This window comes from Pteropus medius, unplaced genomic scaffold (assembly GCF_902729225.1).
Source record: "Pteropus medius unplaced genomic scaffold, Ma_sr-lr_union100, whole genome shotgun sequence".
Classification (NCBI taxonomy): domain Eukaryota; kingdom Metazoa; phylum Chordata; class Mammalia; order Chiroptera; family Pteropodidae; genus Pteropus; species Pteropus medius.
The window spans coordinates 38,607,063-38,675,267 of record NW_024344378.1 but is presented as its reverse complement, the minus strand read 5'-3'; the positions used below and the strand labels follow the sequence as shown (position 1 = coordinate 38,675,267).

Sequence of the window (68,205 nt, the reverse complement as noted above, 5' to 3'; positions counted from 1 at the left end):
TTTAGTACTAGTTAACCAAGATTTTATTCTACTAAATTTGTTTGACTATTGGAACTTCCCCATCTGTCTAGAAGAAAATTCCTATGGTTTGAAAAATTGGCTGTTTGCCTTGTGGGGTTACAAGTAACATGCTGATTGTAGTGTCTTCTCTAATACACCAGATGGCGGTGGCTCCTTTTTATGTAAATAAGGGAACTTCACAAAGATGTTCAGACTAGTGCATCAGTTCGGCGATAAAGAAAGGAATGTTAGTCTTAAAATACTACAGTAGAGAAAATCAAACACCAAACAAGTAATAATTTTCATAAGCCTCAAGTATAAAATCCCACCTTCCAAGCATCAAAGAAAGAGAAGCACAAAATGCCGTAGAACTATTAGAATGGGTAGCTTGTACCAATACCAAAAAATCATTCTGATACAACTCATCTTTTGTTAAATACTTCAGAAACGGTATCATGTCTGAGCATACCATTCATGCATTTGGCTTATGGGAAGCAAGACAGAATAGACTGAGTTAATGCATGTTGAAAGAAATGAATTTCTTTGTTTTCTTACAATGGAAGGATTCAAGCATTGCCAGGAGTCTGGATAAAAATGTGGTTTGTAAAGATCCATGGTAAAAATAACTTCCACATTAGTTAACAGAATGGGTGGGAACTGAAACTGGCTTCATTTCTGGTGATCAGACCATTCCAGATCTTGATTGAGTACGAATCATCTTCCCATAGTTTTTATCAGGTGAAGTTAAGAGCCTGCAGTTCCACAACATTTCTAGCTCCTGTTGTTCCTTAATCTTTTGAAAATGGGTTACTAAAATTCCTCAGCACTTCGGCTGGTGAGCCTTACACTGTTCCTTACACTCTAAACCTATTTTGGCACTTAAACTCCTGCAAGTGATGAATACAAAAGACGCAGAGAAATGTGTGTAAGGTATCTGTCAGGCAAAAATAAAACCTTTTCATTGAGAGTAACATTTAGTAGGTTAAGTTTATCAGAAAAAAAGTTATCTGCAAACCCTAGGAAACTTGGGCTCTAGTCTCACCGTTATCTGCATTATCTGTGTAAGTCCTTTGTCTCAATGGACCTCAGACAATCATTCTTTAAGACCATTTATCTATTGTTTTTCTATACCACTGACCATCCTCTGAAATGGTCTTATTTATTTTTCACTATTGTCTCTCTCCCCTTTTCAGGAGAGGAAAAGCAAACTCATTTACCATCTTAGCTTCTAGACCTGGAGTCCTGGAAATTAAACTGACAAAAGACAAATTAACAGGAGAACAAGGTTTATTTCACATGCATATGAAGGTCTCAAGAAATAAAGTGAAAATCCCCCCCCCCAAAAAAAAGCAGTTAAACCCAGAGGCTTATATACCATTTTAACAAAGAACAATACATTTGCAGAAGAGTGACAAAACAAAGGAAAAGGGATTTAAGCTTTTCAGGGCAGTAAATTGTAGGAAGGTAGATATATAGGAGGAACTAATGAAAGATAAGGATTATTTTAGTAAAGTTCATTGTGCAGATTCATCTTGGCACAGTCTCTATTTCAGGTGATAAAGGCTGTTTTGCTCCTCCTGGAAGGGGAGAGGAGAGAAGGGACACCTTCACAAAGGGAATTTTATACCCTGCCTTAAGAAGGTTGGGGGAGGGTCGGGAGCTTTTACCTACATCTACTGTTTCTTAATTTGGCTCAAAATAATCTTTAGGCCCAAGTGGCATATTTGGGGGTAGCATATTCTGGTATCCTTCACCTTCTAGAATATAAGCTCTGGAATATCTTCTAGGACACACTCAGGAACCCATCTTGTTCACTGCTGTATCCAGAGGACCTAAACAGTGCCTGGTGCAAGGAAGGACTCAACAAGTAATGCTGAATATATGAATAAATGAATTTCCTTAATAAATAATGTTGAACATGTGAATGAATGAATTTATGATTTATAAATTTCTGCCCTTCTAAAAAAGTTTGCTCTGATGTCTGTTGATAGCAGATGGGTTTATGAGAAGAGAACTGCTGAAGGAAGCTATCTAAAGTTGGTATTTTTCAATGGTGACATTAATTTTGCCCTGATTTCTGGTATACTTCCTTGTTTAGGTGATTAATGTCACCATCCCACCGTCTTTGAACTGACACAGACTCCCCTGCTTCATGTGGGACCAGTTCAGGGAAGTTTTCTGAGTAGATAAGGTCATTGCCTGTTTTTGGTGCTTGCCCTGTTTGCTGACATTCTTGATGCCTCCATTCCGTTGACTTTGAATCTTGTTAATAGACAAGAGAGAAAATTCAAGGAGGCTCCTGGGCTATTTAAACTCCAGGGTGAATGAATTGACCAGGCCCTTCCTGAGGGGTGTTAATTTAGAGCAGGAACAACACACAGTCCTTGAGTATCTAAGGTTGAATGTACCCAAGATGATCTTCATATACATTACAACTTAGTGGCAGACCAGCCGTACCAATACCTCTCCACCCACAACATAACTTGATTTGTTCTCCATTTGATTCTTGCCTCCCCAATTTGGAGGGAGGGGAAAAAAGTTTGGTGTTTCGTAGGATCGTTTGAGCAATCTGAGGGCTGAAAAATATCTTACTGATCATCTAACAATGTTTCCCAAACTTGTCTGAACACAAGAATCACCCAAGGTGCTAGTTAAATAACAATTCTCAGGCCTCACCCTAGTTGATTTGGATTCAATAGACTGGGGTGAGGCAAGTGATACCTGTATTTTTAACAAGCGCCCCAGGTGATCCTCATGATGAAGCAAGTTTGAAACATCAACCTAACATAACCCTATCAGATAAAGAAACTGAGGCTTAGAAAGGCCTGGATGTTCATCTGGGTCACATGGCTCAAGAATCTTCATGTTCCTTGATCTGGATTCTTTCTCGTATACCAACCCACTTCCACTAAATCTTCATCCCTCTAAAAAAAATATATTAAACCCCACACAACTGGAGATCTGAGCACCCAAAAATGTTTCCTTAGTATTTCCAATGAAAATGTTAGCTGACTTCTTTCAGTAGTCTCTCATTTTGAAAATTTTTCTTTTAAAAAACTCTCTGCTTATAATGTGTGTGTGGTCCAAGTATCAAGACTTTAAATGCAAGTTCTGCAAATGACATCTCAGGATATCCTCTGGACCAGTCTTATGGCTCTGTGGCGTTAGCCATCAGTGTCTTAAATCCTAACCTGGATCCTCATCAAGTATCACTTGGCTTATCTGGCAGTAAAGAATCCAGTGAGGTAGGTGTTCAGAGCAGTTTTTCATCATCGGGAACTAAAAACAATTACTAATCTGCTTTCACTAATGTGGTCCATCTGTGCATGAGCAATTTGTGTAGTTTTCCTAAGAAGGACATCATATTCTCCATAAACTTAAATGCTTAATACTCGCAATCAAAGACAGAAATATCCAGCTAGCCCCAATTCTTATAAAACAGAGCTAAAGCAGGTGATTCAGCTGCCTTTAAATGATTCATCCTGCCTTGATGGCCAAAGTTAGTGAGTCATCTGTCTACTGTCTGAGGAAATTCATTTCAGGAACCCATTTCCAGGGACCTCCAAAAGCTCATTAAACTCATTAGTAACTCATTAGTTATATTTGAGTTACCCTGGCCTTTTCCTTCACCCGAAGCTTTTCTCTCTCTTCAAAGAAATCCAAGATGAACTTAGAAATATCAAGAAGTGGGTCCTACAAGGAACAACTCACATTTAGGGTGAACTTGCACTTCCTTTTGTTTTGATTTCCCTGGTAATCTGGACTTTCAGGGGAAACCCAAAGTATGGAGTGGTTTTGCTTGGGGATAGATCCTTAGGTTTGCTAAACCTCATGATGAATGAAAAGTGAATAAGAATAAATGCCTAGTTTGGATTTACAGGGAGAGAGCTCAATGTAAATTTTAGAAATTAAAATAAAATATTCTGGGGACTAAAAATTTTGTATACTCTTTGAGATAAATAAATTATGTTTTCTATCTAGATGCTCTTCAATATTGCTGACATGTCTGAAAGTCTTTTAGGCTCTGAACCTTATCTTAATTGGGTATTGCAAATTTTTTCATCTTCTGTCATTATAATAACAGTAGTTGCTATTGTTTATTGAGCATTTATTTACTTTTACCCACCATTGGGTTAAGCTGAAAACATGGAGGTACTAATTTGCTCACAGTGATCTAAAAAGACAGAAATCTTTTAAGGAATTTTACAATATTAATTGTTTGTTTAAGTGAGGGATTTAGAAAGAAAACCCAGAAAATGTGAATGGTCAATCTTTCTGTGCCAGATTTGTGACTACCAAGACACTCACTTCAGTGAAATACTTTCTGGAAATTAGACTCCAAGACGGGAATGAGCAAAGCTACTCAAACCATAGAAGCAACACTGATAAACTATCATTTCTTAAGATTGCTCCTTACTATGGAAAATTCTGAAGGTTGAGTCAAGTAGAGAATTAGCTCAAATTCTTCCTGGAGCTGATGAGCATATGTCTGGGGCCAAATGATAAAGACAGTATGGGAAACATGAAAAATGTTCTCCTGAAATATCTTATGTTTTCCCCTTAGCATTCGCCAGTGCTAATCTGGGCAAAGGCTGAACTCCTTGCCAACAGAGCCCATTTTCAGAGAACCATAGCTTCCATTTTTGACCAGCATTCACTCATGAGCAATACTACTAGAAGCCCTAAGTGGCAAACGAATTACATGAAATCATTCTAAAAAATAGTTTAAAGGTCTTCCGACACTTTCTTTTCATAGATGAGAAAGCTGAGATTAGAAGAGATGTTTTGACAAAGATCACAGTGTATGTTTATGACCAACTTTAACATGACCTCAGGTCTCCCATTCTTTCCTCTATATCAGTTTTTTTAAGTGCTGTCTTTGGATGTCAATATCATTACTGGAGTCTCCATTTGCACTATTTTGTTTGTTTTTAAGCAAACAACAACAGAAAAAGAATAAATGCTACTTAAGCCTCTAGTTAAAACAGCAGAATGGAAAATTTATCAGATGATTCTTTTTATGAAATCTTCCTTAAAATATTATCCATTATTACCTCTTTTTTTTTTTAGGCAAGGCAACCCTTGGTGGACCTCACAGATTGCAAGGACCTTGTCATCTTATAATCCTTTATTTTTTAATAATATTTTTTATGTCTACAGCACTTGGTCTTCCTAGGTGGTCTGCCACCCAAGTACTAACCAGCCCAACCCTGCTTAGCTTCTGAGATCAGATGGGATTGGGCTTGTTCAGGATAGCATGGCCGTAGATTATTAGCTCATTCTTATATCCAGAATATCATTCTATGTTTTGCGTTGTTCTTATTGAAAGTTTCTTTTGTTGCATATATCCTTTGACCTAGAACTTCATCATAGACATATACTATCAAAAGTATACTGGGATCTATATGGTGGCAATGATTGAAAACATCAAAAACAGGATATCTGTCAGTAGGAAACTGGTTTAAAAAGTTACCTTAGAGACATACATAGACTATGTTATTGTTGTTAAAAAAAAAAGGAGAAGAAGAAGAAGAAGAAGGAAGAACAAGAACAAGAAGAAGAAGAAGAACAAGAACAAGAAGAAGAACAAGAAGAAGAAGAAACAAGAACAAGAAGAAGAAGAACAAGAACAAGAAGAAGAACAAGAACAAGAACAAGAACAAGAACAAGAACAAGAACAAGAACAAAGAACAAGAAACAAGAACAAGAACAAGAAAAGAAGAAAGGATCCCTATTTATTGATATAAAGAGATGTTCACGATATATTGTAAAACCAAGAATGCATGTAGGATGACCTACGTGGGTTTGTTATTAAGAGTGTGGTGTGTGTGTGTGTGTGCGTGTGTGTGTGTGTGTGTGTGGATATATATATATATATATATACATATATATATATATTTATTTATTTATTTCTACATAGAAAATTCTGGAAGGATACCCAAGAGCAGTACTGTTTTTACTATTTGCACTATTACTTGATAATAATTTCATAAGTAATATCAAAGAGCAGATAGGAGGGAGGCCTTTGTGTTTTTCTAAATCTGGGGCTGTTGGCCAAAATAAATAAATTTGACCTATTTGTAAAAAGTAGTCCTCCCAAGCAGGGCTGCTGGAACTGCAACCAGGGAAAGAGATAGAGACAGATGGTGAAACACTTGACTTTTACCAACTGTTTTGGTTCTCCCCTTTGGCCAAACACATTAAGAGCTATTTAAAAGGGAAACACTATAATTACACCTACATGATAAATAGAAACAGCAGCAAAATGATTGGATTAGACTCTTAATCCTTATTATCACCTCCTTAGAAGACGGGTGTGACAGCCACTCATTCAGGAATACACCTGAGGCCACACCTTGTTTGTCATATTACATCTTGTTTGTCAGATACTTGGTGCTTAGTGTTACAGCAGGAAGAAAAATAACCAAAGAAATTTCACACAACAAGATATCCAGGTGAGATGAGCATTTGCATAAGGCCCATAAACTCTGTCAATGTCTCTTTCTTCTTCCTATCCTGGCAGCTTGCACTTTGGTGATGACTAATGAATGATTGTTTATAAAGTGTCGCCATACTAGGACTTCCTGTTTTCTCTCGAGTTCTAGCTTTATGGTAGATAAAGCTTAAGGTAAAAATCTCACAATGGTACATTCCATTCTATTTATATATCATTAATCTTAGAAAAATGAGAATCCATGGAAATACATAAATTTTAAATCTTTTAAAAACTTTCTCAAAAGCAATCTATAAAACAAGAACCTTAAAAATTTCCTTACTTTTTTTAGCTAATAATTTTATATCTGTAATTATATCCTAAATACATAATCAAAGAGGTAGACAAAGGATGTTCTTCAAATTATTATAATTGTGGAATCATGCTTATCTTAAATAGTAAGAATTAAATCAGCTACAGTACATTCATATGATAGAATAGTATAGCATCATTGAGAATATTAATAACATATGTATGTTATTATATATTTATGTGTATCACATACACATATAGTCTCATCTAATTTTATTATTTATAATGTTAACCGTCACTCTTTCTGAGATCTGGGATGATTTTATTCTTTTCTATACTCTAAGTTTTCTAAAATGACTATTTCTCTCATTACCAGAAAAAACAGAAATGTACAAATGTCTCTGATCTTCATGAATGTTTGCTCAGTAACTACCACCTGCCCACTGAGAATTGGTGATTGGCTCCAATCAGCTTTCACCTAGGAGTCCTGTACACACTCACCATAATGTCAGCATCACTACCATCATTCTAAGCATGCCACCAGAACTGGAATTGAACCTGAATAAGCTTCTACGGTAAGCAATACCAGTGCAAGAAAACCAGAACTTTAACTTTTCCCCAGTTCCAATTATGACTCATAGTGGTAGCCAAACACCTGGCTTCAGTCTGACTTAGTTTCAAAAGGCAAAAGAGAAAGCCCAACCGGTAAGAAAGGAGCTCATTTCTACCCCCTGACATTATATGCCAATCATTGAAACTTCCTGAGAAGTTAGAAGAATGGCACATTTCATGTTACTATATTCTCAATAAGTTAAACTGTGGAAAACTAAGATATGGACATCCAAGGAATTCTACCCTGCAGAGCATGCAACCCCTTACCACACACACACACACACACACACACCTGCGCGCATACCGCGCAGCACACACACACACGCACACACACCGCACCGCGCACAACCTGCGCGCACACTGCGCGCCTTTTATACTGCACACACACACACACACACACACACACACACACCTGCCCTTTTATGCGCAGCACATACTGCGCCTTGCGCGCACACACATAGTTTAAGAGTGATAGATTGACCCCAACTTGTTACCAAAAATGTGATAAATTTGTTCGTCTTCTAGTTTATTTAAAAGGTCAAAATCTCGTTCTAGTTGAAGTTGAGACTAGTTCACCAATTGAGCATGTGTGAAGGGAGCACCAAAAGGACTCAGCAATCCCTAAGGAAGTTTATTGTAAGGAAGTTTATCGTAATCTCTTTAAATGGTACTTGTGCTCATAACAATTCAGTTTAACACAACAAAAACTGCTTTGAGTTCCTCAGGCTAGATACTAAACAGCCTTCAGTACTTATTTTGTCAACGCCAACAATATATGTCATAGGATTTCTCAAATGAGTGAAGGCTGAGGTTGGGATATACACTACTAGACATGCACAATAGGCGACACTCCCACTTCCCACTCCGGGCAGCCACTGGTTTACATGGAGGCTGGGAAGCTTCCTGGGAGAACTCAGTGCCTATAACTAGAGTTGGCACACATGGACATTTCTGGTTGGAGACAGAATCAACAGCACAGAAAGGTGAGGAACACAGAGGTGTGCTAGAGCCAGTTCCATCGGTTAGAGAGACCCCTTGTACACCTCTCTTCCCAACCTCCTTCACTGACTACACACTGGCAGCTAGAAACTGACTATAGTGTGAGCATTTAGACCATGAAAAGCAACAAATGCTATAAATTAAGACCTTCCCCACCCCCACCTCCCAAGCCAGATGTTAAACATTTACTAGCACACCATTGGAAGAGCTCTTAAAAGAGAACACATCTAGGGACTGAAGTGTCTGGAGTGACAAGCTGTATTAAGCAACATGATGCAGGGCTATTACTAGAATGAGTTTCACCACACCAATTCTGAAGGTCACTGTGGGCCCTGGGAGGGCCCCTCTATGGGTCCCTCTCATGTTGGGCTGGTAAAACATGGCATGAGATCCAGCAAGTGTCTCTGAGTACGTGTCTACATCCCATGAGACCTTAAAAGTCTAATATTTCTAAACTCACAATAGTACTATCAGTAATTTTGCTGAAGAGCTGTGAGCTGTGGTATGAGGGGCCCCATTACATGAATATCATAATATCCATGTCCTGACATGTTTCCTGCTAGGTCCTGTCCTTCAGAAAGACCAAGCAGGAATTAATCACATAGGACAGGGATCCCCAATCCCGGGCTGTAGACCAGTACCGGTTTGTGGCCAGTTAGGAACTGGACCGCAGAGCAGGAGGTGAGCAGTGTGCCGGCGAGCAAAACTTAGCCTGCATTTGCAGCTGCTGAAGCTTTACCTGTATTTGCAGCTGCTCCTCAGTGCTAGTATTACCATCTCAGTTCTGTATCAGATCATTAGGCATTAGATTTTCATAGGAGCACCGGTTCCTGGTGCCAAAAAGGTTAGGAACAGCTGACAGAGGATCAATCTCAGAGTAAGTCAGTGAGGGATGGTCTAAAAATTGGTTTTTGACTTAATCTATGATTGAAGCTATGGAGTTCCTATACCACTCTTGTTTTTCCATCATACTGGCCACTCTGATGTTCAATAGAATGAATATAGAATTTTCCTGTATGTTTAACTTTCTCATGGCTATTTCTCAGCAATAGTAAAGACTGCTCTGCAAGAGGCAGGCAGCTCTGATCTAATAGCACTGGTACCTACTGCATCAACAGAACAAAAAGATAAACAACAAAGGAGCTGCCTTCTAGCATCAATCTAGACCGCTGTTAATAGAGAGGAACAGAAGCCTATTTCCCTCTTCATTTCATAGACTGGACATTAGCAAATGCAGAGTGATTGGCAAGGATCAGTACTACTTTTGGTTAACCCTGTGAAGTATTGCAAGTACTCCAATTACCAAAGTGGAATACAAAAGGAAAATTACAAAGTGTTATGGGAGCACATAGGGAAATATTGTTTCTTGCTGAGAGAAATCAGAAAACTTCCTGGGGGAAACCGAGACCTAAAGTTTAGGTAGGCTTTCATTAATAGATAAGAGGAAGGAGAGTGTTTGGAAAAAGGTATTCTAGTCATAGAAATAGCATAGGCAGAAGTACTGTATTGTTCATACTGTTTATTTTCTGTGTATTGTGTATGATGTTTCAACATCTTAAAAACCTTTCTGGCTTGAGAGAGACTACCCCTCTTGGGACTGACCAATTCTTAGAGATAGCAAAGAGCCCAGTAGGGAGAATTCCTTTGATATGCAAACTAACCAATCCAGAGCCCTTCTTCTTCTATCTGGCCCTTGTACCCCAGGAGGAAATATTCCTCGGCCTTAATCATCCCAGGGGCAGGCCAGGCAACTAGGAATCACCCCAAAGGCTTATAGCCTTTTGAAATTATTCACCCAGGCCTATCCTAAGCTGTTTACTTTGCCCTGCCTTGCCTTTCCCACAGAAACCCCAATGGAAGCTCTAGTCTTAGCTTTCTCTGGCTCCTGTCTTCTGCCACCTGAACCAAAACCTGGTATTCCTGACATGACCTGCCTCAGTCTCAAGGACCTGTGAATATAATACACTTTGTTTTCTTGAGCTTCTCCTGCGTTCCCTCTAGTGGCCGCACTTGACTGATCATCTCTTAAAGAGCACAGAACAACTTGAAAGGAAGAAAGTTCTGGGTATGTTCAGGAGACTGGAACTGGGGATGCACATGTTTAGGAGGGAAAGACTGAAAGGCAGTTGAGCAGCTCATGGAGAACCTAAACTGCAGGGATGAGGAATAGACCAGAGAGGCTTCTAAACAGGGCAGTAGCAGGTGCAGAGCTGTTTCCAGTTAGGATGCGTGTGTCATATTTAGGACGTGCGTGTCGAATAAAAAACAATGTGTTGTTTTTTCTTCTTTTAATTTTGTGGATTTAAAAAAAATAACATTTAGAACTTTGATCCATCTGGAAATTATTTTATAATAAATAAGGTAGGGTTTACTGCTTAAAAAACAAGGGACTCTTGAAATTGAAACACTTCCAAGACCCAAAAGGATCAAAGTTCTAAAGGCGATATAACAGGCAGGCTGGGTTGAAATTAATTGGAAAAGATCCTACTAAAATCGACATTCACAGATGCCAACAGCTATTCTCTAGAGTCTCACTTCACAAAGTGCTTCTGTGGTACTCTAGTTCCATAGGATGAATACAAGTATCCAGCAAGAAAGTTTTCCATGATATAATAAGTTTGAAAAACTTGGGATAATTATTTTTTAACTATAGGACAGTTGTGATCCTTTAATATGTTAACATCATCGGTGCCTCCAACAAGAGCATTTTTGGTCAATGGAACCCTTGTTTCATAAGAGGTCTTGGGAACCAGTGTTCATATCTGAAGCAGCTGTTTCTTAGATTTGGTTATCTCAGAAATACCTAGAGACATTTGCATAACACAGACTATTGCATCTCATTCCTGATCAATCGAATCAAAATCAGTGAGGATGATATGCAGGAATTTTTTTTAACTCTCATTGACTAGTGTTTTGAAATCAGTAATCTAGAGTAGCCTCAATCAAATAAATTTCCACTAGAAAATTAGCTCTACAAAGAATTATTTGAATGACTATTTTCTCAATTCTTCCAGGGATGAAACATAGCTAGCAGTGTTTTTGATGCATAGGAGGGAAGTTAATTCATTGCATACAATGGATTCCTGAGAGATTATGGTTTATTTCTCTTCCAAAACCCAGGTTGAGAAGAACTGGTCTATAATATCATGCAACTGCTGAAATAGAACTAGATATCCTACTTGCAAAAAAAAGAAAAAAGAAAAAAGAAATCTATACTTTATATTTTACCACCTGTTCATTTGTGTCCCTTATAAGCAGAACAAAAAATGCTGAATTTGGTAGCAAGATGGGTAATGGGATAAAATTAAATTAAGCTTCATTGGACAGGCAACCTCACTCGTGGGTTTCTCTAATAGAGTTCTCAGAAGTTTGGCCTGATCGATCATTTTTTGTTCTTTTAACATAATAATGTTGACATGGCCTGTTATAAAAGCTCATTGATAACAGTCATTTGTAATAAGATCTAATGTTTTTCTTATGCTAACCTTATGCCCTTATCTTGTTTACAATTCTTCCCTCCCACTATTGTCTCAAAAGAAAGTATAATATAACTTTAGACTCCATGAACTTCAATGCATTGTGCAAAACTAGGCACATTCAATTTTGAAATTAAGAATGATTTCAATAATTTGAATAACCTAACATGTAATCATAGTGCCAAATATTATGCTTATTATTATAATTATTTCTCTTTCCAAATCAATTGGTTTGTAAGCTCAAAGGGAGCATTTCATTATATCCTAATTGGATTCACAGAGCTGTGATCTCCTTATAACCCTAATCCCTACTACAAAATGAAATACCATCATTAAATTTGATTTACACATTCCTTTTGGGTAGCGTCATCTACATTACCCTAACGGCAAGGATTTTCTATTAAAATCTTTCTCAACTAAGAATTCCAGTCCTTTAGAATAACCACGATGGGCACATCTTACATCCTAGTCGGTTAGTATTAAAATTAACACTTTCATTCCTAGCTATCAAAACTAATATTCTGTCAGAGCCTAAATCATTAAAAATCAGAATTCCCCAAGCAGATTCCAAAAAGCACTACTATGAAATGCTCTGTGAAATAGTTGTCTTAGGGTCAAATAAGTTTAGGAAATGCTGAAATTCAAAATATATCTTAGTATCTTAGCTCCTTTAGAACTGCATTTTGTTTTGTTTTGTTTTTTTAGGTTTCTAGTTGTTTTGTTTTTGGGTTTTGTTTTTGTTTTTGTTTTTAGGTTTCTAGTCAAAATTTTTCAAACTTATTAAACCATGTTAGCGCCGAGCTGATCAAGAAGAGGTTTCAATGGTGAGACACCCGGTTGAAAGAATGCACAAGGGACCAACTTGAGAATGAAACAGCAGGCACCAACTTTATTGTGGGGAGCATAGTTCTACTGAGGGAGAGCATGATATTGCATGCACTTCTTGTGTTCCCCTTCGGCTCCCCAGAGAACCGCATGGCTCCACATATATCAGAGTACAATAGTGGCATTCAGCCGCATATGCATGATACAATAAGCTGAATTTTAGGCATGGGTGCCCTACTACACTAATGTAACAGTCTAAATCCGGGGTCCTATCACTAGCTGTGAGCCTGGATCACAGCCAGACCTGGGATCCGCCAGGCCTGGGACCCACAAACCAGAAACTCTTTTTGAGTATCTCCTTTAGTGACATCCTGCAGAACATAGAATGGAAATTGCTGAACTAGACTAACATTTATGGAAAATCTACTATATATGTTGGTCTCACAAATTTATTTAACATTATAATAAGTCTCTTCCTAGATAGTAGCAACGTATTATGTGAACTCATCCATAAACCGGGTCCAGATATTTTCTTCCTCAGACAATGAGTTGTAGGGAACTGCTTAAGAGACCAGAGGTGTGAATTGAGAGAGAGATGGCAACAGCAGGAATAGGTGCCATGGGAGTCTGAGCCAGCTGTTCGTGCAACTTGGTTTAGTCTTCAACATTTGCTGGACCTAGATCCCATAGACAACTCTTTCTCTTTCTTGTGATCATAGAGTACTTTATAAACACCAAATTTTGTGGTTTGGTGGATGAGGTAATATCTAACTCATGATGTACTACTTAGGTTGCATGGCCATTTGGTGATTATTTCAACATTCAATCTCTACTAGGTCCCCGCAGATAGCTAAGAATTATTTTATAAATGGAGAATGACTGTTTTTAGAAGAGGGTATGGCTTTACTTTAAAATCCTAGGATCTGCATTCTGATTTCTCTTACTAGGGTGAATTAAAGCTCCATGCAGCATCACTAGCTGCCAGGTCTTCTAGGTCATAAGGCTCAAATAGCAGTAGTCTAAAATTGCACAGTAGTGTGGACCAGCTGTAGAGCCTCTTTTACTCTTGGCCCATTCAAAACTGGCAAACTTACAGATCATTATCTGATAATGGGTCAGAGCAGCTCATTCAAATGTGTGTATGTTACCTTTAAAATCCGAAGGAACCTACCAAATATTGTACCTTCTAGTGATAAGGGTGTAAGGTGTAGGTAGCAATTTATCTTCCATTTCTTAGGAGATATCACATTTCCCAGGCCACTTAACCCCTAGAAATTTCACCAAGATGACATGCCATGAATTTTATGCAGTGTTTCCCCAACTCCAGCATGCAAATATTTTACTAAGGCATCTAAAGTACCTGTTACTTCCTACTCACCTGGTCTAATCAGCACAAATCACCCATGTAATAAATTAACACAGTGTCCTGTAAAGTAGTGAGACAACCTTGGTCTCTGTGGACTCAATTATTGCTAGAAACCTGAATGTTGACATAGCTCTGATTGAAGATAATGAAGGTATACTGCTGTCCTGGTAGATAAAAGCAAACTGCTTCTGATGTATTTTGCTATTCAGAACAGAGAGGGAATTAAAGTCCACACCTGCAACATCTATAGTTGTAACTGCAATTATCCACTGTCATTATTCTAGAGTCATCTGCATTTCTGCATGGACCAAACAGATGAGCTAATGTTGATGTGAAATGAATCAATAGACCTGCAGCTTTCAAGATTTGATGGTGGCACTGATCTTTGCAATTGCCTCAGGAATGTAGTATTAATTATTGTTTAACATTTGGAGAATAATACTAAAGACTTCTACTTGGCCTTTCCTATCATAAAAGCCTTTACTCTTAAGGTGTGAATGCCAATGTGGGGATGTTGCCAGTAGCTAATTAAATCTATTTCAGCCATGCTTTCACAGATTAGTAGATCTACTGGTTTTGCAGATCTACTATGCCAACTATGATATTAATTTAGGTTAAAATTCCATTTTCCACCTAAACTTTGAAGCACCAACTCCAACTAATAGACTTCAAGGCCTTTTGGGATTTGCATCAGCTCAGGGCCAGTAAGAAGTAACCCTTGAAAATTTGGGTATTTTACTTTACTTACTGTGTATTATCTCTGGCAAATAGCCACAGATTCCTGTGGGAAGGATTGGGTAACAGATTTACCCAGTACATAATTGTGCCAGTGTTGTAGGATCCTTCATCAAGTTGACTAGATACCCCTCCATTCACAGAGCCCTCCTGTGAGCTGGCTCAGTTTGGAAACTGGGCATGAGAACATGATCGTCGATGACTTAGGTCTCCATTATCAAACAAAATGATTACCTATCTATTTCAGTCCAAGGGACAACATAATCAATTAGGTGCTACCAAAGATGTCTGGAAGTATAACCATTCTACCCTACCACCCATTACAATCACCATGTTTATTCTGTCTTGAAAGTTAAGTACTGCCACTTGACTGCTACCACTTCAGGATCCCATCATCCTCACTACAATTTAAGAGTCCTTTTCTGTGATAACATTTCCCACCATAATCTCTGAACTTCCTAGGACCTCTACTGCAGAGCTTTCTAAAGATACTTAAACTTTTTTTCATTGCCTTGTCCAAAGCCATATCCAATGGCCCTTCTGAGAGGATATAATGAAAGAGTGGGGAGAAGAACACACATGATAGATCCACTCCAATATTCTTATCCTCCTAAACCTTTAGATTGCTTTCTTTATGTTATCTCAAGAATATTCTAGCAACTCAACTCTATTTAATGTAGGCCACCATTGATTCCATTTTCTATCAACTAATAAACTGTAAAGCTACTTATAGTTGCTTGAGTTAACACAATGAATCCAGAATTTTTGTTAAGTAGCTCATAAGAAAATGTTGCCTATTCCTAACTGGTCTAGCACACCTATAATCCATTCCCACACTTATCTCCAAGTTTCTGCCAATATAAATCAGTCAATATCATACAATTCTTTTGGTATTTAAACTACCCACTATGAGTTACACTTTGTAGTTGTTCCCCTATAGCATGCTGAGGGTCTTACTCTGGTTACCAATCTCACAGACAGTGTGAGTGTGGATGGGTCTTAAGAAAAATCAGCATCCCCTTTCAAAGTAATTGCCTAAGGTAATGTCATAATAGAGTCCTCAAGCAATGGGAAATCAGCGTCTTCTAATAGGAAAGGAGGATGCTCCGTGGGATTTGAGGTATTTAGATTTATCCATACTTGCCCAAATTTCCCTATTCCAATTCTCAGGGTCTCGGCCAATGCTCTAATTTTCACAAAAAATACCTACACTAACACTGTAAATATAAGCAGCCTACAGAATCAAACTTGGACTGTAGGTTTGATATATATTAACAGAATAATTATAAGAGATAATGTATTCTTTTAGCGCAGTCATAATTATGATTTGCAACCATGTCTAAACCCAAGCTTATAAATTCAGTTAGAATTTGCCGTAGTTCTTTTTTATTATTATTTTCCTACCAGAGCAATCAATTGTAGCAGCCACTTGGTTTCCCAAAGACTTCCCCCATAATAAATATTCCATGCCAAGCAAAAATAAATGAAAATAAATAAATACATATTTTGCAACTGCGTGTCATGAACTACCACTATCAGTTATCAATGCCTTTAAAATTAAGTAGGCCAGATTCTCATCTTTGAGAGTTTGTTTCCCAGAACTGCTTCTGGTACAAAACGCTTTATCAGTCAAGGTTGAGTGAGAAAAACAGAAATCTCTCCAGAAGGGATTAAGCGCCTACAAAACCTAATTAGGGATCTAGGTTCTCATAAAACCATTGGAAAGGCTGGAAAATAGAGTCAGGCAAGGCCATCACTTGTTTTCAAGTTCACTGCCAATTTGTAGGAAATCAAGATATTACTTCTGCAGTCCAGGCCAAGAACTCAAAAAGCTGTCAGAGATAGAAAAGATTGCCAAGTATTCTATTTGCTTTCCTTTGATTCTCAGCTTCTCTGAAGTTATGTGAGGTCACTGAAATGGGAGAAGCTATGTGCATCATTTCTGGATTAAGAAAAACAAATCCCACATGCAATTCTCTAGTCTCTTGATTTCTGTGCCATGTTTTTCTAGAAAGATGCACAAACTGAAACTTTGTGCATTTACAAAGACAGTGGAAGCTCTATCAACCTGGATCCTTAAATAACTATGTGAAGCTGAGTATCCCATCAACCCATAGTGGACATCAATTATTCGAAAGAAAAAAATCTTTTTTGTATTAAGCCACTTAGATTTCAGGGTTAATTTATTGCTGAAGAATAATTTAGCTGTGCTAATATGGACGGTAGTGGTCACAGCTGCCTGAAGCACTGAAGTAACATGGCAAGGAATCTGGAGGTTGCTGCAAAATTCCATATCTGCCAAAACTAATGTATCTATCTGCCTATTGTTACAAAAAGAATAACGGCCTCAGCTTCTCTCTGCCTTCCAAGTTGTGTATGAGTGTCTCTCTTTGGCAGATATAAACTGGGACTCAATTTGCTGGGGATTCTGAGAAATATAGTTTCAAGGTTTCTAGTCCCTGCTATATGAGGATAACAAAGAAGGTGGCAAAATGAAGCTGAGTTGTGGAGAAAAAAAGAAAAATATCATGCACTGTTGATGGGATTGTAAACTGGTGCAGCCGCTATGGAAAAAAATATGGAGACTCCTCAAAAAATTAAAAATGGAACTACCATATGACCCAGTAATACTACTTCTGGGTATTTATCCCCCCAAAATTTGAAAACACTAATTCAAAATTATATATGCACCCCTATGTTCATTGTAGCATTACTTACAATAGCTAAGATATGGAAGCAATTTTTTTTTCAATTTTTATATTTTTAAGTTTGTGTTTTATTATGTAAAACATTTACATGATTCTAAAATCAAAATCATAAAACAAAGTAATTCAGAGACATCTTAGTTGTATCCACACCCTCTCCTTTTTCTCTCCCTGCCCTTAGGAATGGAACTAATTTTTATTAGTTTTTAGTTTATCATTCCATTGTTTCCTTTTGAAAATATATATTTCACATTATTCCCTTTTCCTTCTTACACAAAGGTAGAATACAATACACACTACACACACTAATTCTGATTTAGGTATTTTTTACATAGAGTTGCATTGTAAGAAGAAAGTATGTTTCTAAAGAAAAGTACATTTGTTACTTGCTCTTAAGGAGCGTCAAGTTTAATAAAGTTAGGAGACTCAGGCTGGAGTTCTTTCTCCACTGCTAACTCTCTGGGTGATTCATGGAAAGTTACACTATCAATTCATATCTGTTTCCCCAAGTATAAAACAGGAAAGGAACTAACGATCAGTAAGTCCTGTCCATCTCCAAAGCAAAAATGCTGTAACGACATCTGAGTTTTGGATGATGAAACACACCTAGCCTGATTTAGATAAATACCATAGGGGTTCAGAATGTGTCAGTCCAAAATATGATTCTGGCATGTTGATTATTTGGAATTAAAGGTACTTGAGAAACAGCCAGTGCAAAAACAATACTGTAATCCACCTTTGTCCCCCTGAAAGCAAGAGATAAATCTCCCATGTGAAAGGTACCCTCCCTGTACCAGCAGGGTAGCAGGCATCCTTATCGCCAGAGACAGAGAATTTAGGGCCACCAAGGCTGTATAAACAAATCTTTTTGCTTCTTCACCAACTACTACCCCTAGCCCAAACCCCTCCGTCTTGTCAATATTTCATAAATTTATTGTTTCTTTGTCTAAAAGGTATAAAAGCTTTCTGCTTTGGTCACTTCTTTGAGTCTCATATCTTTATGGGACTCTCATAGGTCCATATATCCATACTTAAAATGTTTTTTTTCTTGTGAATTTGTCTTTTATTATGGGGCAGGGGTGGGTCTCAGCCAAAAATCTAGAAAGGTAGAGGGAAAATTATTTTTCTTCCTCTATAACAGGTCTGACAAATATGAGCAAATGTCCCAAGATTATAATTTAGATGAGCTGATTTTTGTTTTTCTCACTTTCCATGCCAACCCTTTAGAGGTAAAGGTTGCAGGAAAGGACCTTAGTTGAATGAGACATAGCATTAGCAAAGAAATGAGAATGGACATTTTGTTCATGTTTAGAGCAGGTTCTATTTATGAAAGACTACTGAATGTTTTATCCACTGGAATCATTACTGGTATTTTAAAAATGAATACTAAGGCCCAAAGTACAAAAATAATCTATTCTAAGCACTTCAGACAGGATGCATAGTAATAATCAGCATTAGGCTGATGTATGAATAAACATTATAATGATTCAAAATAAGAAGAAAGCCTAGTATGTTTAGCTCAAGTAGATTCAAGGAGTTGATGACTAATGTTGGAAATTTTAAAGAAAAATATAAGTGGTCATTTGATAAACAAAGTAAGTACACTTATTGAGTCTGATTCTCTTGAATAAAAATACAGATTTTAATATTATTTCCAAAAACTTTTGCTAAGAAAATAGGTTGATTAGATCTCAAATCTTCTTCTGAAATTCTCTGGGTTACTGAGCTACAGAGGTACCTGGCCTTAAATGATTCTTATCACTGGTTTGGAGAAGAACATAAAATGCAGTAATAACCTCACGCTGTATGATCACATATCTGTTCAATTTCTCTCTCATAAAATTTCAATGTAAATAGGAAAAGTTTATTTTGATCTATAAGTTACCACCTAATATTTCAGGATCCATGGACTCTCAAAAATCTTTAATTCATTGTGGATTTTTTTTTCTGTTATTTGTCATCAAGAAATTGGAAGTAATAGGCCCTCTCATCAAGATATCAGATGTGCATTTTTTTAATTCAGTATTAGGAAAACATGGAAATATTTCTGATGATAGAATTCTTCAGAGAATGAATTCCTACAGAAAATGCTTTTCTTTGTTAGGAAAACATTATTTGAGTAAAAATAATCATTTTTCCACAGTCATTTCTTGCATTTGGCTTGCTGTGTTTGGCTTATACTGTTTTAGTTTCATAGTAGCTTTTTTTTTTCCCCCCTAATAATCTTCCATTTGCTCAGGTGGAAGCATAAGTCATTTGACCTATATTGAAAACCTGTGCTGGGGAGAGAGAGATTGAGAGATTTGCATGGTTCAGAATGGAGGGTAACCCAAGAAATAGCATCCAGAGAGAAACCAAAAAATGGAAAACCAGAGAAACTGTATGATCAAAGTGTCAATCCAAAAGGCAAGATAAGGACATCCAGTTCTGGGTAGGATGAAGTAATATGAGGCTGACCAATACTTCCATCTTCAAGAACAAAAACAAACACTGGATAAGATATAGCATCACGTGTTTAAAGACATCAAATGGCTGCTGAATCAAAGAGGACAAAAATGGCTAAATTTCTCAAGGGGAGAGAACTTCAGCTCTCAATCACATCACATTTCCCTTGGGATTGGCAATGTGAGATTTTCCCAGACGGCTGTGGGAAAGAAAAACCAGCAGAGATTTTAATGGTCTTGTGGGGCTGTAGATATGTAATTAAAGGCTTGAGGAACCTCAGATACATGTGCCAGTTTCTAAAGCTGTGAGGGCAAGTGATCGAAAAGTTAAGCAGAAAACCTCTGATATACAAAATAGCATTTTTTTTTTTCATAAATGAATGTTACTAGAGAAAGAATGAGCAGACTTTAAGACTTGGAAGCTACGCCCAAAACCACTTAAAATCAGGGAAATGTTTTCTACTCTTTCATAATGCTGAAGAGACGCAGATTGGATCACAGAAGGGGAGACCAGTTGAAAACTTTGAAGGACAAGAATGTAGGAACAAACCAATCAGAGGTGGACTAAACCTTACCAAAACTAAAAGTTAGCCTCAACTTCGTTCATCCCCTAATTGGTTTAAAAGGATCAGTCCCAATTTCATCTGCCTAGCAAGGGAAAGGATGAACCCACTATGAAGGAAGAAAAAGTCATTTGGAACTATCTAATTTTTATACACAATGGCCAGCACTCAATAAAAAACGTATGGACATGTTGTGAGTCACCACATTACTGAAAACCATAAGCAAAAACTTCTAATAGAACCACAGGTGACATAGATATTGGAATTCTCAAACAGGGACTTTCACTATGATCAATATGTTTAAGAATGTAGAAAGTCAAGTTTTAAGTTGAGAATTTTTCAGAGAATTATAATCTATAAAAAAGAATCAAATAGAAATTTTAGCATAAAAAATATAACATCTATTACTATGGTTTTAAAAGAGATTAGACACAGAAGACAGAATTAATGAACAGGGAGAATGGCCAATAGAAAATATCCAAACTGAAGCACAGAGAAAATGAGAATGGAAAATATAGGGGAAAAGCACAAGACATGTGAGACACGGTGAAAGATATAACAGATATAATTTGAGAACCAGGACAGGAGAGAATGAGGCAGAAGAAATATTTTGAAGATAAATTGGCCAAGAATTTCGCAAATTTAAAGAATGATATCAACACAAACTCATGAAACTGCCATAGATTCAAGAAACAACATTAAGTACAAAGAAAACATTAAGCAACATTAAGTACATTAAGCAACATTAAGTATAAAGAAAACCACATTTAGGCACATCATGATAAAATTGCTGAAAACCAAATGGCAAGGCAAGGGAGATACTCCAGGTACATATCTAAAGACTAGAAACTGGGAAAAGGCTCTATTAACAGAAAATAAGAGGATGGATTACCTGGATGATCCACTGGGTGGTACACTTGGCAGCATATTTCAGAGACGGAAGTGAAAGCTCTTAAGACAAAAGAAACAGAATAACCTTGAACTTCACTCGGTTCACTTGTGTTAAGAAGCCTAAAAACAATGATAAAATCACAAGCAATTTTTGCACTAATTAATTTGAGATACAATAGTTCTTTCTCTCTATTACATCTAATAAATTAATTTAAATAATTTATTGTTTGAGAAATACTGAGTTTCAGAAAGGGTTTGCTTTTTGCTGGATATCCTGAATCTGTGATGGCTGCTATCCCTGACTTTCTCAGCCAGCCCAGCTTTGGAAAAACTGAGTCAAAGAAGGGAAGACCCAGAGTGTATATCAGTATTATCTAGGGACATTTCCCCCTTCTTTCTCTACAAGAGTGAATCAGAAATTCTGATAAAGGATGGTGAAGAAAGGGCTAGTAATGAGTGTTGAATGTCTACCCATATATTTCTGTATCCTTGATTAAAAATCACTTCTATATATTGGTGCAAATGAATCGTCCAGGAATCATATTAAAAAGTAGATTCCAATTCAATAGCTCTGGGTGAGACCTTGTATTCTGCATTTCTAAAAACTCCCTGGTGATACTAGAAACTGCTGGTCCACAGATTATTTTGAGAAGCAAAGGTTTAGGTGAACCCCGAATCACCTAAAAATTGGCCACTCTTGCTGTTAACTGTGTGCTGCTTTATGATAGGCGTCTTAAATTCTCCTAAAAAGAGAGAAGAGTACCCAGTGATTGCACTTTTAAAATGTTTACCAAATTGTATTTTGAACACTAACTACAGTAGTTGCAGAAGATGTTAATGCATGTTCCCTAGAAGAAAGTTCCATGGCCTAATAAGTTTTGGGAGCATTTGTATACTTTTTTCCTCTCTGAGAGATCGAGAATGCATGCTTGCATTTTAATGATATTAAACTATCTGCAGTAGGGAAACATGTTTAACCTGATAATTCATTTATTTAACTATTAACGTTCCAAGGAACTAGTGTTCCACGGAACAAACTTTGGGAAATGCAGCCATACAGAACAGTAGTTTACAAACTTTGGTGTGTATTGAATTAGCATAATTCAAGCACAAACTCTGGAGAGCTAATGGAGAACACAGAAGACAGGACTCGCTGAAGTAGGATAAGTCCTATGCCTTTGTATTTTCACCCATTTTTCCTAGTGATATGACTGCCACAAAGGCTTAAGAATCTCTGCTGTGTAGAGTAATCTCAGAGGAGTTTCTGTTACCAACTGGGGAGGCAGGGTTGTCTGCTAGCCCAGCTTCCCTCTTGCAGAAGCCTCTGCTGTCCATGAGAGGACCAGCATCAGCTACAAACTGCCTTCATCTAAGGAAGAACGTTCAGACTAAATGGGGCACCCCGAAGATTCCTCTATATATTCTACATACTGAAGGGATTCCTCTAAGTCTTTTACTGTAACCTCCTAGTCAACAGTGGCTATCCCTTAGCCCTGTTCCAAATCAGAGCACACAAAAAGGATTTTCCCTCTAGAACCAATTCATTGATGCATTGAACAAATCTTCATCAATCAGGATTTTGGCAGTGTTCAGTGGACAACACACTCCCATGAGGCAGGGGTAGGGGACAAACAATAAACAAATAAATTAATAAGTAAGATAATTTCATATAGTAACCTATGCTGTGAAGAAAATAAACAGTGTCATAGGACAGAGAATAACTGAGTCAGGAATTATGTTTCAATACTTGGGTCCTGGAACCCACTATTCCAGAGCAGCCAATAGTGACTTGGTTTGGCCTTGATGATTCAGAAAACTTCATCAGCTACTTCAAATATATCTGGTTAGGAGGCAGCCGATATTTCTTGTACCTACTATAGTGACTGGATCATATAGGTCTCTGTGAATATTGGTGAATGGTTGGATGGTTGGTTGGATGGATGGATGGATGGATTGTTGGATGTTTAATTAATTCTAGTGATTTTGACAAGATCCATCTGGTGAGACCTTAGAGCAGGACATGTTAAAGCTATTGGGCCAAACTGAGCATTCACTCTGATGAACAGCTAGCTCCCTCCTAAATGATTAGGCACATGTTGAAATACTCTACCTTATATACTAAAGCACAAGAAGGAAATGGGCTAAGTAAGAATACACAAAACCTCTTTTCTGCTATAGAGTCAAAGCCACTTCATTGTAGTCTATCTGAAATTCATTACAGACCCGCTTAAAAGAAAGTGGTTCCTCTTCCCAAGCTACTTGAAACGAATGTGCTATATTCATCAAGGTTCTTAGTAGTAAGCAACAGAAACTGATTCTAGCTGATTTATCAGACAGGAATTTATTAAAATGGCATTGTAAGCTCATATTATCTCTGGGAAGGATGGAGATAATGTAAGCTTACAATGCCTCGCCTATGTCAGATGAGGAGGTGCTACCCAGCCAGGAACAATGCCAAAATTATACAACTAAAATGGTCCAGTGAAAACACCAGGGTCATTGCCAGTGGGCACAAACACGACTTGATCCAACCAAACTGGATTTTGGATCCTGCGGTCAGAACTGTCACTGCTGATGCCTCAGGAAACTGGATAGAGCTGTTTCCTCCACTATTTTGATCACCCCTTGAGTCATTTCTTGCTGATCAAAAACTTAAGTAGACCTGTCTGATTGGCAGAGTTTAAGTCTTAGAGTTCCGGCAAAGATTGCAAAGGAAGTATGTGGAATTTTCAAGTTCTCTAGACGAAATTTTCTACCCCTTTACGTGAAGAATCTCCCTGAAGAATAAGAAGGGGGTTTAAATAATAGACAACCAAAAAATAGAGATTTTGACTGCAGCTAGAGTAGAAATTCAAGAAAAGAAAGACAAGGACACTACATTGACCCTGCTGATGAATGAAGACCTTTAGGCCCCAAGAACAAAAGCAAAGCAGATGAATTAAGGTTCAACAGCAATGCATAAAAGTGTGGGTCCAAAGAATGTTCCAGAATTCAGATTAACCAGTAGCACTGATATTTTGGTCTCCATGTATTGAACTTATATGTCATAATTTTTGGTTGCTTCCAAACTTGGGAAGTGAATTTTATTTACTGGCCTACATATCCCCAACAGATGCTGTTGCTATTTGTCAGACATTCTCTTTTCTAAGCTTCCATATTTAACCAACTTTCTTTTAAATAAACAAAGTTATTAGTTACTGACCCTGCCAGGCACTGTGCTAAAAACTTTAAGTAGATCATCTCATAATCCTAATTATAGGGAGAGAAAATGAGACTCTATTTGATGAAATAAATTGCCTAAGATAACAAAACTAGCAAGTGGTAGAGCCTGATGGCTTTCTTTAAGTATATTAATATCTACCTGTTTTACTAGGTATGTTAATATCATCAAACAGGTTATAGTTAATTCTTTGCCATTTGGACTGTATAACATAATTTCATAATTTTCTGCTCTGGTTCATTATAATTTGCTTTCTATTTTAATATAAAGGGAAGAAGTTCATTTTTTTTATTTTTAAATTCTTGGGTAGGGCGTTGGAAAGGAGAGAGGAAGACTCCATGGTTGTCCCCATGTACTTCCTACAGGGACAAGGCATGACATTATGTCTGTCAATTTTCCAGCTGAGGAAACCAGACTGTATATACGGCTTATACCTACAGTTACAGCAGATATAAGCCATAAAGCAGGCAGCCAACACCAGCCCTCCTTCAACTGCACCACTGTTGAGGAGTGGCAAATAGGTTGCACTTGTGTGCCAAATGATTAACTGGTGTGTTAGTCTTCAGTGGCTAAAGTTTATTACAAACTTAGTGGCTTAACACAGCACATATTTATGATTTTTATGCTCACATGCTCCACAAATATTTGGTGAAGACCCATTTTGTGCCAGTACTGTCCCTGGCACTAAGGACATACCAGGGATAAAAGATATAGACATGGCCCCTTGTTCATGGAAATGACTGGCTAGTGGTGGAGGCAGATACCAGTCAAGGAATAACACAGTTAGATGTAGAAGGGCACCTGAGATCATCCCTACAGTGAAAAGGTAGATGGTATTCTGAGAGTTATGAGGCTGTCTTGGGGAATGGACAGTTGATCTGAAATCTGAGGGCTGAGTTGAAATTAACCAGGTGGAGAAAAAAGAGAAGGGCTTTCCAGGAAGAAGGCATAACCTGGCAGAACAGCAGTTTTGGGGTAGAGCAAGGTATTTGCGATGCTCTGAAAGGAAGACAGTGGCCAGAGAGAAGCAAGTCAGAGGTATGGGGCTGGAGGAGATGGGGGAGGTGGGCCAGAGCCAGACCACGCAGACAAGCTCGGGGCTTTGTTCTGCGTACCAGTAACTAACTGTGTGTCCACCCATTTGCTCTTAGCCCCCTGTAAGTACCTCTGTTTATACTAGAGTGACCTTCACTTTATAAGACTCCTAGTTCCCTCCATTGGCCCTCTATGTTTAGGGTTATATAAGACATTTTAGCTATGGTGTCAAGTTATAGGCTGACTTAAATAAGTATTAAAAACAAAAGTGGTACACTCTTGAGAATAAAGAGAATGGCCACTCTGTCTTGAACAAAGAGGAGTTGAGATATATGCTCAGCTTTATGTTTCTCTATGATCAAACTGACCGAGGTAAATGCAGTGCCCCTCCTATCAGTCAGCAAACTACCAATCTGAAGTGTCTAAAAATGTGTGCATTAAACTCTAACAGACAAATCTGAAACTTGGGAATTCTTTGACAAATTGGGGTGGCTCTATTATAAGGTGAGGGGAGGTCTAGAGATGACAGGGTGGTAACATTTATATCCCCCATGTGGCTTGTTTAAATAGGTGCAATAATTGATAATAAATATTAAGCTGAATTTTAAGACACTGAGAACTATTGTATAATCAACAAATACATACATTTAGGGCCATTTTTCTGGGAATCTTGTCAAGGAGGTAGGTCGATGTTGTGCAGAAAGCCTTGGCTAGGATTTAGGGAGACAATATTCTGGTTCATGCTCTTGCTCTGTCCGTCATGGAGCTCTTGGGCCCTGAATAACTCTTTCCGACAACTATAAGCCCCACCTTCATTATAAAATATTGTGAAGTCACATCCTTAAGTATTGTCAGAAGAAAGGCAATAGTTTAGTATAATTAGCACTACCTGAAAATGCCTGAGGAAGATATGATTTTGGAGCCTGACATAGCACACACCATCTCTTACCAAGTCTAAAGTTGCCAAGTTCTCCTCCAGTGTTGGACAGAATTGCTGTTGATTCAGTCGAACACCAGATGAAATCGTTGGCTAGCATTCAGGAGCCATGTTGTTACAGAAAAATGCACTGTCTCATTAAAGACTGAAACCACATTCAGTGAGGTGAGATGCTTCCTGAGAAGCACATGGTCCTGACTGAGTTAACAGTGCCAGAAGTATATCTCCCATTTCCCCAACTGCTGTTTCTGTACCTGCTGACAGAAGAAAATGATATCTCCTCATCCCTGACTACCTCAAAAGTACCTATGAGGATAACTGTGGATATGTGTTATCGAACACTCCATAAAGTTCAAGTCAGTGAAATAAAATCTCCAAAATCAATTTGTCGGGTCAACACCAAGTTTTATGCGGCCAACATTTACAGTGATGTAGCATCAGTACCTACAACAGTATCCCAGAGCTACAGGTGTTCTCTGAAGAATCCAAGATAATTCTCTACCCCAAAAAGGGTCCCATCTACTACAAAGGAAAGAGCAGTGTAAAAACATGGAGCTCATTTTTCAACAAGGTGACCTATTCTGTGTTGAACTTAGCCATTTTTTATTCGATGGCTTGATATCTGCTTCTTTAGAACTTCCACTCACTGATTTTAGTAATGTCTTTTGCAGCTACACAAAATAAGTATTCGTGCATGTGACAGCCCTCGATATTCAAGGACAGGGTACCAGGACATGGGTACCAAAGCCCTTACCATCCCAGACACATGCCTCCACATATATAAATTTTACCAATATCCTCATCACAGGGTGGGCAGGAGAGCAGGGCCTGCCTGGACATGAATTTTCTCTAATGGAAAAAAAATCATTTCTTAGAATAAAAGCTGCAAATTCAGAGTAAACATATCATAGGGCTAAAGGTTGATGATTCCTTTCCTAAATGAGTATTTCAGATGTTTCCATTTTTACTGATACAGTACATGGATCCCCAAAAGAGAAAAATATTTCACCACCTCCATTCCGCAAAAAGGAATCCAATTTCCAAAGCTCCTTGTCATTTAAAGATTTGAAATGGCTCCAGGGCTTGTCTATGGGATACTGCATGCATGCCATCTCTGGAATTCATTTTTCAAGGATCCAAACTGAACAGAATCAAGATACTGGGGTTTATGCTCTAATGCCTAGAGAGAATCAGGAATGTCATAGTTATTTCTGAGGAACATTTGATCTGGTGAACCCATTAACTTTAACATAAGTATAAGAACAGACTGAGGTCATCTCCTTAAGAGTTCTAACAACTCCTGAACAAATGGAGTCCCCTAAATTTTCCTAATTCCACAGTTCTTAAAAAAACAAAGACTGAGTTATTCTACCAGTGATACTGGTATGTATCTTGATCACTCTCTGGGCCTTGCAATAGCTAGGATGTAAAGCATATATACTGTGGGATATATACTATGAAATCTGTTCATGGTTTTTGCTAAGAGTTGACAAGTTTAAAAATACAGTGTAGGAAAATTACTCATAGTTGTGGGGGAAGATGGGAAAAAAGTGACAAATGGGCTTGTAATGAGGACTTCTTAGTGTCAACATATGTAAAAAGAACTTTTAAATATAGGCATTATGATAAAAAAAAAGCTAAGTTTTCAAGAAAGCTTTAGGTATGAGATTGTAGTGATTATATGTACAATGAACAGCTTATTCATGAGGACCATTCTGTTCACTGTTAATGGACCAGCATACTTGGCTCCCCAGAAACATTTCAACTAGACAAAACATAGTAACACATTAGTCAGAAATATAGCTTTATTATTATAATATTTCATAATCTAAAAACTTTCTTTTTAATTCTTAGAAGAGAATATTCCAACTTCCAGACAACTGACTGACCCTGAAAAATACTGGAAAACAGTGTCTAAGCAATCTGAACTTTGCCGTTAAGAATCTCTAGTTTGGGAAAAAAGAATGAAAGAACAGTTCAAATAAAGATTTCTTCCATCTAAAACAAATAAAATTAGATCCGTTCTTAAGTTTAACCTTGAACATGTTTTCCCAGAAACTTTGGTGATTTATTCCAAAAAGCAACTCTATAGTCGACTGCCCATGTGGACAAAGAAAATATTTAAAAATAAGACCCAAGTGGGACATGGCACACAGCTTGGGTCGTAGCATGTAAGTGGGAGGTCCCTCAGAGTGAGCCAGCTTCCGTGTTTCAATAGCAAATTTACATCTCTAAAGAAGCACACCATACATAATGCATTTCCTTGTGTGAGGGTCAGAATTTAGTTGGAACTTAAAAAAAAAATGTTTTAATATACCTTAAAAGCATTTGTCTTGTGTAATGTACATAGAGTAGATATGACATTATGGTGCTTTCTAAAGGTCACTGGGTACCACTGTCAAAGAGAACTGTCATGCGCTCTAGGTATATTAAATGAACATTGAAAATGTAAGTTACATTAAATAAATTGGAAAAAAAATCTGGCTACGCCACCTTTAAAAATAAGTTGTCATTGCACACACGTTACGGGACAATTTGCATGCAATACAATCAACAAGTCAATTTTTTAGTATGTAAAAGGCTAAAGTGCAATCATGGTACAAATATCAATAATAAATAACCTTGGAGAAAGTTAATTCTCCAAATAATAATCATAACATTACGATTTTTACAATGTTAGCCTAAACAGTGATATTCACAGAAATGTTTTTTCCCACTTGACAGTTGTCTATACACCACATGAATGGCCCACCCCATGAGCCAAAAGTCAAAGTGAAGATTCAAAAATCAACATTTTCACTATAATAGGTTCAAAATGCTTATATAATAATAAGTTACACTTTTCAATTTACTGGCATTTTTAAGTAATTGCTTTATTACCTATTTTTAATAAACTGCTAATCTGACATTTATTGCAATAACAATCATAATTCTACTAATTAGGTTACAGTTTCAATTTTTAAAATTATAGAATTCAATTTATATCAACTAACACAGATAGCTTAAAAACCACCCACCACACACACCTTTTCCATGAGTATTTAAAAATAAATTATTAATATACTTGACATATATATTGTATATGTTATAGATATATGTATATATGTATATATTTGTAGATGTAATTATTCTTATTTCCAGAAGGATGCCAGCACTTGTAAACTCTGCAGGAGACTCGATGCTAATGATAACTTTTTTAAAAAAGTAACATGGATTTTCTTGAAGAAAATCATAAAGCAGGAGCTTCTTAACAGATGGTTCTTTGTGGAAACAAAGGCCATTTTAAGGATGAAGAGGAAGACAGTCTCAGATTCTGGATCCCACATGCACAGTTTAAGTCAGAAACTACTTTAGAAAGCAGTGTACTATGTACACTTCGGATACCTGGCTGAAAGGTAAGAATGTATATTTTAGTCATAAAAGGGCACAGGAGCAGCAGGAGGTGAAAACGTTAGTCCAGCAAGGAGAAATTCATGCCTACAGCCAACAAAGAGGCTGCTGACACTGCCAGGTAAGGTCTTGGGAAAGGGTTGCGGTGTCTCCAGGCTGGCTCATGATGCACTGATGCACTACATGTTATCTGCTGGCATCCAACCATTCAGACCCTGAACTCCTGATGGGTGCTGATAGAAAGAGTTTTTTGGCCCTCTGCAACCAGAACCATAGACACAGCTATTAAGGTAGAGACTGGCGGGACGACCTTAAGGGTGCAGAAAGTCCAACCAGAGACGTGAGCAGAAGTGCACCAAAACCCAAGTAAACATGCGCCCAGGGCAACAAAAAACCTGAATCAAACAAACTGGAAAACAGTCCATCAAAATCAGAACTGAAGTCTAACTAAACGAGTCCCCGAAGTAACCCAAACATTGAAATCTTGACTAACCAGAATACTTGGGGAAACAGGAATCCTTATTTTGGAAGATTTCAAATTAGTTGAGCGGAAGGTTAAAAACAAACAGAAATAATTTTATTTCACTGCAATGAAGAGAACTTTATATTCCTGTTCCTTGTGCCACAGTTTAGAGAGCAGTGGGCACGGATGAATTTTTTTTCAGTGCCTGGCATCTTGTGTGGCCTTGGGTCTGAGAATCAATCACCACTGCTTAGAACGCAAGTTATGGAAGCTACTGGAGACTGGGCTAACTATTTTAGAAATTGGAGCTTTGTTTTACTAAAATTTTGGGACAAGACTCCTTTCATTTTTTTAAATTCTTTCTGTAATTTGCCTCTTGGTTCTATAAGGGGCCTGTAGTAAAATTCTGGTTCACCGAGATTCCAGTTTGTTAAATTACAGTTAGTCCACGTGCTTATATGGACAGGAAATAAATGTGTTATACCCCTTGCTTTCCCACTGTGTCTTACTACGGGATGTGTCCAAAAGGACATTACTGTCGGCCCCCAGAACAACATTCCCCAAAGCCCGGCAATGGTAGTCCAGAGGCTCCCACCCTTTTAGATGATGTTCACGAGCGCTGTTGGCTTTTTTTTGGCCATTTTGGGCCTGATGTTGCCTTTCCGACTAAACCCCAGAGGCTCCCCCTTCTTCGGTAGTCTGCAGAGTTCTCTTGGGGACTCGGCCTGCTCATGACTGGATTTAGCAGGCTGCATGCTGGCTCTGTCATCCTTGGCTTTTTTCAGGTAGCTCCTTCCCTTTTGATGAAAATGGGTCTTGAGATCGGGGTGGTTACACACTGAATGCAGGTGCCCTCGGCTTCTACAGATGTTCAGGCAGGAGGAGGGAGATGAACAGAAAGATTTCTTTAAAACCTTTAAAGATTAAAAACTACCCACGGCACAATTGCTCCTGCATGCTGGAGCAGTGATAATGCTGCCAATAAAACAAATAATATACAATGGTATTTTTCTTCCAAAAATTCCTGCGGCCTTTGTGAAGTGATCTTATGATACTATATTCTCAGAGAGATATTACTAGTCCTATTTACCAGTAATAAAAACTGAGGCATAAAAGATTTAAGTGGCTACCGAAGTTAATATATACACTTGGTCTACAGAGAAGATGGGAGCAGAACCCATATCTCAGTCTTTAAGCGGCTACTAGGGGACTCAGAGAAATCTGTAGTGTAGCTATTACAAAGTATATGATTCAGAGTATAAATTTATGTATGTATAATGTAGTATACATATGATATTAATAGAACCACAGAACTATTATGACTATACTATGCCTCAATAAGAGAAAGTTATACTGCATAATACCATAAAAATACTTCTGTAGTACTATCATACCGACATATACTAATAGACAACTAGTACAGCTAAAAGTTAGATCCACATTTTAGAAAGGTACATAAGCAAGCAAATTTTCACCTGAGACTCTCAAGTCCATTTATATTATAGAGGCCATATAAAATGTATCAGGAAAACATATCATGCAAACTATCAAATGGCCCAAGTATAAAAAGATATACATACAGGCATTTGGATTTCTTGTTTGAGGAGATATCTGTAAGCTAAAGGAAAAAACAAGAAAAAACATTACTTCACCTGAAGTTGGATTTAGTTTGTAGAATTTTGCTTATAGGTTAAGAAACTGCATTTTCATTAAGGAAGCCAGTAACCTCTGTCAGTAGCACTGCCCAGGGCACCTCCATCGCAGCAGTCAACAAGCACATTTCACACCCCGCCTCTGTTCATTCAGGGAGCCTCCACAGCTCCCTTTCTGAGATTTCAAGAAGCCAATATCAGCAGATCTCAAAAATTTAAAAAAGGCAATGAGCCCCTACTAGAGCAGCATTTGAAGAAACATGTTTTTAAAAACTGGAATGATGCGCCATTATTTCTTGATTGATTCAGGCTGTATTTGCAGCTAATTTACTATAGCTGTGGCTGGTCATAGTGTATCAACTAAGGGGAAAATTGGCCTAAAATGTTTATTGCCTAAAATACATCATTTCTAAAATGAGAGCATACAAACAGTAACCAATTCCGCCGCTGTTCCTGAAGCCATCTATCACTGAGATTATTTTCCACTCCCAATAAAATATCTTAATGTACTTTTGTGGTCAAGCTAGGAATATCATTTTCAAAATAAATTGATAATTATCATTTTGTGATCCAGGTGTCACCAACCACTATATAGGCAAACCCAGAGTATTCCCAACTGTCTGTTCCTGACCTTCCTTGGGTAGCCTCCACTAAAGGAAGTGGCAGACAGACCAATAGAAGATGAGGATGACACAGAAGATGTGGAGAAAGGGCCATGTTGGTGTTGGGGCGCAATGCGGCCCAGACACAGGTTCCTGCTATATTCAAATAACCCGAAAAACCAAGTTCAGCATAAGAGGATCACTGGCGCGGTCCATCTATCTGCAGCTTGAGCTTTGGTCAGGAGCAAATCGGAAAAGTTTCTTAAACAAACTTTTGAGGGTCATGTCCCCAAGAAGGCAAGATTTGCCTTCTGCCTTTTGACAAAAGTCAGCATTATTGCTGACTCTGTTCACACTGGCTGGCTTCTTAGTGAGATTAGTAAATATGGACAGAAAAAGGCACCTTCCTTGCATTAGGGTTGTGAGGTTATATAATACACAAGGAGGATGAGACAGATGGCTCAGATAAATGCCAGGCAGGCAGCTTCTGGGAACCTCCAAAGCATAAGCGTTTCAACCTTCTTGCCCTTCTGCCCCCTTCCACCACCAATAAGGGTTTCTCAGTTGAACTCTTTGAATGGACTTTAGTGTGTGTACACTGTAAAAAATAATTATGGGTCTTTCTTCCTTTAAATTCCTACCTCCTTTTTCTGTATTATTACTGAGGCAGAAAAAAATTTTTTCACTTTGTGTATGTAAGCATATAGTTTGATGACTTATTGCATATGTATACATAATGCCCTTTGGAATTTTATGCCAAATTCAGAGAGGGAGGGAGGGAGACAAGAGGAAAGGGGAGAAAGAGAGACCCCTCTCTAGAGAAAAGGGCTATCAAATGTTCAAAGGAGTCCCTGACTTCCAAAATGTTTTAATAACTACAACCTTAGCTCCTATGCCTATCACTGATAGACCCTGCTGAGACCTCAGGAAAAGAGAAAAATTTACTGTTTTACAAAAAGGGAAATACATAAATAAAGATGGGTAAAGATGATCCATCAACCTCACATATACACATATATACATGTACCATAAATTGTACATGTCTAGATGTCACACACTGGGTAAAATACTAACCATTTAACAACCACAATTGACTCTCAAAACAACCCTGTGAGGTCAGCACTATCATCCCCATTTTACAGATATGAAAACTTCTCAGGGAGAAAAGTTAAGTAACCGGTTCAAAGCCTCAATGCTTTACCAGCGTTAGGGCTGGGCTTCAAATCCAAGTTAGCACATTCCAAGACAGAGAAAGCCTTCACTCTGCACAGCCTCCCAAAAAAGTATGAGTTGTGTATATAAGTTTAAGAGCAAGGAAGTGTACACACAAAAAGTTAAGTGGAATCCATGTCTGGATCAGAATTTCTCCAGGGATCCTACAGATTATGAGTTTTGGGGTGGGACTGGTTATGCACACCACAGAATTCCATATGCTCTCCTCCTCGTGAACACAAGAGGCCACTGTTCCTTCTGGCTCCTGCAGCCTCAGGCAGATGGACAGGCTCTTCCTACGTAGCCTTTCTACCTACCTCCATTTCTCCTAGTCTAGTCTGTCTTTGTTTTGTTTAGGAAGAGAGGAGTATGAAGATGGAGATCAAGAGTGTCTGTGATTGAGGCTCCAGGAAGGAAAAATATAAATAACCTTGCACTGAGAGCCAGTCTAAGTACTTCTAAAATACAATAATGGTGTCTCGGGTTATTACAGGCTTGAGGAAACTGGACACCCGGCCCTCACCCAACTTCCCCTTTGAGTAAATAGCAACATGCATACTCAATTGTTCAGACCTAAACCTTAGGTTCATTCGTGATTCCTCTTTCCTCACCCCTTAAATTTAATCCTTCGGCAAAACTAACTGGTTTTGTCAATTCTACTCCCAGAACATATCCTATACCCATCGCTTTTCTTTACCTTCCCTCTATCCAAAATGCCATCCCCTGTCACTTGCCACATCATAATAGCCTTCTAACCCACCTCTCATTCTTGTACCCCTCTAGTCAATTCCCCAGATCAGCCAGAGTGACTGTTTTAAAACACAGATCAGCTCCTGCTTAAAATCTTCCAGTCGATGGCTTCCCTCTGTGCTCTGGAATAGATCCAAACTCCTTACGTGACCTACGAGCCCCAGCATGATCTGGATCCTTCTCAATTCTTTGACTTCATCTTCTACCACACAAATGTGCCAAGCTTGTTCCCTCCTAAGGCACTTGCAATTCCTATTCTTTTGCTTAGATTATTCCACTTCCAAATTTTCAGAGCTGCCTCCTTGTTATTCAGGTCATAGTGCAAATGTCACCTTCTCAGCAAGGTTTTTCCTAACTTCCACTAAAGTTAAAGTGAACATACCATTTTACTTTTTTCTTTATAGTAGTTATCACTATACAAAATTACATTTGTTATTTGTTTATTGTGTGCCCCTCTTCACCGAGAGCAGGGACCATATCTATCTAATTCACAGCAGTTCCCTCAACACACAGTAAGTGTTGCATCCTCAATAAATAAATGTTAAATGAGTTACTGCTAGTCCTAATTTAGCAACCTGCAGGATATAAATGCAACGCTTAAAATAAGATTATCCAAGCTGTTTCATGACCTTCCCTGTGAGCAGTTCTGTCAGTGATTTTGGCAGATGGGATATTAGGTCACTTTGTGTCTAATTCGACAGCATTTTTCAGAGCATGAAGACAAAATATCTGAGTAAGCACACTACATTTTTAGAAACCGGCCAGGTGAAAAAGAACATAAATGCTCAAGGGGATTAAAGGAAAGATACAGATGCTGAAACATTATTTCAAAAAAAAGGTTCTAAATGTGAGGGGGAAGAAATTTTTCTAGAGCACAAAAGAATTTTAAAGCTAGAAGACACCATAGAATCAACTTATACATCAATTTTGAAATTTCACTGCTATCTGGAGGTGGTAATGAGAAAAAGAGGAAAGAGGAGAGGGAGGAACCGGGTGTGGGTGGAAGAAGGGAGATGAAGGACTATTTTTTTTCGGTGTAGCCTTAGTGGAGATGGTGAGAGTCAGGCCAGGCTGGTGATGGCATTTCCGACGGTTCTGAGGAAGGAGCTGAGGTGTAACGGGAGTAAGTTAAAATATTCTGCTCCATCTTGGGTACACTGGGGCCAGGAGCTCTCCTGAGTGGGGCTGAGGCTCGAGAAGCCCGGGTCAAAGAGGTTAATAAAGACATGTTTCAAACTTTTCCTGCCAAAAGCATCCAACTTCGTCTGTGTATCTAGAGCCACAGACACCCTGAGAGGCCAGACTTAGTACTTCCATTAAAACAAAGACACGGCTCCTAATTTCATAGTGAATGTATATTATTACGATGAAATAGACTAAGTAAAAAGGGGACATGGTCTCAGGGTCTGTGGACTGTCTCATAATGTGGTACATTATGGTCCAAAGCAGAGTTTAAAGCATTATACATGAAAACAAGGGAAACTATATCTGCTAAATCCTTTCAGGAATCAAACACCTCATTCTTGGTCTTCTCAGGGTGAAGAACACACCCTCCACTAGAGTTCACCTCTCCACAGTGTAATCATGCCCTATTCACAGAGAGCTCTCACCTCCAAATTCCCTGCTATAATCTTAACCGCATTTTATTTGAATTAGACAATTCTTCCCTAGGTAAATCAAGTCTGACAAAAGGCAGGTGATGTAATGTTTGGAACACAGAGGACAGAAACATAAATATTTATTAATTTCCTACCATATTTGTATGTTTACATGTGTATATGTGTACACATGTGTATTTATGTGTATATATGTGTGCCTGTATATATGTTGTATGCACATGCACACATATAATTTTAGAAGAGCAGAGATGCTGTTCAACTTTTGATCACATGGTACAACATGACGAGAAATAGTAACTGGCTATGTCTTTTAAAAGGTGTTCAATTTTTCAGCCTGGAAAAATAAACTGAGCAGAGGAAGTGAGCACAGAAATATAAATAAGAAAGAATTAATGGGATTCTTTTCCTCCTCGCCTTCCATTGTTTTCTCTCTAAGATCCTCTTGGCTTAGTAGAGCAGAATTTTACATATGTCTTATCTCCAGGTTACTTATAATTCAAAAGACTGAAATACTAATGCCACATTTTCATTTTAGAATTCCTAACCACTAAAGTCAGGTGATGATCAGAGAATTTAAGAGGCTAAAAGCATCTAGTCCAACTACTTCATTGTATAGAAGAATTACAGGCCCAATAAGACAAACTGTGGGCATGATCAGGAAGCCAGGCCTTTCCCCTCACATCTCAGTTCTGTGACCTCACGCCACAAGCCTCTCTTGAGAGAAGGCAAGCTAAAAAGAAAAGAAAGGACTGCGTGTCCCTCCAGCTGCAGTTACGTTACGACCGGACACGCTCACGGTTTCCCAAGGAGGTAACAGAGGGATGGAGGAAAGGGGTAAAGGTTCCCTCTCAGGAGAGCTATATGTGGAAGACCACAGACACCCACCTGGAAAACAATAAATATGTCATGTAGCTGAAACTACTTGAACACAGAAACCTCACAGATGTAACAAATGTACTTCCTTCCAGTCTACTTTGTTTCTGACTGAAAAGTTCTGGAGCCTGCATTACTGTACTGCTCTAAGGCTGAGTGCACATTATTAACAGTAAACACTGGGTAAGGTTTCTTCTCGCCTTTCCTTCCTCCCTCTCTCCTTTCCTCCCTGTTGTCTGGCTCTCTCCCTCTCCAGTCTTTCTTCCTTTGCCCACCTGTCTTCCACTTCATTCCTTTTATTATTTATGTTTCCTTTTAGTTTTGGCTTTCAGAATGCTCAACCTAAACTTTTTTTGTCAACCAACAGCAACCTAAACTTTTGGTTAGCATAAATGTTTCATATATATATATCTCTATTTGGGGGTAAATTAAAGAATCATTTTTAAATCTTCTGGGGAGGAAGTAAGCATAAATAAAGTTCAATAAATAATGAAAACGTTATTGAAAATGAAAACACTTTGGGGTTTCAAAAATGCATTCTTTGGCTTTGTTGTTTAGACCACCACGAAAATTATGGAGGGCAAAAATTACCACCCACATCCCTCACCTACAGCATGGTTATCTGTACCTCCCCATGCCCTCCAAAGAGGTCAGGGAATCTTGATCCAGCCAGTGTGAGAGTCTGGACCTTCATCCACATCCAGGATTCTCATATGGACTCTGGCAGTTTCTTAAGCCCCGGCAACTATATGTAAGCTTATATGCAAAAATTTATTCCATAATAGAATTATCATCTGTGAATTTTTCTGTCTTTTTGAAAATATACTTAAAGAATGCATAACCTACAGAGACTACTGAATAGTGTTTTCCTTCCTACAAAGGGAAAAAAGAAGTACGTGGTTAAATCTTGCTGTACTGAGAAGGGCTAAAGCTTTCGTAAGATTCCCTAGAAAAGTTCCGAAACACGATAGTATCTTCCAATCTACCTGAACATCAGTGATGGTTGGGACAGATGATTTCTCTGGCTACTTCAAAGTTTTATTCTACAAACATAAAAATATTTCTACCAATTCAGCTTGGCTCTACTTTGGAGGGTGAAAAAGAACTGGAGATTGTGCATCCGGGATTTTGCTTATTTCAAGGTGCCTTGGGTTCACCTGTATCATTTCCATAACACAGCCACGGCCAGGGCAGTGCTTTCAGATGATGTCGAGAGAGTCCCTACAAGTCACTCCCCATACCCAAGGACCTTATACTTAGTGGCTGGACCTGCGTGACTTACCACATGCTCACTGACATCTTGGCAGAGGCCAGCAGCCTGCTGGCTTTGATAGTACTCTAATTGCTTTTCCGCCAATTCTACCCGTTGCAAGAGATTCTCAATAAAGTCCTGGAGCCGAGCTTTCCCTTGAACCTCCTTCTCAGCTGCCGCTTCGAGGAAATGGTTGAATGTAACAACTTCTCTGCAAGGAAAAATGTCAGAAAACAAAATGGAGAGATGAGACAGGAATTCATTCATTCAACACATATTTACTGAGTGCCTACTATGTGTCGGGTACTACCCTAGGCAGTATGGCCACAGCAATGACAAAAGAGATAAAATTCCTTTTTAGTGACTACATGTAGAGATTACATTTCAGTAGAAGGAGACAGTCACCATAAAATATTCAAGCAAATATATATGTCGGGTGGTGGTGAGTGCTAAGGAGAAAACTAAAAGGGAGTGCAAGGGGACAGAGTGACAGAGGAAGGGAAGGAGTGACTGATATTTTAGAAAGCAAAGTTAGGCATGACCTTTTGCAAAGGGTAACATTCGAACAGACACCTGAAGGAAGCAAGGAATAAGCCGTGCAGATACCTGGCAAGAACTCAGCAGGAATGTGCAAATGGGTCTGAGGTACAGCGAGGAGGCCTGTGTGGCCAGAGCAGAGTAGAGGATGGGGAGGACAGCAGGAGCCAGGGAGGGCCTCACAGGTCACTGGAGGATCCTGGATTTTATTAAAAATGAGATGGGAAACCACTGGACGTTTTTGAGAAAAGTTATGACTTACATTTTAAAAATCTAACTATTGGGAGAGAAAAGGCTACAGGGAGGGAAGGTATGGAAGAAGCCATGCTGGGCATCAAAGTTCATACAATGAGTCACCTTGCCCAATTGTAGACTTCTGAGCTCAGAATGAAACAGCTCAAGAAATGCCATCTTGAAGTAAATCCGAGGTCCACTGGGAAAACTATTTTAGCTGACATAAGAGAAGCAATGTGCAGGTTGCCCTTCCCTAAAAAGTTGAGCAAAATACCTCAAACAATACTCCTTTATCCACATAATGCCTTGTGGATTCGCAAATCCAGAAAATTTTTAATGACTTTATTACTATTTTATATTTTCTTGTTATTGTTATTGTTAATGCAAGAATGATCTGATTTATAAATAATAAAAGTTTTTTATAAAAATTCAAACACATTAAAAATATAAAAAAGAAAGTATCAGTGAAACCCCATTATCCTGAGACAATCACCATTAACATTTTGGTAGCTATCCTTACAATCATTTTTACAAATATACACACAGACACACACACACACGCATACACGCACACACAGGTGCTTGGCCTTTTTCTCAGGACAAGTTCCAGGTAATCAGCACTACCAGCAGCTGTACAGTATCACAATTCTCATCTGATTTGCCTCACTGAATAAGAAATCATGAAGATCCTTTCAGCCATACCCTCTGTATGCTCTGTCACCCCCACTGGGGCTAATGAATTCCATAATATTATCACCTGCTGAATACAGTATTTTCTGGCCATTCCCAGCTTAAGCAAAAGCAAGATTCTAAACACTTTTGATCACTGCCGCTCCTCAGCCTCTTTCATTTTAGATAAATGAATCCTATTTTTTAATCTAACCTCATGTAATTGTTCTAGATAATTAAATTCATTGCCTTCTCTGCATCCTCTCAACCTCCACTTGATCTTTATTTTCCACCGAGCTCCATAATTTCTTAAGAGTAGAACTTCAGGGAAGTCTGGCTCAGGAGTCACAGTTTCACAGAAAGGTTTTGCAAATTAGCTGGTCAGGGCCTCCAGCCCCTTTCTGTATGACAGTCAGAGAGCTGCTTTCACAATTAGTCATGATTTTTCTCTCACAAATATGTCACACTTGGCCATACTGAAACTTTTCTGAGACTTCCTACTGAGTCAAATGTCTCTGCAAAACCCTGGGAATTATATATTTGTAAAAAATAGAAAAGAGACTGGTTCTCACAGTGATTTACTTAAAGAATTGCTCATTATACCAGGCCCTACTATTCCAGTTTCCTATCCAGCATCAAACATAAACCCGATTCCGTAAAATTCCATTATCTTTCAGCAGTCAAGAAATATCCACATGAGAGAAATAAGAGTCCTTCTGTAAAGGAGTTTTTCTTTCATCATCAAGTTTCAAGTTTATTTCCAGATGTTTCCAAACAAGCCCTGCAGAGAAGACGTGCACTTTCTATGCTGTTCAGGCCATGGCCACAAGCCAATTTTCAAGCTCTACCCTCATTTGGCTTTGATCTGCCTCCTAGGTGAGTCACAAACCTTAACTAGCCTCAAAATAGTGGAGGGTCTGTCTGAGTGCCACACTCTGCTGCTTCACGGTTCCTAGTTATGGCTGAGATTCTTTAGACAGAGTCTCTTCGCCGCTTAAAAGCACCGCTGAAAACAGCCCAGAAAATGGCTCTTCCCTCCCCTTTCCAACATTAAGGCTTCAATTCATTCGGAGTCAAGCCCACTGTAGACACTTACTGGGTGATATTTAGGATACTCAAATCATGAAACACTCTCTGAATTGTACTTAATAGGGCAAACAACTAAAAACCCACAACCTTCTCCTCAACTAAAAAAAAAGGAAAAAAAGCCAGTGTATTTCTTTCAATTCACTTAGGTTTATAATAGTTACTATATTTATCTCATTACAGAAAGATTTCACACTTATCATAAGAAATATGAAAATTGACCTCTCTTGAAGCTCTAACTGAACATGGGCTGAATCCGCTTTGTGTTCTCTGCTCTAAGCCCCTCAATCGATACAATACATGGCACATAATATTAAATATTTGTTGTAATTAATGTTTAAAAAAGACAAGGAAGAGACCAAAAGATGAACCATAATCCCACTACCCAGAGGTAACTACTGTCAACATTCTGGTATATTTTTTCCGGTCTTTTTTTTTTTTCTGTGCAGATTTACTATTCTTGGGCTCTCCAGCTGTACAGTTTAGAATATAAAGCAGAAATATTTAACAGCTTAATCCCACAGGATTAGCATCTTAAAAGCAAGAAAACAAACCTGAATGCAATACAGCTTATGACTGTAGCTGTATTTTTAAATCATGTTATGTTTTGCTACTGGTTCCAGATAAAACTTTTATGAATTAACATTAAGATCCTAGCAAATTGTGGAGTGTTATATCATGTTGTAGAAGAAAAGTATCTTTTTCTAACTTTCCCCTCATCTAATTATCTTGTGCCCTGATGCTGAGAAGTTAATGCCCTTTGTATTTTTCAACCAACCTGGCACCAGTCCTAACATAATTTCAGTTTATGGGCATTTCACGTCAACTAAAAAATAAAGAGTTAAAACAAGCTTGATGATATAATTTTAAAAGAGAAGTTACATAAGACAAGGGCTGGAGAAATTCGTCATACAGAGATTGTGGTTGGGTATCTGTATTAGATAAAAACAGTAACAAAACCCAGTGACTAACCGGAATCGCATGTGTGTGCGACTTCAGCTCCCCCTTTCACATCCTGCTCAGTCTGGATTAACAATATCCAGAAACACCTCTGATTTCCCAGAGGATTTTGGGAATTTCCTGAATGAAAAAGAAGTTTAACTACATTGCATTTGTAACTTCTTTAATAATTATACTCCAAACAGTAAAGTATCCATTCAAAGTGCAAGAGAGACCAACGGATTTCAACGCAAGGGAGACTGAAACACTCACTGATATGATTTCAGATTCCACGTTGTAATTAACCTTTAAGAGACTACCAATTGTCAAATTTTGGCAAAGTATCAAAGCAGAATATCCACTATTCTCTGAAAATGCTGTTAAAATACCCTTCCACTGTCCACTACACATCCATGTGAGATTGGATTTTCTTCACCTATTTCAACCATAATAACACATTTGCAATATATTAAACGCAGAAGAACTAACGAGATCCAGATGCCTTCTATTAGGCCAGACATTAAAAATAATTTATAAAACTTATCAATAATGGCGTTCTTTTCACTAAATTGTTTTTAGGAAAATTATTATTTTTTATAGAAATATGTTATTTATGTTAACAATAGATTGCTATTTGTAAATGAATTGTTTGTAAAATTTCTAAGTTTTCATTTCTAATACAGTAAATATAGATAGATAAAAATAATACAAGCAGAAGCTTTTTGGGACCTTAGGGTTTTTTTGTTGTTGTTGTTGTTTTTAGGAGTGTAAGGGGAAGTGAGGCCAAAAAGTTTGAGAATTACTGCCATACTATGTACTGGGGTGATCCAGAAACTCTGATGAGGGTGGACAGTGTGGGCTAGAACACGAGTAAGATGTAGCCACAATTCATATATTTGTTTATTTCGTTATTCAGTCACTCAACAAACATTTGATGAATGCTCCCAGGCATTGGTCTCAGTGCTGGGGCACTCATGAACCCATGGCTATATTCATGAAACTTACTGTCTAACCCAGGGATCAGCAAACTGTTTCTGAAAAAGGCCAGGAAGTTAATATTTTAGGCTCTGCAGGCCATATGCAATCTGTCACAACTATTCAACTATGCCTAGTGCAAAGGAGCCATAAATGAAATGTAAACAAATGAGTATGGCTGTAACAGTAAAATTTTATTTTGTATTATTTTACTTTATTTATGGACACTGAAATTAGGATTTCCTATCATTTTCATCTATCATAAATTATAATTTTTCTTTTGTTCAACCACTTAAAAATGTAAAAACCGTTCTCAGCTCACGGCCTCCACAAAGACTGGATGTGACCAGTGGTATGCTAAGCCCTGATACAGGGAGAAAGCAGACATTAAAAGCAACAAATACTAAAATAAATGTGTAATTACAAAGCTGAGTTGAATGTGACTAAGAAAAAGAAAAATATGACACTATCAGATAGAAAAGTAGAAAGAAAAACTTGTGTAGTTTTATTTTAGGTTCTCAACCCTGTGATTCAGAACAGAGTGTGAAAGCTGAAGGCCAGATGAGAAGGGCAAACCTGAGTGAAATTCAATCAGGATGCGGGTATAAACCAGCTTTGGGGAAATGAACCGATTCTAGGCTACTTCCAGCCCCAACTTTGACTTCTTATTTATTTTTTAAAAAGGTTAAATATGACTAAATCCAAGGTTTGAAGTTTTAAACTTCAGTAGGAAATATGATTATTTAAAGCAATATTTGACACGAAAGGAAAAAAATCCCAGTACAGTACAAGCAACTGGCCTGAATTCGATATTTTGCCGAATGACTTGCAGACCTGGAAATCTGTCAACAACCCGAGATTCAAGGACATTCAGAAACAAACACAATATAAGGGAATACTGAGTGAAAAGTCCCTTTCAGTATAATCAAAGCTTTATTTAGAAAAGATATTTGTTCCCTCATGCACTCATTCACAGAATGGTCATAAGGTCTGAAACAGAGATATTATTTGATTTCTACCCCCTCAATTACTTTTTCTGAGGTGGGTTAAAGACAGGTTAATTCAGAAAAATTACAGACATATTATCAACACACCTAGTAGCAGGCATAGAGACAGAGGCAAATGTACATAAATGGTGGTGTTAATTTCTATTTTACACAGGCACTGAACTATGCATTGTTAATGGGGACAACAACGGGGATAACTTATTATGACCATTCTTCTGTTTCCAGCTTTCATGGCCATCCTGTAGCCTCATATTCTTTGGGCTTCGTTAATGCACATCACATCCCTCTCTGCTCCAGCATCAGTGAACTCTTCACTCAGCCAGTTTCTAACTTTTTACATGCTCTTCCTCCACCAGGGTCCCTCCCCGTACCTTTTCCAAGCCCAACTCTTAATGATCCCTTCAACCTCAGGCTCTTCTGCTGGGAAGCTTTCTGCTAGCCACATGTGGCTAGGTGTGGGTCAGGCGATCTGCTGTGTTCTCCCACAGAACCTTGCACCTAATCACAGAACATGCTGCAGAGGACTAGTGCCATTTACCCACTCACTGTAAAACCAGTGAGTAAAATCAGGGACCCTGCCTGCTCCTTCACTGTGATACCCCTAGAATCTAACATGAGCCCAGCACACAACAGGGGCTCAACAAATTTCTGCTGAATGCTTGAAATGTGCAATATTTCTAGTTGAAAATCTTTAACTGATGATAAGATCTTTAGGTTTCTTTTTACCTTTTTCCAGGTAAAAAGGGCATAAAAACAATAAGTAACCTATGATACAGGTACCTCCTACAGGAGTGGGGTGCTATCTAAAATTGATGCCTCTCTTCTATTTTTAAACAACACTTTAATATCAGCTTCTCGTCCCAAAGGCGAAAGCTCTACCAAGTTCTTTAAATTTCATTTTACATTACTGATTTATGAACCTCTTCAGAGGTATATGAAATGGTAAAAATACCTCTAGCTAAAAATAGGCTAGCCATTGATCACAGAGTACCTCAGACAGACTGTAATGTCAGCCAGAAGGCAAATCCCAAAGCCAGACTCGACCGTCTCTAAGCACTGGGAAACGCTGCAAACTCGGAGCTTGGAGACGGCTCCCGTGTACTCCACGGGGCCCCATGGGGGAGAATCTGCACCTGCTGCACATCTGGGGCCACATCACATCTCTACTTTTGTCAGCCCTTGCCTCATCTTTCTTATTGGCTTTGAATAAACCAAAAAGTATACATATTTCTCACCAAGGAAATGAAAAATAATGAAGAAGTCAAATTATTCTAATTGGTTCTAAGTAAATCAACACTTATATTCTAAGCCCTTCAGGCTGGAGATGGGTAGGGGGTTGGAGGGAGCAAGAGGCAGAAAAATAGAAAATTTTCCTGGGTCTCCAAATTTTACCGCATGTCATCCCTCAGAGAACATATCTGACATCCAGTTGTTCCTACATTAGTGTGTAAGTCTACATGGAACATAGCCTGGAAAGAGAGGACCTCCATTTATACAAATTCGTTAAAATGTGGAACAAACAGACCCCACCCTGTCTCATTGAATGCTACATCTAACATGATTTTTCTTGGCCAGCTTCCTAGCTATGAATCAGTCTGGAAACCGAGTCTCCAACACACTGCTTCGGTGATCAAAAATGAGAAAGACAAATTAAGCAGCAAGAGGGTTGTTGTGCAGAGCAAGTTACCAAGTCAAACTTTCCTTTCAAAGGCCAGTGTTCCACAGTCAGCTTAGGATAGAAACCTAAATGGATATTACCTGGCTCAGGCCACCCCATACACCTCTTTTATCATAGAGATGATTTAACGTCTGTTTTACCTTCTGGTTTACTCCTGTCATGAAAGCAAGAACTGGACTCATTTGGTTTACCACTGTCTGACCGGAACCTAGAACAGTACCTGGCACTCAGCAGGCACGCAATAAAGAGTTGTCTTCTGCTGACTCCAAGCCGGGAACAGGGCAAATGATGAAGGAAGAAGGGAAAAGATTCTGCCTATCGTAGCTCACAAGGTAGCAGTCTAGAAATTAGAACAGAATTACAAAGAGGCCCCTCAATACAACCCGAGGCTGGCAGTGGCACATGCTCCACCCTGACTGGGCACGGATGTGCCAAGAGTCAACTTAAAAGCCCTTGTTGGAAATTAAAAGCCCTGGGCTGGTGTTCCGGAAGCTTAATATCGTAATCACACTTAATGACGCCACCATTTCCCAGTTTTCCAACACCTCTGATGCCAGCTGACATTTTCTTTAATTACATCAGAAAAATAAATGGTGTCGTTCTGGCAGCCCTCTCAAAATAGCAAAGGAGCCCATTCCGAAATGGGCCAGATTCGGTATTACTTAAGTCTTGACACTTAGAACAAGTATCACATTCTCAGAAGTCTGGCTGAGACACAGTGAATGGAAAAAGCAGTCGGCAGTGAGACGGGGAATTTGGGTTCCAGTTTCAGCTTTGCTACTGAATTTTTGTCCTTGGGTAAAGTCATTCCACTACCCTGGGCCTTATATTCCAGATCTGTAAAAAGAGAGTGCTTTCTTGAAGGAGACAGGGAGTACCTTCTAGAACTAAAATTACACAGTCCTTTCATGGGTCATCTCTAACAGTCACCTCTCTGCTGTCCTTCAATGTCACTATATGGCCACCAATGCAAATCCTGCCCCTCATCCTCACTCCCTCATTGTAGCTCTTCACGTAGAAAAATCTGATCTTTATTTACCAACTTAAAACATGGCTTGTATTTTAGCACTTGTTCAAACTACTCTGGGTTTGAACATGGACGTGTTCATGGGTATTGTTATTCTTCCTATGTGGAGTATAAGCTCCTTAGGGAAAAATACCAATAATTTTGTTCCCCTCACACAGCTAGCACAGTGCTGGGCTCATCACAGGTGCTCAGTCTGGACTTTCCAACCTTACCAACAGAGATTTAGAATTACCTAAATTTAGGATTACTGTTATTACACTGATGTTCTTCAAACCCCAGGTGACCAGCTCCACCAGGAATCAGCTCCTGTACACATCCACCCTTTCCCGTTAAGGGTTACCTTACTGCAAGATTGGCCAGGATTGATTTACCTGATTACGGGCAGTGCTACCCTATAGCACGGAATACTCTTGAATAAGTAAATACCTGTTTCCATAGGACTTTTAAAGTTGCACAGACTTTGTTAAGACGGTGAGCAATTTCTTTTATGGACTTGCTCTCCAGAAATGTAGATACCTCTCTACAAAGGTACAATGAGACTTACCAACACAAAATATTGTCAATTCAAACAAATCTCTGTTAAAAAGCATATATGTGACTTCTATAATCCAAGGTGATTTCAGTCTATAGATGGTCTCAGGGCAAAACTGGCCCTCAAGTCTTTTATTTCAGTTTGAAAGAAAGGATTTTAAAGCTGGGAGAAAAACCCATAAGCAATAAAATCTAATGTGAATGTTAAATACTAGATGTTTGCTTTTTTTTTCAACTGAATCTACCAAGTCTCAAAGGGTCCCCGGAGTTCAAGTCAATTTTGAGAACCCATTTGAAAGGGTTTAGCAAGAGAGCACAGCTCCTGGTATGGCCCTGGCCACACAGCAGCTTCCCCTATCTGAAAGGTCACTTCTTTGGTGGAAGGCTCCGCTCTGTGAGGGAGTGGTGAGGAGGGAAGCGGCAGGGCCCAGCCAGGCATATTCAGTCAAATCAACCCGGTTTCAAGGGTGTGGCAGATGAGCAGCTGGCTTGCTCTGCATCCCCATTTCAGGAGGAGTAGCGGGGGAGTGGCATGGAGGTTGGACACTGAGAGACACTGAGTCTCTCTCTCTCAGACCAAGGGCTCCACTGTCCTTCCTGGAAACAAGACTCTTTCAGTCCTATATTCTGGACAGAAAGATTTATTATTTGAGGATTGAATACAGAAACTGATGGGATAGGCCAAATGAAACCTTAAAAAAATGAAGACTCTGTTTATTTTATGTTTAAAAGTTTAACACAGTTTCACTGTATTCTCATTTAAAGTGTTTTTTTTTTTTTTTTTTGTCATTGCTTTTCTTTTTTTCCCTGGTAGTCCAAAAAATGTCATACTAAAAATTAACTCATAATTTACCCTCAGATATACTCACGGAAATATGAACAAAGATAGATAGATAGATAGATAGATAGATAGATAGATAGATATGGATATTAACAAGGGCACTATTTTTAAAACTTGGAAAATGGAACAAAACCATGTATTCATTAGTAACAAGCTAATTAAATCAATCAAGGTGCATCCACACCATGGAATACCATGTAATAGCCAAAGGAATTGATATAACTCTATATTTAGTGCATGAAAGATAACATAAAACATATTATGTTAAAACAAGACGAATTCCACATATAAGTGGTAGAACAGTCCCTGTCATGACTCCATTTGGGAAAACACAGTAACTCTGTATGTATGTATAAAGTACAGGTAATTGTATGCACATAGGAGTGGTCTAGAAGGACATTCACTGAACTAAACAGTGGCTATCTCCAAAGAATGAGGTAGGGTATACTTGGAGAGGAGGGAAGACTTTTAACACATACAATTTTACTCTGTTAATTTTTGTTTTACAAGCTCATATTAGTTTTTCAACTGGTCCTGGATTAACAATAGAACATTATCATTATTAATTCATGCATGACCCACTTTTTCTTAAGTTAGTTAACCAGTTCTTTTTAATATTAAAGTATCTTTGAACCCATCGCCCCAAGTAAAAGTTAGATCCTTGACCATAACCTAGCTCTAACCACTCCATCCTCCCTGTCCCCATACTATCTTCTCATACTCCAGGCAACTATTACCTCAAATTCCAGATCCATTATAACTTGTGTAAATAATAAATAAAATACAACAAATAAGTAAATGTGAACAATTAGTTTGGTTACCTTTTTAATCCACTGCTTTTGAATGAAACAGAAATACCATAAAATTTAATTCTAAGCTTTTCTCTGCACATAGGGCAACCCCATCTGCCATTTTTCCAGTGTTGCAATGTTAGTCACCCTGGTGGCAGTAATGGGTCAAGGCACTAAATTCCCACCAGGAAACACCAGAAGCCAAGAGATAAACAATTTTCATTGGGGAACATCTCCCTAAGAGCAAACTAAATCAGTGGCTGATTCAATTCTGTCCTCACTCTGTAATCTAAAAAATGTCTAGTTGAGCAGAGCAGTTTTTCCTTCTCTGTAGAATGTAAGCATTTAGCGACAGCAGGTGATGATTCCTTTAATATACAGTGTTTCTCGGCCTCTTAACAAATGGAATAAGCTTTAATTGCTGTATTTTAAGAGACAACACAAATAGAAGACTGTCACAGGACAAAGAAAGTATGAAATGAAGTCCATCTCTATAACAGAACTCAAATTATTTGGAAACTTTCCTCCTAGAGTATTTATCAATTTTTATGCCCTTTCATTCTATGAATTCTGAGACTCCATTTAAAATTAAATCCAACATTCTGCATTTGGGAAATTCACTGCACTGTTATGTATACTATTCTGGCTTGTGTTGAATCTATACTTACTGATAAGGACATACTTTTCCAAGCCTGATGATTTTTTAAAATATTAGCCTCTCTGATCACGTATAATTTCTGAAACCAGTGTCAACTCTTTGTAAGCAGGCATGACTTACTATAGCATGACATATTATTTTACAAAAATAAAATTCTAAAATTTAAATCATAGAAGCACAGCAATATCAGAAAGTTTCCTCTGGGTCTCCTAATGTTTGCTCCTTCCAAAAAAAAATTATAATTAAATGGAGTCTCAGCAATCGACATTTAATTAACAGTGGCAGATAATCCAAAATGGCAAAGAAACCAAAATTATTTGTACTTAGAGCATATTTTTATACTTGAATATGACAGCACCTCATGTTCTTAATTCTGTTACATGGAGACTGTCAAGAAGGAAGGCTCCCCCAACATGCCCTTTCTGCCCTTCCATTCAATTCCCCAGCTCACCAGTGGCTGCTGGGAATGGAGCCCACCACAGAAACGATGCACTACGCCTCTCTCTAAAAACATTATCTGTACTTTACAGTTTCTAAGGTGAGAAGGAATTAGGTATTTTGACTTTTATGTTGCTAGGTTGCAGACCATACTGAGAGAGGGCAAATAATATTAAAAGCCTTGTACCTCCCACATTCAGCTCTATCAATAAAAACGCAGCCAAGGTATCTGCAAGTAATAAAAACCAAGCCTTGCTTAACATTCACTTGTAACTTGGGGGAAGGTGCCTAAAGCAATCAGGTTAGCATCTTGTTTCAGAGCCACTTACTCTTCTTTCCTGAGAAGCTCCTCCTCGGATTCTGTCAGGCGCTGCCTCAGCCCTGCAATCATCTCCACGGCCACATCCACCTGCCTATTTAGGGCCCTCTCTCGCCTCTGAACTTCTTGCTTTTTCTGAGTCAGCTGGACAAAAGCTGCTCGAACTTCCAACAGTTCGGCAGTTTTCTGGGCCAACTCTTTGGTTAGTTTATCGATTCTTTTCTCGATGGTCCTGTCCACGGCCTCGACCATCCGATTGAATTTTTCTCTGACATGGGCCTCAAAAGCAGCTTTGGGGTCTGAAGTGGGAAGTCCGGGGCTCGACTGCGGCCCATCCAGCGAGTCTGTACGGAGATCCACTGCAGTGTAGGTCTGCACATAGGATACAGGTCTCTCTGCCACCACCTCAAATGGCTTTCTGTCCTTGGAGTGTTCATGCGAAATGCTATACAAGTTAACATAGCTCGGTTTCTGCTTCACCACGTTGCCACAGCTCTGCAATTTTCCCTGTTTCAGGGCTTCTGAGGAAGTAACAAGGTCTGTGTCTTTGAGGGATGGAAAAAGGCTGCATTTTGTCAAGAGGGTTCTTTCCTGATAGCTGTGACTGAATTCCAGATGGGCCCTCAACGACGACAGGCTTCTAAATCTGGTATGGTCTCCACACCTCGGGCAGCGGAATGGCAGGCACACAGCAACATTCTCAAAGGACTCCTGCCAGGGGTATCTGCTTTCCTCAAAAGCCTTCTGTTGCATTACTCTAAAAGTCCTGGGTAGGGGAAAATAAAACAGCTTACATGTCTGTTTTAAAATGCTACTGAAATGATTATTGTTGCTCATCTCCATGAAAGCAGAGGCTTTTGGTGTCAAATGACTTTTGCACATAATATCTTATGTGACGATTAAAACATACAACCCCTGGGCCAAATCCAGCCATATCCATTCATTTCTGTATTGTCTACTGCTGTTTTTATACTAAAAGGCAGAGGTGAATAGTTGAGACAGAGACTCTATGGCCTGCAAAGCCAAAAAATGCTTACTACTTGGCCTTTACAGAAAAAGTTTGCAGGCCCCTGTCCTGGGGGAGTGGCGGGGAGGAAGGTAGGTAACATTCCTTTTCACAGATGAGAATAGTGGAGCAAGGAGGATAAAGTAATTAATTCAAAGCCAGATGGAAAATGGCAGATCCAGAAGTAGATTTAAGTTTCCTGCCCTCTTGAATTTAGCATACTAACTGCAAAACTGTGCCCTATCTTACTGACAACCTGATAAGCATGAATACAAAAAATGAGAAAAACTCAGCATGAATTGTCAAAGCAAGTCCTAAGAGAGCAAGCTCAGTAATTTTTCCTCAAGAACAGAAAAGACATTATTCAAACTAGGTGCAGTGGCATTAAACAATCAGCTGAAAAGTTTTCAACCTGAGATTTTGCCTTTAATTTTGTCCTTTGATCACTGCTGTAATGGCATAAATCAAAGTATTATCATAACAATAACGGCCCCCATATTCCAGTTTTACTAAAACTTGGAAACTCAATGTGTCAAATACTATTTGACCTAAGTGGGACCACAGCCAAGACTTTATTAAAAGTGTTCTGGGGGAAAAAAAAGTGTTCTGAATGTATTTGCCTTGTCTCTGATCCTATTTTAAGGATCAACCTCTAGACATTAAATGACAACCTCCAGAAATGGCCAATGTTTGAACCAAGCAGGTATCAGCATAACTCTTTTTAAAAAAGCAAGTTCTTATTTCCTTGTAGGAATTTATCTTAGCCTTAGCAACAGATGACTGTTAGCAACCCAGTTGTGCAAGAAGCATATATCTATTTCCTCCAGGAACGATTTCTACTTAAGTGTAAGAAGAATTGGGCCCCCAAAAGAGGGAGCTCAGCTAAGGGTCTAGGCTGAAAAGTGTTGTTATTGGGCCCTAAACCTCTTCAAAAGCAGAGGTGCAAATGGTCCCCGGACAGCTAGGCAAAGCTTCCAGGTTAACAAGCCTCTGATACCCAGAGAGGGGAACCTCTTCCTGTGCTACACCGGGCTGTGTAACCATCGTTTTTCTGGGATGGGATACAAACCCTGGCCAAATACAGGCAAGAGGTAAAGGAAGAAGTCCGGGTTTTAGGGGGCAATGGGAAAGGGGTGGCATTCTAGTAGAGAAATGGGTAATCACGCACTCCGGGAGTACGCAAGCTTTCAAAGGCCCAGCGGAAACCCCAGTCCACAGGGTTAGCAGGAAAAGCCCTAATTGCCTGTGCCTGAGCAGGTCAGGCTGGCAAGGACCTCGCCTCGGTCCCGGGTCCCCCCGCCCCCGCCCCGCGGCGTACCAGCCCTGGGTGCCAGAGTGGGTTCGTGTGCACACGAGTTCCTGCAGGTGGGGGCCGAGAAGCCCAACTCCCCGCGTTGGTGAGGGGACGGGACCAACCGCCCAGCCCCGGCCGGCCCCCTCCACCGCACCCTCTGGGCCGGGCCGCAGGCGCAGATGCACCGCGGCTACCACTTACCCGACTTGTTGCTGCAGCTGTAGGCGCTGCTGCTGCTGCTGCCGCCGCGGCCGGTGCTACTGCTGCGGGAGCAGAGCGGTTTTCAGCAGAGCCGTAAATCAGGCTGAGTCGGGCCCGCTCCCACCCGCGCGCACCCCGGCGCCGGGATGAGCGGCGTCCAGGGCGGAGCGTGGCGCGGGCCGGCGGGGTGGCGCGCGCGGCTGCGGGGTCCCCTGCGCGTCCCGAGAGCGCACGCCTGGGGTGGGGGACCCGGAGCTCTGTAGTCCCGCGGGTGGCACCCTTGCTCTGCCCAGCAGCCCGGAGCACCGTCTCCCCTCCCCCAGTGGTGGAACGGGTTCGGTCTCAGGAGTCCACCGACGCGCGGGGAGAGATGCTGGGATTGCTCCCCAGGGGAGTGAAGGGGCAAAGCGTGCCAGCCTCGGGGACGCGGCGCTTTCTGCAGGCCCTGGCAACCTTTTTTGCACTTTACAGTTATTGGGGAGCGGAAGAGGGTGGTTGAGGATGAAGTATGGCTGGACATCTTCCAAAATCTGCCGGCAGGAAGGTCCAGGTGTTTATATTAGGACCTCTTCATCCTAAGCAATGGGGAAAGGATGTCACAAAATAACTAACCTAGAGAACCTACTCTAGCCTCCTTAGCCGAGTGTCCTGATGCTAAGTTAACGGACAGAACTAAGCAACAGAACTAAATCTAGTAAAGTATAAAGGCTGTGAATAAGTAAAGGAACGAGACCCGTTATCCGCATCCCCATCTCTGAGGGACACGCCCCCTCTCCGCAGAAGCAAAGATTTATCCTAGAGGGTTCTTTCCTTCTGAAGGACCCTAATGACTCAGCTTTAAAACAGAACAAAACAAAACTTGTTTGGGGATATTTCTAGTCTAACTCTTGAAATATGAAACCAAAATAAAAGTTGTCGCATTTCCTTGTGCAAAGGAGCTATTATTCATCTGCAGACCGTTATTTAAATGCATTGTCTTGACTCCTCAGGGTGTCTTTGTCCTCAGAGCTTACTGTTTCTGATTTCAACAATGATTTTTTTTTTTTTTGACAAATGAATCATCACATCAATGTAATTAAGAGCCCAAGCTCTGGATTCAGCCTTGATTCAAATCCTAGTTCTAGGATTCAAATCCTGGCACTAGGACTTGCATCAAGTTACTAGACTTTTCTGTGCCTTGGATTCCTCATCTGTGAAATGGAGATAATCAGGACCTATCTCTTCATATGGTGGTGAGGATCAAATGAGGTGATGAGTGTAAAGTACTCTGACCCAGACATGCACTGATAATATCAGCTATCGTTTTCATTCCCATTATTAATATTACTACAAGACCTAAGCACCTATTTAAAAAAAAAATAAAAGATGAGAGGAACTAATATGTTTTCACTTCCACATAAAGCGTGACAGGCAATTGTGCCAGGATATATTCTCTTTGAAAAGATTATATTTTACTGAATTTGTCATGTAACTCAAAAATATGTTTATTTCAAAAAAAAAATTCATTTGCTAAAAAATTTTACATGTGCGAGATACATGTAATGGAAGGGCAGGTCATCTTGGTCATCTAGCTAATGTGAGGAGCATACAGGGTAAGTCGCTCTCAGGGACGGCCTTGCATCTATCTGCCTCAGGGCAAAACACACCAAAAGTAGGTTCTTGAGAGGAAAGGCTCTTGGGTTCAGGCTCCTCCCATTTTTTAGGCAGCGTCCTCATCTTCTCTGGTTCTTGAGATCCTCTCCTATATAAATGAAAGGATGGGGATTTTTGAGGACATTTCTCACCCTAAAAATCTAAAGAGTATTGTCAAATAATTCTGGAGAGGTTGTCCTGTGCAGGGTCTAAGGAAATTCAACTTTGATTGACAGGCACTTAGGACCCTAGAGTTTACACTAATTGTTCTCAGACCCACCCCTACCCCCAGCCCAGCACCATGAGCATTACCTGCTAACTTGTTACAGTAGAATTGTGGATTATCTGCCTCAGGCCAGATATACTGAATCAGAAACTTTGGATGTGGAACCCAGCAATCTGGTTTAAAAAGCCTTCCAGGTGATTCTGAGGAATACAAATTTGAGAACCTTTGGTTTACATAGTACTTCATATGTTGTCTACAGCAAATCAGAAGGTATGTTATCTCTATGATGATTATGTTTGTGCTGGGCGCTGTGCTAAGCACTTTAATGTTTCATTTAATCCTTTCAACACCTATGAGGTGGTGGGAGGACCTTGTACACTCAGTTTCATCCACATAAGTATCAATTTACTTCTTCAAAAGAGTCCAGCTTCTTCTCATCTCAGGTCCTTCTTTTCCAGGTAATGCCTACTCATTCCTTAGTATCCCCTCTCCTAGGAAGTCCCAGGCTAAGTTAGCCAGTTAAATGTACCACAACAGAATTTATCACAATAGAACTTATTGTTTGTGTAGTTACCTATTTAATATTTGTGTCCACCATTAAATTGTAAGCTATGTGAGTCAGGGACCCTGTCTGTCTTATTCCCCAATGAATTCTTAGTACCTAACACAGTGTTGGTCACAGAGAAAGTGTTCAATAAATATTTGTTGGAGGAATGAATGTTTAACAAATGAATCCCCTTTCTGTGTAAGAGGAAGCTGAGGCTCAATGAAGTTACTTTCCCGAGATCACACACTTAGAAAGCATTAGAACCAGGTCTCCAAACTTTTAGACTTTTAACCACTACATTCATTGCTTTTCCAGTTTTTGACTAAGAAAATACAACTCTAAGAGATAAAATGACTTGCCTAAAGTCACATAGCTAGTGAATAATAGGACATCTAAGTTCTTCTGTACCACATTATGCTGCTTTATCTTCCCCTCCAGGAACTTACAACTAGTGAGATGGGACGAGGAATCCATACAGGACAAATTAAATTCATAGTAAAAGAAATTTAGTGAGACATATCTACAGAGCCTGGTATCATGCCTGGTACACAGTAGATGTTCAATAAATGTTTACTGAATGAAGAGTGATCATAGTTTTCACCTTTTGAATATTCACTATATGCCTCATTCTACTGAGCTCTTACAAGCATATGGAGTGTTTCTCAAAGCAGGACACTTGAAGTCTGGGAACCTTGTTAAAATGCAGATGCCTGGGGCTTTGACCTAATAAATTGGATTCTATAGGTATGGGTTTTGAGAATATACATTTTCACCTATCTCCCTAGGTGACTCTCATGCCCACTAAAGTTTGAGAAATATTCCATCATTACAATAACCATCCAGGACAGACACTGGCAGTCCATTGCTCACAAGAGGAAATTCTGCTCAAGATGTAATGAAAGTCGCTAAAGGTCCCACCACCAATAAGCATTTGAATCTAATTTTGAATTTGAATTTGAATCTAATTTTGACTCCAAAAGACTGTGCTCTTTCCACCGCCACTGAGGAAGGGAGGAGAGAATAGAAGGCAGAATGGAAGACTATGCAGGAAGGGAGGAAGAGGACAGAGAGAGGAAGAGAAAGAAGGAGAAAGGAAGGCCATGGTTAATAGAGAAATAGATTTCATTGAGAAGGGAAAGAACCCATCAGGCTGGGTTGTCAGAGAATCTTTGCTGAAATACCTGGAAATTGAACAAGGAATTATGCGTTCCCTTGACCCTCTGCTTCTCTGATAACGTTCACTCATTGTGGCCAGAGGATGGCCTTTCAAACAAGGGTTTCTTGAACCAGTCTGTTTAAATAAAAAAATGCATTCATTAAATATGGTGATTACCTTTGCCAAAAAGCATCCTTAGAAAGACTGAACACTGACCCTCTCAGATGTGAATGAGCTCCCCGCATAAAATGCCTGTAAGTGGTGTCCTGGGTCAGATTCTTGCTACTTTTTCCATGTCTGCAACAAGCATCTGTGTGCAGTCAGAGCCCCCTAGGTTGCAGAGCTAGTTAGTGGCCTGAAGATCAGAGACAGTCCTTTGGAATCAGACAAATCAGTGTCAGGTAATTATGAAAATCCAGAGAGGATATGAGTCATCTTGCTCCAGACTGACTTTAAATATTGACTTTAAGTAGCAGGTCAGTTCTCTGCTGCTACATCTTCAGCTCCCTAATGCAACTAATTTCATTCATGTATTCATTCTGTTTTTCAGCAAGTATTATGGTGCACCTACTATATACCAGGACTAATCACTTGCATCATTTAAGCTTCAGAGTCGGAGCTGTAATCTGGCTTTAAAGCCTCCACAAGAATAATCTACTAGAAAACTCTATTTCCATTAATTTCGTTGGCATGGCAACCACCAAGCAACAGCATGGAGAGTGCCTTAAATCCCACAGCAGTCTGTTAGCCCGAGCGAGTCTGCAGAGAGCAGGCCGTATACAGAGGCTAAAAATAGACAACTTACAGCAAGGTGCCCCCCATATCTTCCACCCCCACCAACTAGAAGGAGTGTGACTGATTTACAACTTTGGTGGTGTCAAATGGGATCCAAACAAGAGAATAGGCTAATCTTCCAGTTTGCGGGTTTTTCCAGCCCCGGGCCTGGACTAGAAATGTAGAGACCCAAGGTCTAATACCAATTTATCCCCTAATTAGTTGCGTGAGATTCAGTTCAAGCTCGGGCAGTGTCTCTGGGCTTTATTTAGTGTCCTCATTTGTAAAAAGGAGGAGCTGGGGTGGACTGAGGATTTTCCAGTACCACAATCCTAGTTGCTAATCCAGTTAATGAATTTGTCATTTCCTTGCTAGCATGGATGACAGGTAGTAGTTAGGGGAGAGGACATGGCAGGCAGTCCTGGTGAAAAGTTTTTCAATAGGCAATTTGGCAAATATTAACTGTCGTCTCTTCTGGTAATAACAGCTTACATATACCACGTGCCAAGGATAGTTCTAAGAGATTTTCACATTATATGCCTTCCTAACAAGGTTAGGAAAAAGGCATTACTGGTATCTGTACTTCATAAATGAATAAACTGAGTCATGTATAGGTAAAGTAAACAGATCATTTTTAAAGATGTCAATTTATATAGCTAGCATTTGAACCCAGGCTACCCAAATTCAGAACCTACATGCTTGACCATATTACTTTGTACTTCTAGTGCCTACAACATTGCCTAGCACTCTGAGGGCCCTTAAAAACTAATCGTTGAATGAGTAATGAATGACTAGTTCTCAGTGTCTCTTATTCACAAAGCTTCAAACCCGTTCCTTTCTTGGTAGTTTATAATGTGAAGAGAAACCTTTGCGACATCTCCCCTCAGTGAAATGGTTGTGGGAGAGCTAGAAAGCATGTTGCTATGGAATAAAATATACAGGAAAAAAAAAAAAAGATGCAGTTAAAATAGGGGGATTGTTAGGTAATGAGTTTGAATTATGTAATGCTGTGAAGAATAAATTATGGAACTGATGCTCTGTCAAAATAGGAGCTGTTTTCTAGAACCTAGAATAGGCAATTTTATTCTACTATTTAGGTGAAAATTGTTTGTTTTTAGAGGCGGAGAGGAAAAAAAGAAAAGTTATAACTGTAGGCAGGGGAGAACTAAACTTGAAAATAAAATATAGGCTATAGAAGTAATTCTTCTGATTGGGAAAAAAGGATTTTGTCCCACTACCAGCCCCCATAGCAGTACAGAATTTACTAGGCTGTGCTAACAGATGTATTTTAGTAAGCAGTTCATAAGGTGAGTTAAGAAGATAGCTTCTTTTTATCATTATTATTCTAAGGTGAAAGTAAGTAGTGTTCTTCAGTGTCTACTTTCTAATTTAATTCCTCTCTAAAACTGAGTTGTTAGATTACTTTTAACTTTTTACTGGAGATGAATATACATATAAAAACTTTTCATATCATAAGTGTAAATCCTAATGAATTTTCACAACTAGATACACCCATATGACCAGCATCCAGATCAAGAAACAGAGCAATTCCCTGCTTCCCAGAACACTCATTCATATTCTTATTAACTTGTCCCGTCCTTCCCTAAGGTAACTATCATCCTGACTTCCAACACCATGGATTATACCTGCCCCTCTGCATGCTTCATGTAAATGAAATCCTATCATGTGTACCCTTTTTAGTTTTGGTAGATACTGCCTAACAATATTCGAAATGGTTTTATCAGTTTGCAAACCCACCAGCTGTGTATGAAAATTCAAAGTGCTACACCTGGAATTTCCTGACTTTAAGCTAGCCATTCTGGTAGGTGTGTAGGGATCATCCCACTGTGGTTTAATTTATAAGTCCCTGATGGCTAATGAGGCTGAAGAATGTTTTTCACATGTTTTTTGAATATTTGCATATCTTCTTGTGAAGTGTTTGTTAAAATCGTTTGTCCATTTTCCTCTTGGGTCATTGGTCTTATTCTTATTGATTAGTAACAGTTTGTACATATTCTAGATATGAGTCTTTCGTCATTATACATATGAGGATTTTTTTCTCTATGGTTAGGGCCTTTATGTCCTGTTTAAAAAATCTCTGCCTACTCCAAGGTTATGAAGATGTCTTCCTACATTCTCCTCTAAATCTTTATTGTTTTGTTTTTACATTTAGATGAGCGATCCATTTGAATTAGTTTTTTGAGTGATGGCATGGGAAGGGGTCCAGATATTTTTTCACATATACATTTAATCAAGCAACATTTATTGAAAATGCTGTTCTCTCACCCATTGCATTTTTTGCCTTTGGCATGAATCCAGTGACCAATTATGTGTAGACTCTCTAATCTAGTTCACTGGTTAGTTTATATAACTTTGTGTCAATCCCATAACGTCTTCATTACTATAGCTTTATCATGGATTTCCTCAAGTAGAATAAATCTTCTAGGTTTGCTCTTCCTCTTTAATTTCCTTAGATATCCTCAGCCCTTTGCATTTCCATATAAATTTTAGAATCAGTTTGTCAAAGTCTCCAAAAAAATTCTGCTAAGATTTTGATTGGGATAGTGTTAATTTATAGATTCATTTAGGAGGAGTTGACATTTTTACAGTATTGAGCTTTCTAAATGTTAAATGTTTATTTCTAAATTTATTTAGATATTTTGTTTCTCTCAAGGATGTTTATAGTTCTCAATGTAGGGGCATTGCAAATCTTTTGTTAGAATTATTCTTATGTAGTTTATATTTTAATACTAAGGTTATAGCATATTTTAAAATATAATTTTATACTTGCTTGTGAATAATATATAGAAATACAAATGATTTTTAAACAATGACCTTGTATCTAGCAACACTGCAGATTCAGTTATTAGTTCAAATAGTTTATAAATTCTTTTGGATTTTCTTGGCATATGACCATGCTTCTTTTCTTTCTTCCAAGTCCTAAGACCTTTTTAAAAATATATATTGCAATGGCAAGGACATCCAGTTAAATATTGAATATAAGTAGCTGGCATCCTTGTCTTATTTCCAATTGCAGAAGGAAGGTTTTTAATATTTTACTATTGGGTATGATGTTTGCTTGGGGTGGGGGGGTTGTAATATTTTTTATTTGTTTAAGAAACTTGCCTTTTGTTCTCAGTTTGTGAAGTTCTTTTTTTTACATATAATAAATGAGGGAGAGATAAATTTTGTCAAATTGTCTCTCTGCATCTATTAAGATGTTCATGTAACCGGTCTCCTTTTTTTAACCTAAATGCGGTTGGGTCAATTTTTAAATATTAGGGAAATCTTGCATTCCTAGAATAAGCTCAATTTATTTATCATTAGATTCAATCGTCTACTATTTTGTTAAAGATGTTCACGAGAGATTGATCTGCAATTTCTTTCTTGTAATGTGCTTGTTAGGTTTTGGAACTGTGGTTATGCTGGTCTCATAAAAGTTGCATTAGAAAAATAGTTGCCTATTTTCTGGAAGAGTTTGCACAAGATTTGTGTTATTTTTTTTCCTTAAATTTTTGCAAGAATTTACTAGTGAAACCATATGAGCCTAAAGTTTACTTTGGAGGAGATTTTTAAATACTGGTTTAAATATCTTTAAAAGATATTGAGCTATTCATATTTTCTACTTCTGACGGTTTTAGAAAGTTATATTTTTCTAGGAAATTGTCTCAATTAATTGATTTTAAAGTGCTTAATTAATTAATTTCCTAGAAACTGTCAAATTAATTAATTTTAAAGTGCTTAATTATCAAGCAGTTGACTTTATTCTAGTTAGATTTATTATTTTTTTTTATTGATTTCTGTCTTGATTCTACTGTGAAAAGAACACACCATGAATGACTTTAGTTTTTTCAAGTTTGAAAATATCCAGGTGAATCTAATGAATAAGTCTTTGTATATAGAGGTCTGATGATTAGAAGAGATATTAGAAGTATGGGTCTCGAATTATGGGAAACATGGCGGAGTGGGAGACGTCCACAGATCTCTCTCTTTGAAACAACAATAAGCTGAACATCTAAAACTCAACAAAAAACATCCAAACTGCACACCAGCACGTCTGAGCATGAGATCTGCGCATAAGAGCTATCACAGGTCAGAACTCCGGGTGAGTGTCGGGCGGTGGACTGGGAGAAATAAAGAAGCTGCCTCTCACAGCCACTGGAGCTCCCTGCAGGAAGTGGGGGAGGGGAATACGTGCAGTGACTTCTCTGAACAGCCCTGCCTGGAAGTCCTATGAGTTCTACACGGCCAGCAGCAAGGCCGGGTCAAAAGGGCAGAAAGCAGAAAAGCAGGATGGGACTGCAGAAACACAAAAGTTGATTTTTACTGGCCCTGGTTGCAAAACCGAGGACGAGCTGCAGCCCCCAACTCCCAACCTGGAGGGCCCCTACCCCCATACTCTTCGAGAACGAACACTGCAGAGCTCCAGGTGAATCTGAGCAAAAGCTGCTGAGGCTGAAGCTACCCCTTGAAGCCTCTAGAGCTCCCTGCAAGAGGAGGGGGAGGGGTGAAGGTGTGCACCTTCCCTGATCAGCCTGCCTAGAAGTGCTAGAACTTCTAGCAGCCGGCACTAGGGCCCAGTCATCAAGGAAGAAAGCAGAGAAGTGGGATGGGACCAAAGACAAACAACAGTTGATTTTTACCAGACCGGTTGCAAAACTGAGGCTGAGCCACAGCCCCCAACTCCAAACTGAATACAACAACATATTAAAAAGATTATACACCACGATCAAGTGGGCTTTATCCCAGGGGCACAGGGATGGTTCAACATATGCAAATCGATTAATGTGATACACTACATAAACAAATTAAAAAAGAAGAATCATATGATCATATCAATAGATGCAGAAAAAGCCTTCGAGAAGACACAGCATTCATTTATGATCAAAATACTTAACAAAATACTTAACAAAATACTTATAGAATGAAAGTACCTTAACATAATATAAAGGCCATCTATGACAAACCCTCAGCCAACGTTATACTTAATGGTGAAAAACTAAAAATCTTCCCTGTAAGATCAGGAACAAGGCAAGGCTGTCCATTATCGCCACTGTTACTCAATATAACATTGGAGGTCCTAGCGAGTGCAATCAGGAAAGAGAAAGATATAAAAGGCATCCAAATAGGAAATGAAGTCAAACTGTCACTATTTGTGGATGACATGATTCTCTATATAGAAAAACCTAAAGACTCCACAAGAACACTACTAGAAACAATAAACAAATACAGTAAAGTCTCTGGATACAAAATCAACAATCAAAAATCCATAGCGTTCCTATACTCGAGCAATGAAGTGTCAGAAAAAGAAGTGGAAAAAATAATTTTCAACAAATAAGCCAAAAACTTCCAGTGGAGAAAGGAAAGCCTCTTCAGTAAATGGTGCTGGGAAATCTGGAAAGCCACTTGCAAAAGAATGAAACTAGACTGTTGTCTATCACCTACACCAAAATTAACTCAAAATGGATTGAGGACCTGAATATAAGACCCGAAACAATAAAATGCATAGAAGAAAACATAGGAACGAAACTCAAGTACCTCGGATTTTATGAATTTGATTTCAAAGGCAAGGGAAGTAAAAGCAAAAATAAATGAATGGGACTACATCAAACTATAAAGTTTCAGCTCAGCAAAAGAAATTATTAACAAGGTAAAGAGACAACCATCTGACTGGGAAAATATATTTGCAAGCAATGCCTCTGATAAAGGCCTAATACCCAAAATATACAAAGAACTCATACGACTCAATAACAACAACAAAAAACAAACAATCCAATCAAAAAATGGACAGAGGACCTGAACAGACACTTCTCCCTGGAAGACATACAATTGGCCAACAACTATATGAAAAGATGCTCAACATTGCTAGCTATTAGGGAAATGCAAATCAAAACCACAACGAGATACCATCTCATACCTGTTAGAATAGCTATTCTCAACAGGACACAAGTAATAACAAATGTTGGAGAGGACGCGGAGAAAAACGAAACCTCATACCCTGCTGGTGGGACTGCAAATTGGTACAGCCACTATGGAAAACAGTATGGAGTTTCCTCCAAAAACTAAGAATTGATCTACCATATGATCCAGCAATCCCTCGACTGGGTATTTACCCCAAAGACTTGAAAACCCATATCCGAAAAGATACTTGCACACCAGTGTTCATAGCAGCATTATTCACAGTGGCCAGGACATGGAAACAACTGAAATGTTCTACGATAGATGATTGGCTAAAGAAGCTGTGGTACATATATACAGTGGAATATTACTCAGCCCTAAGAAGAGATGAAAGACTGCCATTTGCGACAATATGGTTGGACCTTGAGATAATCATACTAAGTGAAATAAGCCAGACAGAAAAAGTTGAAAATCACATGTTATCATTTATTTGTGAGATATAAACCTAAAAGCAACATTTGAACAGGACAAACAGACTCATGGACATGGATAACGGACTAGTGGTTACCAGAGGGTAGGAGGTGGGTGGGAGGGGAAAGATAGATAAGGTAAAAGGGGTCAAATATAGGGGAGTAGTTATAGGGAGAAGTGGGTAAAAGGGATCAAATATATGGTAGCTGAAGGAAACTGGACTTTGGGTGGTAATTACACAATAGAATATACAGATGTCAAATAATAATGTATACCTGAAAATTATATAATTGTATTAACCAATGTTACCCTAATAAACTTAATAAAAAATACATAAATAAAATTTAAAAATAAATAAAAAATAAAGTTAAAATTAAAAAAAGAAGTATGGGTTTCATTACTTTTATCCCTTTTGAAACCATATTTTATTAATTGTCATCTGCTCCAAATCTTTCCATGTAGAATGAGGTAAAGATTCATTCCTTTAAATTAGCAAGATGAAAGGACAGTAGGATGTTATTTTTTATAATAATATTGTGGTATGTTTTTTACTATCAGGTGATGAAAATCAACCACCATTTCATTCCTGTTTCTCCTCCTGTTTTATAAACAGTAATTAGTATTCAAGTCACTAATGCATGATGAGCAAGAGCATCACAGAGATTACTCATATACTTCCTGGTTTCTGGGGATCCAACTTATCTACATAGTAGATTGGCCACATAGGAAGTGACTAACACAAGTGTTAAGCTGCATGATGATATAAGCAAAGCAAGTAGAATTCCCTGAGTTGAAAACTTACACAAGAGAGAGAGGAAAAATAATTCTCCCTTTGGAATTGTGTTCAGAAATTATCCAGGGCTTGTTATCCAGTTTACACCTGCATATAATATATTTTAAAGTATATATCATAATAATAATATATATTGTTTATTTTTCCTCTTGTCACTAAATCGTGGCTACTTGCAAAGAAAGACAGATTCTGTAACATCATTAATTCACTCAGCCATTAATCTACCTCATGTGATCCTTGTTTGCTGAGTCCTAGACATGGAAAACTGAATTTTTTAACACACCATACTCTTTCTGACCTCAAGAATATCCTAGAAATCTTCCCATCAACACCTCCAAATGTTCTAGACCTAGACTGGGTCCTTCTCACTCTTCGATTAGGACAATTTCCCCCCACATGTTATCTTTAATCACTGTAGCTACTTTTCCATCAGAGAATCCTGTATGCTTCCTTCTTAAAATTGAGCAAAATCTGTATTATCAACTCTATTTTTTCTTAATCAGACTCCAGAGGAGTTTAATTTTATTGATCTTTTCCATTTTGAAAGTATTATTTATCTTTACAATTTTTAGCTTTATATTTATTAATTTTTTCTTTCCTATCTTAAAATTCCATCTCTTGGTTTCTATTGTTGGTTTTTTTCAATACTCTTAAGGTATATACTATGAATCCAATCCTTTTTTCTTTTTGTTATTTCTGTTTTAATAACGAAAGCATTTAAGGCTAACACCTTCACTCCTTAGTACAGCTTGGTATAGCTTTTGCAGCAGCCTAGGGTTTTGATGAGAAGTGAACTCCTTTCCTATTTGGAAAGAGAATCTTTCTAGATAGTTCATAATTTGTTTTGAAATCATCCTTAATTCAGTGGTTATCTAGAAATGTAATTCTCAGTGTTCAAGTAGTTAGAATGTAAACACATGTCATTATGCCATATTTAATACATTCAAAAAAACCTGTATGTAGGAATTGGTACCCATCAATCAAACTAAAAAATGGAACCCTGACAATATTATGGAAGCCTACCTTCATGTTTCCTCTTCTTTTCTATTGTTCAATTTGAAAAATCCTAAAACAAAACCACACTATCTTATTATTCTGGTTTTATAACTCTTAATAACTGTTATGGAAAGCACCTATGTTATTCTACTTCTTAAATTTGTTTGAAGAATGTCAGGAAAATGGCACAGTAAGAAACTATGTCTCAACAGAAACACTGAAAAACTGACAAAAACTGTCAGAATCAACTTTTTCAGAACTCTAGAAAATAGTCAATGATTTACAGCAACCAAGCAAACAATCAAGAAAACAACAACTGAAATGTGGCAGGAATTCTTCGTGGCATTTTAACCCACCCTTGCCCCATGCCCCTGTCCACAGCTCAGTGCTGGTCTAGAAGACAGCAGCCTATAGTGGGAGCAGAGCTAACCTTGATTGTGGTTGTCTGTTTCGACCTGTTTGATCACTCCCTGAAGAACTAAAGCAAAGACCTTGCCTTTATTTTGCCTAACCAGGAAATCTCTCAGGGCAAATAAGTTGCTACACAAAGGGATTTTTAAAAAAACATTTACAGGTAGATAAATTACTTTCTGCCACCTGGAACTAGGATATCAGTTTAAGGAAACAATCAACACTCTAAGAGGTTGTTATGGGTTGAATTGCGTCTCCCCAAAAGATACTTTGAAGTTCTAATCCCTAGTATCTCAGAATGTAATCTTATTTGGAAAGAGAATCTTTATAGAGGTAATCAAGTTAAACTGAAATCATGAGGGTAGGCCTTAATCCAACATCACTGGTGTCCTTATAAAAAGGGAAAATGTGGACACAAAGATAGACACACACAGAGGGGAGATGATGTAAAGACACCCAGAGAAAAGCTGACTATGTGACACATCTACATGCCAAAGACTGCAAGCATTGTCAGCAAATGCCAGAAGCTGCAAGAGACAAAGAGGGAATCTCCCCCAGAGTTGTCAAAGAAAGTATGGCTTTGGTGGCACTTTGGGACTTCTAGCCTCCAGTACCATGAGAATAAGTTTCTATTGTTTTAAGTTGCCCACTTTGGGGCATTTTGTTATGGTAGCCCAAGGAAACTAGTAGTGGGTCTTTATAACCTATGATTTGGCAATGATTTCTTAGAGATGACACCAAAAGCATAAGCATCAAAAGAAAAAATAGATAAATTAGGCGTTCAACAAAATTAAAAACTGTTGAGCATCAAGAGACATTATCAAGAGAATAAAAATCATACAGAATAGGAAAATGTTTGAAAATCATATCTCTGATGAAGATCTAGTGTCTTGAATATATAAAAAGCTCTTTTAATTAGACAATATAAGAACAAACAACTCAATTAAAAAATGGGCAAATGATTTAAAAAGACATTCTCCAAAAAATGTATAGACATGGTCAATAAGCACATGAAAAGATGCTCGATATCACTAGTCATTAGGAAAATGTAAATCAAAATCACAATGAGTTATCATTTCATATCCACTAAGATGGCTATAATTTAAAAACGAAACAAAAATAAATGTTGGTGAGGATGTGTAGAAATTGGAGCATTTTCTTGCCAATGGGAATGTAAAATGGTGTAGCCATTGTAGAAAATAGTTTTACAGTTCTTCAATAAGTTAAATATAGAATTCCCATATAACTCAGCAATTACCACATAACTCCACTCCTGGAAAGACTATACCCAAAAGAATTGAAAACAGTTGTTCCAATGAGAATTTGTACAAGAATGTTCATAGCAGCACTATTCACAATATCCAAAAGGTAGAAACAATCCAGCAACTGATGAACAGACAAACAAATGTAACAATCCATACAACAGAATATTGTCTAGCCATAAATTGTAACATTCTGATATACGCTATGACATGAATGAACCTTAAAAACATTATGCTAACTGAAATAAGCCAGACACAAAAGGCCACATACTGTATGATTCCATTTATATGATATGTCCAGAATATCTAAATTCACAGAAACAGAAAGCAGATTACTGGTTGCTAGGAGCTGGGGATAAAGGATAATGAGGATTAACTGCTTAATGGGTTTGGGATTTCTTTTTGAGGTGATAAAAATATTCTGGAATAGATAGTGATGATGATTACTGAACATCGTGAATATACTAAATGCCACTGTACTAAATATGCACTTTTAAATGGTTAAAATGGTAAGTTTTATGTTATGTGTATTTTTCTACAATAAAAAAATAAGTGATAAAATCATGTCTGGGCTCATTTTAGGTCATTGTTTCTCCATATAAAATTTTTAAATGAGCCTATCAATTTCCTTGACATCTCCACATTATTGATCTGTCGATCTATTAACATAGTGTATGTCTCTAAGTTTTCTTTACATCTTTTATTTAGTTTTAGTTTTAATGTTCTCTCTTTAAAGGAATTACAAATTTTTGTTAGATTTAGTTTTAGATATCATATTTTATAATATTTTTTTGAAAAATTTCACATGAATACAGAAAAGAGTACAAATCATAAAGGTATGGCTTGATGAATTAACAGAAAATGAATATACTCATGTAACTATAATCTAAATCAAAAATAGAAGTTTCCTTGTATTTCTTCCAAGTCACTAACTCTACCCTCCTGCCAAAAGAAACTGCTCTTTGCACTTCTAATTTTAATGTACTTTAATTTTTCAATGCTTCCATTGCAATTAGTGCTTTTTGTTTCATTTAAGAAATCTCCCCCCTTGAGTTTATATTATTCTCCCATGTTATTATATTTCAGATGCTTCCAAGACAACCTCTTTGAATCACAAGTTATGTAAATGTATTTGTTTAACCTCTAAAAATTTGCGATATTTTCTAGTTTTCTTTTTATTATTGATTTCAGGTTTAATCCCACAACTATCAAAGAGCATGTTCTGTATGTTTTCAATCCTGTCAGATTTGTACAGACGTGTTTTATGGCCCAGCATGTGATCATATAAAATTTGTTACATATACACTGGAAAATATGTGAATTCTATCACTGTTGAGTGGAGTGTTCTATGGATGTCATTTAAATCAAATCTATTAATCCTATTATTATTTTCCTTTCTCTTCCTTCCTTCCTTCCTTCCTTCCTTCCTTCCTTCCTTCTTC

The 68,205-nt window shown here is 38.4% G+C and overlaps 1 protein-coding gene and 1 pseudogene across 1 annotated transcript; both read right to left on the bottom strand.

The window, feature by feature from the left end:
* Window positions 1-5,151: 5,151 nt before the first annotated feature.
* LOC120610052 (uncharacterized) lies at window positions 5,152-5,269 on the bottom strand (annotated as a pseudogene).
* A 23,071-nt stretch (window positions 5,270-28,340) lies between these two features.
* ZNF365 (zinc finger protein 365) lies at window positions 28,341-52,758 on the bottom strand. The gene is given in 6 exon segments (XM_039871907.1): window positions 28,341-31,032; window positions 31,035-31,267; window positions 31,987-32,024; window positions 38,397-38,577; window positions 50,107-50,862; window positions 52,598-52,758. Coding segments are annotated over 5 exon segments (1,380 nt in total). The 5' UTR covers window positions 50,850-50,862; window positions 52,598-52,758; the 3' UTR covers window positions 28,341-30,847.
* Between the last annotated feature and the right edge of the window lie 15,447 nt (window positions 52,759-68,205).